Source organism: Prionailurus bengalensis, chromosome X (genome assembly GCF_016509475.1).
Source record: "Prionailurus bengalensis isolate Pbe53 chromosome X, Fcat_Pben_1.1_paternal_pri, whole genome shotgun sequence".
Classification (NCBI taxonomy): domain Eukaryota; kingdom Metazoa; phylum Chordata; class Mammalia; order Carnivora; family Felidae; genus Prionailurus; species Prionailurus bengalensis.
The window spans coordinates 109,421,661-109,493,749 of record NC_057361.1 but is presented as its reverse complement, the minus strand read 5'-3'; the positions used below and the strand labels follow the sequence as shown (position 1 = coordinate 109,493,749).

Sequence of the window (72,089 nt, the reverse complement as noted above, 5' to 3'; positions counted from 1 at the left end):
TGATCTGAAACAGGGACTGGTTACCTTTTTTTTTTTGTAATCAGTCATGTAAAGGAGATTTTAGATTTTGTAGGCCGTAGGTCTCTGTTGCAACTGGACTGCTTTTGACCCACATGCTATAGTTTGCCAATTGCTGATGTAGATTGGATGCTAATTATTCTTGAAATCATGTCCTCTAGCCTGCATACCACCTTGCATTTGCTTTTTGCATTATACTAATTGGGAACTACCCAGCCCAATGTTATTCCATTGTTATTCCTGTACCCAGTACAGGTCACTGCAAACAGTGGTTCCTTATGCATACACAGGTCTTGTGTCCTGCTTCTAACAGCACTCCTCCGTGATACTCTGTATCCTCTGAATCCTTCCAAGAACTGAGGCCTAAAACAGCCTGTTGATCTGGCACTCCCCAATCTCAGAGTTCTCTAGAAGGCTGCTTTTATTTATTTATTTTTTTAAATTTTTTTTTCAACGTTTTTTATTTATTTTTGGGACAGAGGGAGACAGAGCATGAACGGGGGAGGGGCAGAGAGAGAGGGAGACACAGAATCGGAAACAGGCTCCAGGCTCCGAGCCATCAGCCCAGAGCCTGATGCGGGGCTCGAACTCACGGACCGCGAGATCGTGACCTGGCTGAAGTCGGACGCTTAACCGACTGCGCCACCCAGGCGCCCCTAGAAGGCTGCTTTTAAGCCTGCTGGTTTTCATATGCCCTGCCCCTGGAGTGAAATTTCTGCCGATTTAATTATGAGGTGATGGCAATTAGCAGGAATTAGCACCCATCATGTAAAAGTTCAAGTCCTTTCAGTGAATCCAACTCATACCCGGACACATTGACAACCATTTGCCAAAACAGTCTAATCTCCTCTTGCAGCAGAGGTGATGAGACTCCCTGGGTGACCAAAGGCACTGCCGGCAACAGGCACTTGGTAAGAGCCATGACTGAGAGGAGAAACTCAGGAGTAGGACAAGGGATCCCTGCAAGATGATCAGTCCAAATGACTGCTTTGTCTAAAAGGAGGAAACCAAGTAGGCATATTCATTGTTCATGTCCCGCTTGAATTTAGATTGACAGCTACATTTTTTAAAATGCACAGAATTCTTATTTCACCCAAAGTTTAGATTATTTAGAACATGAAATTCTACAGGAATAGACAGAAAAAGACAAATACTTTATTATCTCACTTATATGTGGAACCTAAAAAAAATTAAACTCATAGAACCAGAAAGTAGAACCATGGTTACTAGGAGGTGGTGGGTGGGGGAAATGGGGATATGTTGGTCAAAGGGTACAAATTTCCACTCATAAGATGAATATGTTCTGGGGACCTAATGTACAGTGTGGTGATTATGGTTAATAATACTATGTATATATTTGAAAGTTGATAATAGAGTAAGATCTTAAATGTTCCCACTGCAAAAAAGAAATGGTAATTAGGTGACACAAGGGAGATGTTAGCTAATGCTATAGTGGTAATCATTTTGCAGTATATAAGTGTATAAAATCATCACATTGCAGACCATAAATTTAGACCATGTGGTAGGTCAGTTATATTCAATAGAGCTTGGAAATTATAAATAAATCCACATCTTCCTCAAATCTTAATTCAAAGAACAACTTAGTCTAAAAGTGCTGAGGCCAAATTTCTTGTCCTGGTTTTGCTAGAACATGCTGAACTTTAGGTTCCTCTTCTATAAAGCAAATGGATCTCACTATGGACAATTATTGTTCCTAATCAACATTTTCTCCAATCAGTAGAGAAAACATGGAAGCCATAGAAAACCATAGGTAACCGAACAAAACCACAGAGAATTCCACTGTTTAGTTGTGACCGTTAACAGAATTTGGGCTCTTTCCCTGTTCCTATGCTATTTTCATAGTCATGATGTCAGCTATACAAAATGTGAACTGCTTTCCCACTCAAGCATTTTCTCATGGCACTAAACAATTGTTCAGGACTCTTCTAGCTCTATGATTTCAGGTATGTTTAGTTTCTTATGGTCAATATAAAGTCCATAAAAAATCATGGTGAATATTTGATTTTTTTCCAATAAGCAAGTTAACATAAAGCTTTGCATGGAAACTAAATGGAATAACTGTAATAATAAATTATTGGTAAACTTATAAGGAATTATTAAAATCCTTTATTTATACTTGTTGGCCCTCGATTCGACTGTAGCCTAATGAGCAGTCCAAGCATGGTAATTTAAAGAACAGATTATACCATTTCTTTCTCCTCCAGGAGAAGCAAGTGATCCATAAGACTAGAAGTTAGCTGTTATGAAAATTACTGGAGATGAATATAATGTTTAGAAAACATTAACTCTGAGTTAAGAAGTTTAGAGTCTAATTTTAGCACCTGTCAAAATAATGAAACAATATTGCTATGTGGGATAGCACGATGGCTGACTTTGGGAATGAATTATGGCAGGCTTTATGTGACAATAAAACAGTACTGAGAAATCAATAAAGCAACATTGGAAGTTTGGAGTTTGGCCAAATATTGAACAACATCTCCTACATACGAGGCATTGGCTCTAGGCACATAGCATCTAAGGACAACAAAAGTACTGTTATTGCTTGTAGGAACTCACAGTCGAGTGATGAGATGAGGGGTAATATTTTGAGACAGCTGTCTTTAAGGTGAGGTGCAGAGTAGTAAGTGTCCTGGCAGACAGGTACTTGAGGGGTTATAGGAGTTTCTTTCTTCTGTTGACATGAAAGAATCCTTGGGCTGAATGAACAGTATCACATATGAACACATATGCTTTCCTTTCATTTAGCAGAGCCCTGAAGTTAATTCCAAATGTAACTCAAAAGCAGCAGCAACTTTACTAAATGGGGAGAGGAACACTTCCAAAGTCCAATTATTAGAAAAGGTCAGGGACAGAGGTGGAATCACACCTGCCAGGGGACACAGTGTCAAAGGTTTCAAAGTTGCAAAGGGAAACCATTTCAAAGCCTCCAGGATTAGGTCCCAGAGAGGCAATTAGAAGGCCCTTCACATGAAAGAGTTCAGAAGTATTTACATGAAAATGCCAAGAGAAGGAGTTTATTTCCAGACTACTAACACTAAAGTTGCTTTCCTCCTTAATTAAGTCTCTAGAACTTTGGAAACAAAATATTTCATTACCTTCCTGGCATGGCCTTAAATGGCATGGGAATCCAACATTTTCATCTCAGTGCTACCAAGTGCCGGGATAATAGACCAAGCAAATCTGCAGCAGTCACCTGGGTGATTCTAAATATCTGGATGGTTGACAAAAAGTTTAATCTGATGTCCACATCATTACCTCAAGGTAACATAGTCTGACTCCTCAGGTAGAACTCTGGTTCCCTTTTCTTATGCCCACACTTATCCTTCGGTGTTTTACCTATCTGTTTGCTTCTGTATCTCCCCCACGGGGCCTAATTTTAGGAAGAAAGACACTGTGTCCTTGCTCCCAGTTGTTTCCATAGTACCTAGCGCAGTGTTTGGAGCATTACTGCACACTCAGTAAATATCAGTCAGATGAAAACACTAGGACAACACTAAGTGGATACGGTAACGCTAAGGTAAGGCAGTGGAGAGAGAGCTCTGCCAAGGGTCAGCCGATTCCTTGGAGATTTGCCTACGTAGGTGGCACCATAGCTAGAGCTGCCCCCCTGTGTAAGGACTCTTTCTGTATTTCAGTTGACGATGACCAGGAACGATGGGGCTGGGGAAGCCAGCTGGATTCATATGCTGATACCATTTTCAGACCCGAACGAGGACCTTGGGGCCCATGTGGTGCCACTCGCACATTTTAAACATGGAGAAACTGGGGCACAGAAGGCAACAGCTGCTGTCCCTGAGGCACTAGCTAGCAGAGGACCCTTTCACACCCGTGCCTCCAGACATGGTCAGTGCTCTTCCCTCTGCAATCAGCCGCCTCTCCTAAAGCCTGAAGGTCAACAGCCAGCGTTTCAAGGGCAGCTCCACAAAGGACATGACCACGTGGGCTCTGGGAGATATCTTCCCCTTTCCCCACCTCAGTTTCCTCACTGGGAAAATCAGCCTTATAACGTGTGACTCCCGGGGCCATGGTGAGCTAGCCTTAGAGGAAACAGTGCTTGGAATGTTCCTAGCGGAGTGCCTGTTACATAGCTGATTCCCAGCTCCTGACTCCCTTCTCCTCTACCCGGGCACATGAGGCCTTTCAGGACATGCAGAGATGAAGAGTGTCTTTCGTGGCTGGGAAGGGTCAGCTGTGTAGAGGGTCTCGGCTGCTCAGACCCGTCTCATCCTTCAGGAGACAAATTTGGAGCTCAATCCTGCATCAGTGTGCTCTTACTCTGAAGAGACTCTCCTCCCTGCTCACTCCTGACAAACCCCCAAGGAAACAGAGCTTCTAAACACAGACTTTCCAATTTTCCTAGTAAAATGAATGAAAGAACCTTTTGGGGAATAAAGTGATTTCTTTTTAGCTCCACTTGTTTACTTTTCCATAAGCTCCCAAGATGGCTTACATGTTAGCTGTTAATCACACCATCTGTTCAAACAGTACTTCAGTAAATGATTCAATTCATACTTTTCTTCTAAAAGAATCTTTTTAAAGACAGTGTTTATATCTCTGTTATCCTTCATTTGGCAACATAGTATGAGCTATTTTAACTTTGCTATCGTTGTAAATACACATTGAATTCCCTATTTCTTAACTGTGCAGAAAACAAGACAACTCGTCTGCATTGGTTCCATTTGCCTCTCAGCTTGGCGGGGAAAGGGTGCTATTTATTAGAGATTCTGTATTTTAAATTTTTAAAAATTAATTTATTTTGAGAGAGAATGAGCAAGCATGAGTGGGGGGGGCAGAGAGAGAGAGAGAGAGAGAGAGAACCCCATGCAGCATCCATGCTGTCAGTGCAAAGCCTGACGAGGGGCTTGATCTCACGAACCCATGAGATCATGACCTGAGCTGAAACCAAGAGTTGGACGCTTTACCAGCTGAACCTCCCAGACACCCCAGAGGTTCTATATTTTTTAAAAAGAAAAAGACAAGAATTTCCAGTCAGCATTTTCTCTGATATCTTGAGTTTAGTGACAATGACTAGGTTCTAGCTCCGTGAGACTATTCAGGCCAATTCCAAATGAACAGAGAGTCCTTAGCAGTTGGAAACCATCAGCTATGCTGAGGAGCCAAGCCGCTCAAATGCATCTCATGTTTCAGGAGGCCAAGTTGCCACTGGGTTAGAGAGGTACCTGGGAAGAAGGGTTTGGATCTCCTCAGCAAGTCTAGGCCCGGAACTTGGGTGATACCAGGCCTGGGCAGGAAGTAAAAGGGGCTGGTGGGGACTTGGGGGAAAAGAGAGGCCCTGAAGTCGGTAGGGTGAGAAGTACAGGGGACTAGAGGTGGACTTGTTTTTGTTGCAAAATGTTCTATGGCCCTCTGAAGGCCCTATATCTATATGAGTGTCCGGGGAAGTTCACACGGCAGCATGGGTTTGTCCTCGTGCTGGTTTCTCCTGCTTTCTAAGACATGGAAGGAGTGCTACATTGTGCAATCATGTACACAGTATAAGAGATGCACAAAGTCAGCACATATAAAGTTGTGTGTCGGGACCCTAATGAACAAGGGATTTTCTCTTCATGCTGAGAGACAAAAAGTAGTTGAAGAAAGCTTAAATTAGAGGAGAATATCTTGCTGGGTTTCTAGGATTGGATAGTTCACTAGTTTTAAATGCACCCATTTTGCAGAGTCCACATCAATCCTATATAGAGATTGGAAATGAATGAAGGGTTTGTGGGAATGGTAATACATTTGTACAGTGGGATCAGCAACAGTCAGTTCACCCACGCAGGCTGGGTTCAGATCTTTGAAGGTCTTAAATGTCACAATGAAGAGTTTAGCTTCTTGCCTCCAAAAAACTGGACATCATTGAGGACTTTTTTTTCAAGTTTATTTATGTTAAACGAAAGAGAGAGAGAGAGCAAGAGAGAGAGAGAGAGAGAAGGGAGGAGCAGAGAGAGAGGAAGAGAGAGAAGCAGAGAGAGAGGAAGACAGCAAGAATTCCAAGCAGGCTCTGCACTGTCAACATGGAGCCCACACAGGGCTCGAACTCACAAACTGTGAGATCATGACTTGAACTGAAATCAAGAGTTGAATGCTCAACCTACTGAGCCACCAGGAATTTTAAACAAGAGTGAAATACTCTGACACATCTCAGAAAGATAGGTGACACCATAGTGTGGAGCCTGTATTGGAGTGGGTTGCTCAAGAGACCATGTCTCAAATTGTTGCAATAGTCAAAGCAAGAAATGATGGGACCTGGAACACCGGGGTGGCGCAGTCAAACATCCAACTCTTAATTTTGGCTCAGGTCATGATCTCACAGTTGTGAGTTTGAGCCCCACATCGGGCTGTCAGCGCTGTCATTGTGGAGCTTGCTTGGGATTCTCTCTCTCTTCTTCTCTCTCTGCCCCTCCCCCTGCTTACACTTTACCTCTCTCTCTCTCTCAAAATAAATAAACTTAAAAAAAAAAGAAATGATTAGAACTGGAAAAGGGAGAGACAGTAAGGTGAGTGACTAGGGATGGAATTGAGATTTATCACAGGAATATAATAGGGAAATCTTCAAGGATAATTACAGGTAGTAGTGACGGCGGAAGAGGAATAGAAGATGACTCTCAGGTGGCTGGTGGTACCATTCAATGAGACCCAGAAAACACGGGGAAAGGGAGATTTAAGGGGAGAGATGAAGCTCTCTGTTTTTGAATGGTATTATATGGGTTGTCCATAAAACTTGAGGTAAATATGGGTCCATTTTCCATGAATGCATGTGACTGGAGCTCAGAAGAGATGTCTGAGCAGTAAATAGAACTTTGGTAGTTATTACTGTAATAGTAACATGACAGTGTTCATGAGTTTGAATTTGCTCCAACCAACATCTTCTCAGGTTGTTTTGGAAAAGCCCCGTTTAACTCATGCCATGGTATGTCCTTTCCTCATGGTTTGGGGTGGAGAATTAAATTAATTATAAAGCAATAATCATCAAATATACAGTGAGTAATAATCAGTATGTAGGCAGTAAAGGAATTAACACTATGGATAGGGTTGAAAAATCTATAAATATCTATACTCCCTACCTATATAGGGAGGTATCTTTAGTCAGACATGCTGAGTATTAAAACATTGTGGAATTTAAGAAACAAACAAGTGAGCAAAGGGGGGAAAAAAAAGAGGCAAAGAAAGCAAAAGAGGCTTAACTATGGAGAACACACTGATGGTTACCAGAGGGGTGGAAGCTGGGTAGATGGGTGAGGTAGGTGATGGGGATTAAGGAGTGCACTTGTCATGGTGAGCACTGGGTGAGGTATGGAAGTGTTGAATAACTATATTGTACTCCTGAAACTAATATAACACTATGTTAACTAACTGGAATTTAAATAAAAACTTAAAAAAATTAAAAAATCCAATAATAAAAAAGAAACATTATGGAGAAAGGCATAGTTATCTTCAAAGGGAGGTGGCACACTGGCAGGGACAATGTGTCAGTCAGAATCAGTTTCAGCTTCAAGGGCCAGAAAATGTTTAGTGGTTGAAACAAGATGGATGGCTTTTTGTATGTCACATAGCAGATCACTGAAGATGGAAGCCCAGAATAACTATGGTGGTTCTGCAATATTCATGGATTCATAGCCCTTCCAGCTAACTATTCTGCCCACATTCTCATAGACCAAGAAGGTTGGTAGAGCTCTAGATATCACATTTACATTCTACACATCAGGATGGAGGACGGGGAGGGGTGTACCTGGGTGGCTCAGTTGGTTAAGTGTCCAATTCTTGGTTTCGGCTCAGGTCATGATCTCACAGGTCATGATCTCACAGTTCAAGAGCTCAAGCTTGGCATCAGGCTCTGCGCTGACAACATGAGCCTGCTTGGGATTCTGTCTCTCTCCCTCTCTCCTCCCCTCCCCTTCTCCCTATCTCTCTCTTTCAAAAACAAACAAACTTGGGGCGCCTGGGTGGCGCAGTCAGTTAAGCGTCCGACTTCAGCCAGGTCACGATCTCGCAGTCCGTGAGTTCGAGCCCCGCGTCAGGCTCTGGGCTGATGGCTCAGAGCCTGGAGCCTGTTTCCGATTCTGTGTCTCCCTCTCTCTCTGCCCCTCCCCCGTTCATGCTCTGTCTCTCTGTCCCAAAAATAAATAAAAGTTGAAAAAAAAATTTAAAAAACAAACAAACAAACAAACAAACATTAAAAAAAGTAATTCCATAAAGAAAGAATGGAGGACGGGGAAAAGATGGTGCTGATTTGCTTCTATTTAGGACTTGCTAGAAATTGTCCACAACATTTTTACTTCTACTTCCTTGATAAGAATTTAGTCACTCAGACACACTTAGCTTCAAGAAAATCTGAGAGCTATTGTGTTTTAGCTAGATATGTTGCTATTTGAATACAATTCAGTACTCACCAAAGAAGATTAGGAGAATGGATAATGGCATAGATAACAAGCAATCTCTGCCACAGGACATAATCTAATTTGGCTCCATTTGGTGTGAAGAAATACTGAAAGGAAAGGATTGCCTCGAAGTTCCATGGGAAGACTTCCAGTCTGAGAAATAGAACATAATGTTTAAGAAGGGTTGTCCAGGCAAACATTTGACATCAGGGAGATCCAACATGAGATACCAGGGATGCTCTCACAGGCACTTAGAGAAGAGTAAAGAAAAAATGTGGGAATAAGTAATGTTTAGAAGGAAACCAACCAAGTTGTGTATACCAGAAAGGTCAATCAGTAGGTAGAAGGGCCCCAGTCACAGTATAGTATACCATTGCAGATTAGGATGCTAATGCACAGGTGGTGGTAATGGTAGAGGACACTGACTGGCAAAAGCACAGCAAGCTCTGAGTCCTATAAAGAGTGAGGTACTAAGCAGATGTCTAAGGCAGAAGATCAGGTCCAGGACTGAGACACAAGTTAAGAGCAGAATAACAAAAAGACAGACTGGTTGTTGAGTCCCCAGCTCGGGCTCTGGGCTGACAGCATGGAACCTGGTGGGCTTTTCTCTCTCTCTCTCTCTCTCTCTCTCTCTCTCTCTCTCTCTCTCTCTTTCTTTCTCTCTGCCTTCCCCACTTGAGCTCGATCTCTCTTTCTCTCAAAATAAAATAAATAAACTGAAAAAAATAAATAGTATTTGAAGGTAAAAAAAAAAAAGGAGAAAGCAAACTCAAAACAAAGAACTCTTGTCCAAAATTCAAAATGTAATTACGTGGAATACACAATAAAAAGGCTCTCTCCTGGGGCGCCTGGGTGGCGCAGTCGGTTAAGCGTCCGACTTCAGCCAGGTCACGATCTTGCGGTCCGGGAGTTCGAGCCCCGCGTCGGGCTCTGGGCTGATGGCTCAGAGCCTGGAGCCTGTTTCCAATTCTGTGTCTCCCTCTCTCTCTGCCCCTCCCCCGTTCATGCTCTGTCTCTCTCTGTCCCAAAAAAATAAATAAATGTTGAAAAAAAAAAAAAGGCTCTCTCCTACGCCTCTCCCTTTATCACCCAGTTTCCTTCTCTGGAGGCAGCCACTGTTACCTGTTCTTTGGATGTTCTCCCAGAGATATTCCATGTATAAGTAAACAAATACATGTGTGTGTTTAGTATTCTATACACACTGTTTGTATGACAAAGGATATCTTGAAAAGCATTGCATGTCAGTACATAGTTTTCTAATTGTTGTTATGTCTGCATAGTAGTCTATTGCATGGATTTACCAAATTTAACAGGCACTTATTAATGGACATTTTTATTTCCAACCATTTGCTACTCTAAACAGTGCTTCACTGAATTGGCTTAGTACACTGTGAAATTGAATGAAACTAACTACAAAGAACTCATTACTTTACTTTCTTTTCTTTTCATTTCAACATAGACTGCTAAAAACTTTACCAGCACCAGCACCTTTTCATGTACTTGGGAAACACTTTCATGCAGTTCTCCACACCCTTGAAGTCATCCAGGCTTGTGAAATGGGCCATTCGGTTTTGGCTGTCAGTCGCCTCCTTTATGAAAAAGTGGGATCCATCCAAAAAGGTGGTCTATCTCACCAAGCAGGGCCTGAGTTTCTGTTTCCAAGCACTTTTTCTCATACTGTGTTCCCTGTGTTGAAATATTTTTCCTATTTGGTTTTTTCCTATTGTCTTTTGTAACCAGCCACTCCCATAACACAAAGAGATTTGATATGGCTAGACATGAGATAATTAAAGGTGCCAGATGTAGAAAAAAAAAAAAGGACAAGACTCAGGCACTTGGGTGGATCTGGCACAGGGAGAAAAGGCCATACTCTGGTGTTGGGATATATTAGGCATCTTTTTTGTACATCCTGGCTTCACTTATACATTATTCTAGCTGTCACTATGGTGGTCAGCTGTGTGGGTTCCAACATACTTCATGCAGGTGCAACCAGACAGTACCTCATCTCATACCTTCATTGGATGCCTCTCAAATCCTGAGTTGGGATTTACTAGTAAACACTACTGTGAGACCATCCTTGATGCCTACATATATATGTGCAACTTAGAAGCCTAAGGACTGGGTGGATGGGTGAATTCTTATCCATTGGGAGATGGGACATGGTGGCTAAATTCATCCCCCTGGAGACAGTGCTGAATAGTGTTTAAGGGTCCTGGAATCCTGCAGTTTGAGCTAAAATCCTGGCTCTACCATTTATATGCTGTGTGACCATGGGCAAGTTGTTTAACTGTTCTGGGCCTCAGTTTCTTCATTAGCTACTGTGGAGAAGAATAGTTCCTATCTGAGATTTTTGGTGTGTGGATTCCACAATGTCACATATATAAGGCACTTAGCACAACGCAGGGCATGAAGTAAGTATTCAGGAACGTTGGTTAACGAAGATTTTTTTCACCACATCACTGTCTCCCAATTTGCCCTCAGAAATTTGGGAAAAAAAATTAATCCCGCTGTTTCCACCCATGAATGGGACTGAGTTCATACAACTTCTTTAAAAAATTCAACTGGATTAAGCAAAGAGTCTCACCTAGCTGAGTTCCCCTCAATAACATATCCTTGAATTGGCTTCCCCTGCTTTCTTGATTCATTATCCATGTCCCGTTTTCTTATTTTCTGAAATTGTACTCCCAATATAACATCTCCACGTAATTACTCTGCGTCAAATCTAGGTAGTGATATGAGACAAGACCTTGTAGGTAAGACATAATTTAGGCAAGGGTGACCAAAACAAACAAGTAGAGGATACACATCACCAGTCAGAATTGGGGGTTAGTGATAATGAAAGCTTACCCAGACATGTTGATGGGACATGGTAATCAGAAATTCATTGTGTGTGTAGGTTCAGTACTAAGTAGTTGAGGCAGACAATCATCACTTAGAAATTTTGACAGCAGAAAGTTGTACTGGTCAGGTAGGATTCTAGTCTCTGGAAGGAGGACGTAACACTGCTGGCAAGAGTAAGGCTTCTCGTGAGTCCTAGAGAGCCTAGACTACTAGACAGCTGACCATGACCCAAAGAACTAATTGGAAGAAGGTAATGGAAGTCAACTGAAACACAGGGTCAAATCATGGAATAGAAGTGATTTCCCTGATATTTAATCACAAAAGTATTTAGAGTTACCTAAATATTCCTTCCCTAAGTTCAAGATTGAAATTGGGGTGGGGCTCAATAGGTAGACAGCTAGGTAAAGTAATCCCTGCTATGTGGAAAGAAGTGTTTCACACACCAAAGACTGGGAATGACATAGAAATTGACAAGACCTGGTAGTTGAGATGAAATAAATAAGTTATTTACTCCTCATACAGGAGTAAACCCCATGCCTCTTGGTTTAGAATTTCATGTTATGACCTAAATTCATATTTTTTCAGTTGTTTGATTAGAATACTTGAACATGGCACCAAAATGAATGGCAATCAGTTTGCATTAAAACAATTTACTTTAAGGCACATGATGTACCTACCATAGAAACTACACTGGATTTATAGTTAAGACACCTGAGTATAAGTTGTGCCTTTTGGTGAATCATTTGACTTCTCTGAGTCCCTTTTCTATTCTGAAAATAGGGCTAATATTTGCCCTATCTATCTCATAGGTTTGCTGGAATATGAAATATTATAACATATGTGAAAATAATTTATAAATTCATAAATTGTTAAGTGTTATGTAAATGCTAGCTATTATTAAAAGAAAGTACCTTTAGTACTGAGGGGAATAGAGTTCCTTATATGATTTGCCTTAAGTTTTGCAATGATACCAATGCAATAATGTGGGTTTCAGGGTGGACAAATTTCATATATTTATGATGTTAGGTTACTGGGCCACTGCTTTGTCCTTTCCAGCCTGATGCCAAAAATATGGCCCACAAACCCCTGTCTATGCAGCAAATGTCTCATTATCCTCTGGAGAAGTCCCAGTTTAGATGTCATTTTGTAAACAACATCATTAAGGATTAAGAAAGGCATCACTGAGTCATTGTCACATAAGCTATAGAGTCCTGACTAATCCAAGGCAGAAATCTGTTCTTTATGGAAAAATTTATTCTTTATTCTCAGTGTTATAGAAATGCATAAGAATTATAAAATATAATGTCTAATTGTTTAAGGACTTCTGTGTGATTTTGTGTATGTAAATTTTTCTCTCCCCTCATCTCCATTAAACTACCATGCTACCATATCAGTGTCTTCTACATGAGATTGTTCACACTCTGGATACTCAAATGTGTGGTCTACAAACTGGTAGCACTGGAATCACCTGGAGGCTTGCTAGAAATCTAGAAATCCAGAATTTCAGATTATAACTCTGACCTATTGAATCAGAATTTGCATTTCATCAAGATACCCCATTTAATTCATAGAGTTTGAAAAACAGGGGTCTACACTAACCTGCCCTCTTAAGTCAGCCCACTTCAGTCTCCTTAGGCTTTGTTCCTGTGCCCCACTCTTCTTTGATCTGGTATCCTTATGTCAATCCCTGACTCTAGCCTTCTTGACTAGTCTTTCTTTGTAGTGCATGTGTTCCCGTCACGTGTCTAAAATTCTACTTTTCCTTATGAATGTTGGTTTACTAAACCAACGTGGTGTCCCTGTTGCTTTCAACATATAAATATATACTGTGTATATTGCAGATCTACCTCTTTAGAACCCAATCTTACACCCCTTACCCATTCAACACAGCTAGTACTGGGTAAGCCAGACCAACTCCATAGGAAGGAAGGGAATAGGGGAAAGCCAATTCGGCAGCACCATAGATGTTACCTAGAATAGATGGGGTATGCACATCTGAATCTTGCTAAATTTCTCATTCTTCTAGTCTTAGATCTTTAGCAGTCACCTGGTCCTCTTCAGAGTATATGCTCCGGGAAGATATACAGACCTCTCCCTTTACTTTCTTCCCTCTCATTTCTGTTTGTAGGTAGGGAAGTGCTAGGGTAGGCAAAACAAAGCAAGAGCTGATCCATACGTCATTCTAATCTGGCTCTGGAAATTACAAACTTGTTGCAGCCAACATATCAAGATAAATGGCATGCCAGGGAGAATGTGGAGTGTACCTCCCTGCCATATCTTTTTCTCTCATCAGGTGAACACCATGGCTACCTAGCTGCTTCAGAGCTAGTATGTGAAATGTGTTGCTCTTAGTGGGTTAGCATCACATGTGTTTGTGGCTACCGCTTCTCTGGGAAGGGGCAGTTTATAAGCAAGGGCATTCTGTTTCGTTTGTATGTAAAAGAGCAGTTTCCGTCATGTGGTACCACAGAGACTAGATTGTCCACTGTATCCCAAGTTCTAGCACTTGCTTTTCCTTGGTTATGATTATAATCAGTGAAAAACAAATTCATGCACTAAAGAACCATCTTCAGGATCCATGTTCTTAAAGATGAAACTGTCATGGAAAGAGTCTTTTGACAACACCAATTTCCATTTGATTGCATCTGAGATAGGTTCATCTTTTATTCAATTCTGTTTTGTGGACAATTGTGAAAAGCAGAGGATTGGTGACTCATTGAAAAGGATGCTGGACAAGATACCTATGGCCATCAGACCATTATCCTTCCTTTGACCACCTTCATTAGGGCATCTTTCACATCCTTGTTTTTCAGAGTGTAAATAAGTGGGTTCAGCCTGGCTGTTACTGCCCCATACAACACTGAAATGATCTTACCCTCATCCTGGGAAGATTGAGAGTGTGGGCACATGTATGTGAAGATTGCTGTGCCATAGTAAATGATGCCCATGGTCAAGTGGAAGCCACACGTAGGAAAAGCCTGGAGTCTGGCCTCTGCAGAGTGGATCTTCAGGATAGCCACAGCATAACTGTACCATTCTGGAGCTGAATAGAACTCAAAGAACCAGTGTGAACCATTGGAAACAATACTGAAGTAAGGGCATTTTAGTTTTGGTTTGACCATTTACTTGCTGTGTGACCTAAGTGGGCTGCTGTTTCATTATCTATAGACTGATGAAAACATACATGCCTTCCCTACCTCACTTCACAGAATTGTGAAGCCCTAACAAGATAATGGGTTGGGAAATGCTGTGAAAATTACACACATATGCAGATATAAAAGTGATTATTGTTTCTGAAAGAAGAAATATAACTAAGATTTCCTCTTGTTTAACCTTATTGTTTCTCTTCAAGGTGTAAGGGAATCTAGGAAGTCAGTAGTGCATTTATGAGCACCTTTCCTTCCCCTCTAATGTTAGAAACAATATTCAGCCAGAGAAGAGCTTTATAAACAGTTTCTTTAAGTGCTGGAACAGATTTCCCACCATCTCTGTATTCCTGTCAGTAAGCCCTTAGAAAAGCAACAGAATAGCCCATTCAAGCTAAGGATTCAGCATTTGAGAGGAACAGGGAGGACAGTTTAAAGAAATGCAGTGCTGGGGCGCCTGGGTGGCGCAGTCGGTTAAGCGTCCGACTTCAGCCAGGTCACGATCTCGCGGTCTGTGAGTTCGAGCCCCGCGTCGGGCTCTGGGCCGATGGCTCAGAGCCTGGAGCCTGTTTCCGATTCTGTGTCTCCCTCTCTCTCTGACCCTCCCCCGTTCATGCTCTGTCTCTCTCTGTCCCAAAAATAAATAAACGTTGAAAAAAAAATTTTTTTTTAAAGAAATGCAGTGCTGAGTGATGTTCTCCAGGATCCTTCACTCTCTTAATTGAACCTACTGAGGGTAACTGACTCAACTCCCACATATAGGCAGGGGCCATATGTAAGTAAAAAGTAACTTTAAAAACTTTAATGGTTTTGTTTGTGAAGCAAAAAAGATGATTTTAAAATGTTCAACCTAACTTTTTCTTTGTGAACCTAAAAACACTTTAAAAAAAACAAGAAACCTAACACTTCTTTACACAAGACTGGCTGCACAAAAACTAGTTTAAAATATACACTTTTATACATTGTTTTCAGAGCTAAAAATGTGGTGTTCTGAATACATCCATCTGAATACTGATGCCTACATATATCTATACTTACATTTACATATATGTTAAAAAGTGAGGCCAGTTTACTCAACCACTTGAAACTAAGGATATTAAGCATATAAGCATTAAGAAACTTATGTTTAGTTGGTACTTCAGGGCCATCGGTGACAGAGAACAGGAAGTGAGAGGTAGGAATAAGGAATGGAGGGAAAAGAGAGTGGAAGTATCAAGAAGGAGATACGGAAGAGAATAGTTGTGTTTGTGGCACTTGAGGGTAGAACAGGGACTGGGAGAAAGCGAAAGGGAGGCATATTTCAGCTGAGTAGAAGGACAGGTTTTTCGTCTAGATAACTAAAGTCATTTAATATGATGGAACAAGCAGTTTTATAAATTAGTGAGCTCACTCCCACATTGATGCAACATTCAATTTCAGCCCGGTCAGCAGTACAGTAGATGTATTTCCTGTATTGGACCACAGGCTGAACTGGGCCCACTGTGTACCTGGAGAGTCTATGATGTCATAATTATGAGAAAGACGACATGGCAGGAAGAAATGGGGTTATAGAGAAGGCAAGGGAGAGAAGACATGTCTAGGAGAACGAGAGATCTAGGGAGCAAAAGTAGGGTGATATGGAGGAAGAGTATAAGCAAAGAGTGATGGAAAGAGACATAAGGAATCATGTTTATCAAGAGAGGCACAGCACTAGTTAAGCAACGTCCCTTTCTCACCAAGTTTTTATTTATTTTTTTAAATGTTTTTAAGAATTTATAGGGGCGCCTGGGTGGTGCAGTCGGTTAAGCGTCCGACTTCAGCCAGGTCACGATCTCGCGGTCCGGGAGTTCGAGCCCCGCGTCGGGCTCTGGGCTGATGGCTCAGAGCCTGGAGCCTGTTTCCGATTCTGTGTCTCCCTCTCTCTCTGCCCCTCCCCCATTCATGCTCTGTCTCTCTCTGTCCCAAAAATAAATAAACGTTGAAAAAAAAAATTTTTTTTAAAAAGAATTTATTTAAATTGAAATTAGTTAACACACAGTGTAGTATTGGTTTCAGTAGTAAAAACCAGTGATTCATCACTTACATATAACACCAGTGCTCATCTCAACAAGTGCCCTCCTTAATGCCCATCACCCACTTAGCTCACCCCTCACCCCGCCTCCCCTCCAGCAATCCTCAGTTTGTTCTCTGTATTTAAGAGTCTCTCTCACCAAGGTTTTAATTTAGGGATAAGCTCATCACTTAGCTCCACTTCCACACTCCCTGTTAGCTCCTCAGCTCAATGTGACTTTAAAAAAACACTTTATTGAGGCATGATTGACATACAAAAAGCTGTACATATTTGTTATATACAACTTGATGAGTTTGGAGGTAAGTATATACCTGTGAAACTGTCACCACAAACTAAGCCATAAATATATTTACCTCCAAAAATTTCTTCCTGCCCTCTTTAATTATTATTATTTGTGACAAGAAATTTGTGACAACATAAGATCTACTCTCTTAGTAATTTTTTTAAGTATAAAGTACACTATTGTTAACTGTATGCTCTATGTAGTATGGTAGATCTCTAGGACTGATGATCCAGCAATCCCACTTCTATATCCAAAGGAATTTAAATCAGGATCTCGAAGAGATATCTGCACTGCCATGTTCGTTGTGGCACTATTCACAGTAGCCAAAACATGGAAGCAACCTAAATGTCCACTGGTAGATGAATGGATAAAGAAAATGTGGTATATTTGAGGCATTTAGAGTACATGGGCGCAAGTCCCAAGTGAAAAATGTTGTGCACCTGGGGTGCTTTCTGCTGGCAGCTGTGGTTAAACTGCTTCTCTTGCAGAGCAGAACCAGGATGCCTTAAGGATGCAGTCCCAAATACAAGCCGGACTTAAAACAGAGGACATGTAGCTCCAAAAAGCACCAACGAGCTGCCTGAGTTGCCTTCCAACCAACTAGGACGAGGGAAGTTTCTTTATATAAGCAGAGCCTTCCCTCTGGGGAGACCATCCTAACTATTCTCTGTTGGTGTTGTGTCTTCCTTTAACTAAAGCTTTAGCCCCAGTGAGGCCTTACCTGTGCCTTTGATTTTAGGATACAGCCTCATTTTTATGGTTGTTGGGCTCAAGAACCTGACTCCGGTCACATATGCATACAATGGAATATTATTCAGCTTTACAAAAAGGAGGGGTGCCTGGGTGGCTCAGTTGGTTAAGTGGTCCAACTCTTGGTTTTAGCTCAGGTCATGATCTTACAGTTGTGAGTTTGAGCCCCACGTTAGCCTCTGTGCTGACAGTGCAGGACCTGCTTGGGATTCTCTCTTTCCCTCTCTCTGCCCCTCCCCTGCTCGTGCTTGCTCTCTCTCTCTCTCTCTCTCGCTCTCTCTCAATAATTAATTAATTAATTAATTAATAAAAGGAAATCCTGCTATTTGTGACAACATGGATGAACCTGGGAGGTGTTATGCCAAGTGAAATAAGCCAGGCACAGAAAGACAAATACTACATGAAACTACGTACATAAGGAGCCTAAAATAATCAAACTCATATAAGCAGAGAGTAGAATGATGGTTTCCAGGGCCTGGGAGGTGGAGAAATGGAGAGGCTGTAGTCAAAGAATACAAAGTTTCAGTTATACAAGAGGAGTAAGTCAACTCACAGCTTCTGTTTCTATCACACAACTGAACCTACTAGAAAGTGACCCAATGAACTACTAATGATTGAATCCAATATTCTTTCTCTGTCTTTAATTAATTTCACCTAACACTTCTTACCATTATCCCTTCTTGAAATTTTTTCTTCCCTGTCTTCTAAGATTCATTTTCTCTCAATTCACCTCTCACTTTTTTGATTATTCTTTTACTATGTCAGCTCCCTCTTCTTTCTGATCACCAAATGTATGCATTTCTAGAGGGCATTGAGCAGAGCACTTGTTGGGATGAGCACTGGGTGTTTTATGTAAGTGATGAATCACTGGAATCTACTCCCAAAGCCAAGAGCACACTGTATACACTGTATGTTAGCTAACTTGACAATAAATTATATAAAAAATAATTTTTTAAAAAAAAATTTTTTTTTCAACGTTTATTTATTTTTGGGACAGAGAGAGACAGAGCATGAACGGGGGAGGGGCAGAGAGAGAGGGAGACACAGAATCAGAAACAGGCTCCAGGCTCTGAGCCATCAGCCCAGAGCCCGACGCGGGGCTCAAACTCACAGACAGCGAGATCGTGACCTGGCTAAAGTCGGACGCTTAACCGACTGCGCCACCCAGGTGCCCCTATATAAAAAATAATTTTAAAAATTTTCCATAACCTTCAAGATAATCTAGCTTACTGTGAAGCAACAAACAACCCCCAGACTTTGAATGGCTTGAAACAACATGTTGAATTGTGCATTGCCTCTTTATGCTTCTGCCTGGAAGTGACATAAGTCACTTCTATTCATGTTTAGTTGGCTAAAGTAATCATATGGCAGTGATGTCATGTGTCTGGTAAATGGCAATGATGTCATGTATCTGGTGAAACATGAGAATTGGAGTACCTTTGAAAGATTTTTAATGACCACCATATATGCCTTCCTAATTTCTGTAACTCGACTCTTTCCATAGATGGCCATGTCTGGCTTTATGATTTTGTGTAATTCTTTGTATTCATGGCTTCCAAATCTTATAGATACAGGCCAGGTATCTAAAATACAGGCCAGGGGTGCCTGGGTGGCTCAGTCAGTTAAGTGACTTCGGCTCAGGTCATGAACTCGGTTTGTGGTCGAGCCCTGCATCAGGCTCTGTGCTGACACCTTGGAGCCTGGAGCCTGCTTTGGATTCTGTGTCTCCCTCTCTCTCTGCCCCTCCCCTGCTCATGCTCTGTCTCTCAAAAATAAATAAATGCTAAATTTTTTTTTTCTAAATACAGGCCAGGTATCTTTCTTTAGCCTAAGAGTCATAAGTCCATTTGACTTCCCAAGCCCCAGACAGTTGAAACCTAATCTAAATTTAAAAAATGTTTTTTGGAATATATTCGTTAGTATCCTATTTTGAAACTATCATTTTTACTTTCCTACTTCTACTAATGGCACCTGAATTTTCCCAATAAACCAGTTTGGAAAACTTAGTCATCATCCCTCTTTCTTTAAATTTCTTCTGTCAGTCATTAAGGTTTGGTGATTTTTACCACTGCACTATGTCTTCATTGTGCCTCCTTTGCTCCTTCTTCTTAAAGATGCCCTGGTCAAAGTCTTCTGTGTATCTTTCACATGGACTCCTGAAATAGGTTCCAAAATAGATTTTACCCATTTTGATACATACATCCTGATGTTTATAGCAGCATTGTCAATAATAAATTATAGAAAGAGCTCAAATGTCCATCAACTGATGAGTGGATAAAGAATATCTATATATCTATATATCTATATATATAGTGGTCATTAAAATCTTCCAAATGTGTGTGTGTGTTTGTATACATATATACATATATACAAACACACACACACACATTTGGAAGATTTTAATGACCACTATACATATATATATATATATTCATGTATATATATACACATATATATATATATATACATATATATGTATACACACATATATATACATATATATTCATGTATATGTATATACATATACATACACACACACACACACACACACACACACCATGGGATATTACTCATAAAAAGAATGAAATGTTGAGTGGAGCTAAAGAGTATTATTCTAAGCAAAATAAGTCAGAGAAAGACAAATATCATATGATTTCACTCCTATGTGGAATTTAAGAAACAAAACAAGCAAACAAAGGGGAAAAGAGAGCTAGGCAAACCAAGAAACAGACTTTTAACTATAGAGAACAAACTGATGGTTACCAGAGGGGAGGTGAGTACGGGAATGGGTGAAATAGGTGATGGGGATCGAGGAGGGCACTTGTGACGAGCACCTGGTGATAAATGGAAGTGTTGAATCACTAAATTGTACACCTGAAACTAATATTACACTGTACATTACCTAACTGGAATTTAAGTAAAAACTAAAAAAATATATTTTACCCTTTTCATCTTCACTGGACATTTTTTTCCCAGAATAATCTTATGTTTTGATTATATCACTCCCTTATCCAAAAACCCTTTCATTCTCTACCGCCTCCAAAGTCAAGTCATAACTTCTTAGCCTGACATTCAGTACCTTTCATTATCCTTTATTATCTGTACTATCTAGTTTTCTGTTTGTTGTATTCACCGATCCTTGGTTTCTCTTTTATTTATTTGCTCTCTTTGATGTATGTATCCAATGTCCCACACATATTTAGAGTGACCAACAGTCCCTATTTGTCTGGGACTGAGAGTTTTCCTGGGATGCAGGAATTCCAGTGCCCAAACCTGGGAAATCACAGGCAAACTAGGATGAGTGGGCTTCCCTAGGTTTGATATACACACCATTCTCCAGACATGCCACTTTCTGTTTTCTATGACTTTGCTCCCATCCCTCTGACCAGAATGGCTACCCACCCATATTCTCTCCATTAAAATTCTAGCCATTTATTTCTTAATCTCTTCCAAGAAGTCTTTCTCCTAAGTCAGAATTAATATTTTCCTCTAGTGTTCTCTCACAGTAGTTCTGTTTTTTCCTCCTCTGTTATAACACTAACCACTTTCTTCAATAAATTGTGAATTGAGTGGGGCGCCTGGGTGGCGCAGTCGGTTAAGCGTCCGACTTCAGCCAGGTCACGATCTCGCGGTCCGTGAGTTCGAGCCCCGCGTCAGGCTCTGGGCTGATGGCTCAGAGCCTGGAGCCTGTTTCCGATTCTGTGTCTCCTTCTCTCTCTGCCCCTCTCCCGTTCATGCTCTGTCTCTCTCTGTCCCAAAAATAAATAAACGTTGAAAAAAAATTAAAAAAAAATTAAAAAAAATTGTGAATTGAGTACATATTGTACTATTCATCTCCTTCTCGAGACTGTAAGCTCTTTGAGAGCAGGAACCACATGTCATTTATGTCCTTACCTGGCATACTGTTTTATCTACAATAGGGATAAATAAATACTTGTTTGATGAAAATTAGGGATCAAAAAGAAAGATGAGCGCAAGGAAATAAAGAAGTGTGACCATAGAGGGGTTACAGAGGGTAGAAGAGACAGGTAATGGGGGAGTCTCATGCATGTCCCCCTCTTTTCTCCTGCAGTAGTATTCCACCCAAACAGCTTTCCTAATAACTATCCCAAAACAACCAGTAATCTACTTAGATAATTGGTTGTCATCAACTTCTTACTGATTACCAAGTCTTGTTTACTGTTTACCTCTGCTGGAAACACCAATTTATTTACTTACTGCTCTCTACCAACCAACATTATACAACTGTCTATTCCTTATTTTCAGAGGCTCATACCCCCATATCCCTTTTAGCCTGTCACTTTTTACCCATCCATCTTCTGCCCCCACCATCTCTACCCCTAAGATTTTCACCAGTACTGACACAAGAAAGTTTGTGTTTCATCTCTTCTAGTACTATCTTCAGTTTCAACCCACTCAACTTATTTCTGGGCCACACAATAATAGTATATTCCCTAAGATTACACTTGCAGAGTAAAGTGTTGGGGTAAAAACACCTAAAATTAAGGAATCGGTTCTTCCATTTTAATATCCTTAGTCTGTGTGCTGGTCTTAATTTGGGGAAGTGGGAGGCATGGGGGAACTTGCACTGAGGACACTTGGTTTTCGATGCTTACTGTGGCCGTGATCTACCTCATAGGTCATGGTCCCCTTTTACTGAGCTAAACTCCTCTTTAGGTAGATTGAATTTAACAAATGGATATTGAGCATCTGTAATGTGTGTGACACTGTGCTACCTGATGTGTTCATACCGTACTCTGCATATACTTCTATTAGAGCATTCTGTATATTAAATTGCAGCTGTTGGTTTAGAGTTCAGTTTCTTCAATAAACTGAGACGGAGAATACATTTTTTCAAGTGTATCCAGTGCTCAATACAGTGTCAAGGACACAAAGAGTGCTCAATAAATGTTGGAAGGATAAATGTATAGGTACTTCAGAATGAAAACAGATGTAAATTAAAGACATGGTCCCTGCTTTGGAAGAGGTCACAAACCAGCAGGTAGAAGGGGAAAAGAGCTGTGAATACAAATAACTTTGAACAAGTCAGACAAACACGTCTTACCATTCTGTTTTATAGAACCAAGTGAAAAACTGAGAGATTCATTTTGACCAGGAGATCTTGAGTCTATTTAAATTTGAACTCAATGATACTTTGGGGGATTACTTAATAATGGCTTATGGCCGGTTTATCTTTGTTCCCAAATTTCCCATTTCCCATATTGTCTTCAAATTAAGCTTTTCTTTTGTCTTAAAAATTCATGATTTGATGACCAGTTTCATTTTTATGCTAACCAATATGTTTTTTTCTCACCATGGACAGAGGGACTAATATTGAAAATCAAAGTAGGTTTGTTGTTTTTCTTGGTAGAGGAAGAAGAAAAATGAGAAGGTACAGGCATGGTAACTGAATTTTCTGCATCTAACACTGATACGGATATTTTGACAAGTATGAGTCAACTCTCAGGAACATCATGAGGGAATATTAGAGCTGGGAATTATCTCATGTAATTCAATTATGAGGGACAATGTGGTGTTTAAGGGAATGGGCTCTGCAGACAGACATGGTTTTGAATCTCGGCCCTGTCACTTCTATGTAATCTTGGCCAAACCATCTAACTCCTCTGAACTTTATTTTTGTCATCTGTAAAATAACTTTTATGTTAGAGTGATGTTACAAATATTAAATGAAATGCATAAAACATTATCCTTAGTATACATTAAGCACTCAGTAAATTTATTTTTATTCTTCTATTATTGCAGGAGCCTGAATATGATGCTCAAGTGACACAGGCATTGACTACAAGTTGGACAAAATGGCCTTTTAGTTTATTCCAGGCCTGAGACTGTGAGTTTATAATTCTCCGGCTGGGGGGAAGTAAACTTTACTCACCAATGCCTGTGCTGATCAGATAACCTCAAAGCCCAGACACACTGCATAATTCTCCGACAGCAATAACTCAGCTGGCAGTTCCCAGGCAGAGATGTGGGAGAAAGTCCAATATCCGGGAAGCGCTAGGATCTACAACTTCCTGTGGTCTGCCTAGTGAAATTTGACCAGATAAGAACAGTTAATAAGAAGCTCTCGAGATAGAAAAGCTCCTTTTATTTCTGAATGCGGGTATATTGATGTTAAATACCTGAATGGATGAAGTTAATTTGAATAATCTTCTATTGTTGCAAGAAATATGGAAAAGTATTCAGGAAAACTAGAAAAATTCTTCATACTTGTGGCATGAACCGAAAGAAGTCTTTCACTATTTTGACAAATGATGACTCCACTGTTTTGTGTGAGGGTAGAAGCTTTTAAGGACTGGACCCCAAGGCACCCCATTGTGGTGCTTAGGAAAAGATCAAACCTCATATTCTGGACCTTCCTTCTATAACACTTTGCAAGTCATGCCAGATTCCCATCAAGGCTGAACAATTTGCCTTGAGGCCCCCAAATATTTCCAAATGTAGTTAATGGCTTCAAAAAGAAAACAAGCATTGCAATGAAAGCACTTAATGTCTATAAATTCAATTGCCAAGAAGTTCTTCTCTTTTGAATACTCAAAGGACAGGATCCCTGGGCAATGACTTATTGTTTCCCTTGCCTGCACTGCAATGATTACAGAGACTGTCCAGGTAAATATTGTGATAACTAGATTCTGCTAGTGATCTCTCCCTTTATTTTCTTGAAACGATTTTATAACTGTGATCATATTCCCCCTTTTCTCCTGTCATCACGTGGGGATAAACTTACTATAAAATGTCAGAAGCTGCATTCATGGCTCAAAATCCCTTGGTAAACAAAACCGAGCTATGGGCCTCATAAAGATTTAGCAAGAAAGCAGCATAGCTTAGTATTTGAGTGAGAGGTCTGTTGTCAGGCGGATCCTGAATTAAATCCCCACATCTGCCACTTACTAATTGTGTCACTTCTGTGCATCTCGGTTTCTTCATCTGGAAAATGGATATGATAATAGTCATACTTATCTCATAGGATTGCTTTAGGGGTAAAATAAAACAAAGCACAGCAGTGCCTGATTAAAATATTCAGTAAATGGTAACTACTGTTATTATTGAGAAGCAGATTTCCTCATCAAGTTCTCAAGATGAGAGGATGTCGTGGAAGTGTTAACTGAGAGTAGTACCATCAATTATTCTGTTGAGTTGGCATAATCTAAGATTAGAGGTATTTGTGGAGAGCTGCAACTGTAGTCCTTTAGGGCCTCTGCAATACCTGGGACTACAGCAATATTAGAGGATGCTTGGACAGTAGCGATTTTGAACACCTAAATCCTTGGCCACTTGAGCAAAGTAGGTAAAGGATAGGGGTAGCCTTTAGTTACATTACAAGACAGGATAAACACAGGGGTATAATATCTTGTGCCTGTCTTACTGTTTTACTTCTCCAGCAAAAGGCTGACAGCTCACTATTTGGCTTTTGCATCAAATATCATAAACCCATTAAGGTGGTAGAAATGCCTTTATAATTCTTGCTTTGGGGGATATGGCTTGGGTAAGGTGGAGAGCAAAGGTGAGGCATTCTGTGAAGAACTCCCATTCTCTTAGGAGTTTGAAACACATCAGAGTTCTGCACCTGAAGAGAGAAGGGAAGCTGGAAGACACAGTGGGTTGGCTTTTCATACATCTGGGATTGGACTGAAGTAGGAGTGGATTGATTGGACTGAAGTGCTAAGAGTATGGAATTGTTCATTTTTGTTGTTAGAGTATCAGTTGCCTAAAATAAAGGTATTTGTTGACACAGTGAGGTCTAGGTCTTAAGGCACATACATGAACTTGACACAAAACTTTGGGGAATCCATTTGCCTCTGCCTCTATGAGACTTAAGTTTTCTTTTCTTTTTCTTTTTTGAAAATCAGTGGAACTTACATATAGTGAAATACACATATCTTAAGCATGAAACTGATGGATTATGACAGATGTGTATACCTATGTAACCACAAGCCCAATAAAGGTATGGAATATTTCTACAATCTCCCCAGAATCTCTTGCATTCCCTTCTAGTCAGTCTCTACTTCAGTTGGCAACCACTGTTCTGTTTTCCATTTCCCCAGATTAACTTTGCCAGTTCTTAAACTTCATAAAAGCATACAGTACGCATTTTTTTGCATCTAGCTTTTTGTACTTGACATAACATGTTTGAGATTTATCCATGTTGTTGCAAGTATTAGTTGTTTGTTATTTCTTATTACTGAGTAACAGTCCATGGTGTGAATATACCACAGTTGGTTTACCTATTCTTCTATTGATAGAATTTGGGTTGTTTCTGATTTGGAGCTATGTTGAATAATGCTGCTATAAACATTTTTGAACAAGTCATTTTGTGGCCATATGTTTTCGGTTCTCTTTGACAAATACCTAAGAGGCTAGTTGCTGGGTTAGAGTAGATACAGGTTTAATTTTTTTAAGTTTTCAGATGTTTTTTGAAATTGTTTGTAAAATTTTACATGCCTACCAGCAATATATGAAAGTTCCTGTTTCTTTATTTTCTTGTCGAAAATTGGTGTTGTTGGTATTTTTTATTTTAGTCATCTGGTGAGTATCTCATTGGTTTTTTAAAACTATTTTTGAAATCATTGGATCACATGGTATTTTTCTATTTTTAACTTTTTGAGGAACCTCCATACTGTTTTTCACAGTAGTTGTACAAATTTACGTTCCCACCAACAGTGTACAAAGGGCATTTACCCAGAGAAAATGAACACACTAATTTGAAAAGTTATCTACATTCCTGTGTTTATTGCAGCATTATTTATAATAGCCAAGATACGGAAGCATCCTAAGTATCCACTGATAGACAAATGGATAAGGAAGATGTGGTATATATACACAATATTACACAGTCATAAAAGAGGGTGAGATCGTGTCATTTGTGACAGTATGGGTGGACCTGGGGGTATTATGCTAAGTGAAATAAATCAGACTGAGAAAGACATATACCATATGATTTCACTCATAGGTGGAATCAAAAAAAAAAAACACAAATGAATAAACAAACAAAAACCAGAATCAGACCTGTATATACAGAGGATACACTGTTGGTTGCCAGAGGGAAGAGGGATGGGGGGAAAAATGGGTGAAAATGGGTGAAAGGTAGTGGGAGATACAGACTTCCAGTTATGTAATGAATAGGTCATGTGAATAAAAGGCACATTAGAACGAATATAATCAATGATATTATAATAGCCTTGTATAGAAACAAACAGTTCTCATACAGTTTCATCTTAAGATGGCCCTCTTATTGTGGTTTTAATTGACACTTCCCTGATGACAAATAATGCTGAGTAGATTTCATATGACTACGGGCAATTCACAGTCTTCCTCTCTGTGAAGTATATGCTAAAATCTTTTGCCTTTTTTTTGTTGTTCTTTGGTTGTCTTTTTGTTGGTGATTTTTAAGAGTTTCTTGTATATCCTAAATATAATAACTTTATCAGATTAGAAATAATGTGAATATTTTTTCTCCCAGTTGGTGGTTTGCCTTTTCATTTCTTTAATTGTATTTTTGAAGAACAGAAGTTTTAAATTTTGGTGAAGTTTAATTTCTTTTGTGATCTGTCCAGGAAATATTTACCACTGCCAGTGTCATAAAGATATTTTATATTTTCTTCTAAAAGCTTTACTGCTTTAGCATTTAGTTTGGTACATGATCCATCTTCAATTAATTTTAGAGTATGGTGTGAGGTAAGAGTTGAGGTTCACTTTTTATACGTATCTATATTCATTTTTAGAGGTCTCATAACAAATTGCCACAATCTGAGAGGCTTAAAACAATAGACATGTATTATCTCACAGTTCCAGAAGCTAGAAATACAAAATCAAGGTGTCAGCAGGCTCCGGGGAAAAATCTTTCCTTACTTCTTCCAACTTTTAGTGGCTCCAGTCATTCCTTGGCTTGTCTCAGTGTCTGCCTCTATCTTCACATGGCCTTCTCTGTATGTGTCTTCTTTTCTCCTCTTCTTGTAAGGACATCAGTTAATGGATTTAGGGCCTTTTCTAATTCCAGTATGGTATCATCCCGAGATCCTTAACTAATGATATCTCCAGAGAGACTTTCTCCGAATAAGGTCACATTCCGAGCTTTTGGGTGGATGTAAATTTTGGCGCGGTGGGGGGAGGGGGGGGATGCTATTCAACTCTCTGCAATATCCAATTGTTCCATCATCATTTCTTGAAAAGACTACCTTTTTTTGCTAATGAATTGCCTTGCAATCTTTGTCAAAATTATGGACTCTGTATGCTGATCCATTGTTCTATTTACTTATGCTTAAAGCAAGATCATTCTAAATATAGCTTTTGAGCACGTCTTCAAATCAGGTGGTGTGAGCCATTCAACTTTTTTTTTTTTTCAGAATTGTTTGGCTATCCTAGGTCCTTTGTTTTTGTTATGTGTTTTATTTTATTTTTATTCAAGTATAATTAACATAGTGTTATGTTAGTTTCAGGTACATAATACACTGATTCAGCAATTCTATACATTACTCAGTGCTCATCGTGATAAGTGTACTCTTAAACCCCTGTTTCACCCTGTTTGTGATATATATTTTTTAGAAAAAAATTCCTTTGAGACTTTGACTGGATTGTGTAGAACATACAGATCAGTACAGAGAGAATTAACGTCTCATAGAAATGAAATTGGTTTTTGTATGTTGATCCAGTCATCAGTGAACCTTATAAATTTACTTATTGCTACTAGCTTTTTATATTCACAAATGCCTTAGAATTCGCTACCTACAAGATTTTGCTGTTTGCAAATACAGTTTTCCAGTTTGATGTTCTTTACTTTTGTTTTCTTACCATATTTTACTAGTAAGAGCCTCCAGTGCAACACTGAGTATTAGAGGTGTGAGTGGACACCTTTAATTGGGTCCTAAACTCAGGTGGAGATCATTTAGCCTTTCACCTGAAAGACACTAACAGTAGAGTTTTGTTGTTTATGAAAGATACTGTTAATCAGGTTGAGGATGTTTGCCAAGAGTTTTTATCATTAACAGGTGTTGAATTTGATAAAATTCTTCTTCTGCATTTATTAAAATGATCATGTGATATTTCTCCTTTATTGTATTTACATAGTGAATAGCATTGATTTATTTTTTGAATATTGAATCTGCCTTGCAGTCCTGGGATACAGACACATACTCATAACGTAGTATCCTTTTAATACATTCAATTGTATTCAATTTGCTAATTATTTTGAAAATTTTTGCGTACATGTTCTTGGGAGATATTGGTCTGTTGTTTTTCCTTGTAGTGTCATCGTCTGATTTTATTATCAATGTAATAATCATAAAAAATACTTTGGAAGTATTCTGTTTTCTTCTATTTTCTGAGTTTGTACAGTATTGATTGCTCTGTCCTCTGAAATGTTTGGTTAAATTTACCAAAAAAAAAACTGATCCTAGAGTTTTTTTTTTTCTTTTTTAGCTTTACTGAGATATAATTGACATATAACTGACATATAAAAGTGTACAGTGTTGACTTGATACACTTACATATTGCAATATGATTATCACTGTAGCTTAGCTAATACCTCCATCAGGTTACATAATTACATTTTTTTGTGTGGTCTTGGAGGTTTTTTGTTTTTGTTTTGTTTTTTTTTTTTTTTGCTGGCAAACTTTAAACTACTAGTTCAATTGTTTTAATTGATATAAAGTTATAGAGATCAATTTCTTGTTGGGTTAATTTTGGTAATTTGTATCTTTGTACATTTCATCTAAATTATCAAATTTATAGGGGCACCTGGGTAACTCAGTTGGTTAAGTATCTGACTTCAGCTCGGGTCATGATCTCACAGTTTGTGGGTTCTAGCCCCCATCCGGCTCTGTGCTGGCAGCTTGGAGTCTGCAGCCTACTTCAGATTCTGCGTCGCCTTCTCTCTCTGCCCCTCCCCTGCTTGTGTGCGTGTGTGCGTGCGCGAGCACTCGCTCTCTCTCAAAAATAAACATTAAAAAAATAAATTATCAAATTTATTTGTGTGAAGTCATTTATAATATTCTCCTTTTTCTTTTTTATTGTTTTAGGAACTATAATGATGTCTCTTCTCTTATTCCTGATAGCCATTTTGTTTGTTTGTTTTCCTTGAACAGTCTAGGTGGATGTTTATCAATTTTATTGATATTCTTAAAAGTTGGCTTTTGGTATATAAAATTACCTTTAAGTACTGCTTTAAGTGGCTCCTACAAATTTTGGTAAGTTGTATTTTAATTATAATTCCATTTAAATATATTCTTTTTTTTTTAAATTTTTTTTTCAACGTTTATTTATTTATTTTTGGGACAGAGAGAGACAGAGCATGAACGGGGGAGGGGCAGAGAGAGAGGGAGACACAGAATCGGAAACAGGCTCCAGGCCCTGAGCCATCAGCCCAGAGCCCGACGCGGGGCTCGAACTCACGGACCGCCAGATCGTGACCTGGCTGAAGTCAGACGCTTAACCGACTGCGCCACCCAGGCGCCCCCATTTAAATATATTCTTATTTCATTTGTGTTTTTTTCTGTGATCCATGGCTTATTTAGAATTATGTTTCTTAATTTCCAAATATTTGGCTCTTTCCTAGGCGTCTTATTATTATTGATATGTAGTTTAATTCTGTTGTTGCCAGAAAGCACACTATTTGATTGTAATCTCTTAAAATTTATTGTTTTATGCCATAGCACACACACAATTCTAGTGAAAAGAATGTGCATTATGCATTCATATGGATTAGTGTTCTATAAATATCAATTAGGTCAAGGTATTTATAGTGCTATACAGATCTTCTATTTGTTTGCTAATTGTTCTTGTCTTGTTGTCTTATCAATTGCTGAGAAAGGAGTGTTAAAATCTCCAACCATGATTGTGAAATTGTCCATTTCTCCCTTTGATTTTTGTCAAATTTTACTTCAGCTATTTTGAAATTCCATTAGGCCACATATGTATTTATGGCTGCTATTTCTTCCTGATTAATTGAGGCTGTTATCATTGTGATATTGTCAAATTTTACTTCAACTATTTTGAAATTCCACTGTTAGTCACATATGTATTTATGGTTGCTATTTCTTCCTGATTAATTGAGACTGTTATCATTATGAAATACTTTTATTTCTGTTAAAATACTTTTTGTCTTGAAATCTATTTTATCTGGTATTATTTTAGCCACTCTAGTTTTTTTATCTTCATTGTTTGCATTTATATATTTTTATAACCATTTATTTTAACCTATATTTGTCTATATATTTAAAGCGCTTTTCTTATAAACAAAATATATTAGGGTTTTCCTTCTTCCATTCTGAAAATATCTGCAGTTTAATTGGAGTGTTTTATACTTAAGTGTTTATTGTAATTATTGATAGTAATATGTAGTTCATTTTACTATTTCATTGTTATTTTGTCACCTTTTAAAAGTTCTTTTCCCTTTGCTCCTCTTTTAATATATTTTTTGGGATTATTCAAGTACTTTAGAATTCCATTTTAATTTTGCTATTGGATTTTTAAGCTATATTTCTTTTGTTATTGTTATTGGTTGTTGTAGTGAGTAGACTCGACCTTTGAATAATTTGTATCACTCTGTTTCCAACTTTGTTAATCACTTATTTCTACTTTCTCCAAGCTATTGAATTTTCATTTCAAATAGCATGCTTTTCAGTTCTAGAATTTCCATTTGATTGTTTTTCATAGTTTCAGATTCCATGTTGGGATACCCATTTGTGCACTTATTTTGACCACTTTTTCTTTTAAGTCCTTTAATATAATTATGATAGCTTTTTTTTTTTTCAACGTTTATTTATTTTTGGGACAGAGAGAGACAGAGCATGAATGGGGGAGGGGCAGAGAGAGAGGGAGACACAGAATTGGAAACAGGCTCCAGGCTCTGAGCCATCAGCCCAGAGCCTGATGCGGGGCTCGAACTCACGGACCGCGAGATCGTGACCTGGCTGAAGTCGGACGCTTAACTGACTGCGCCACCCAGGCGCCCCTATGATAGCTTTTTAAATTTATCCTTCTCTGCTAATTCAATATCTGGATGACTATGGTACCTATTTCTACTCACTTTTTCCTTATATATTCATGTACATTTTTCTCTTTAATCACATGCCTAGTAATATTTGATTGCACAGTGGATACTATTGATGATATTTTATAGAGAATTTTTTATTCTCTTCCTCCTAAGAGTATTTCGATTTTTGTTCTAGCTGACAGTTAAATTATTGGCTAATCATCTTAAGCTTTTGGAGCTCTCATATTACTTTGTTAATTTGAGTCTGATTCTATTTTACCCTTAGTCTTGGGGTACATCTTAATCCTTGGACATAGTCTTTATTCCTAAGGCATGGTCCTTTGAGAGTTTTAATAGAAAGCCCAAGATATTTAGAAATGTTTTCTAACTTGGTGGAATTCAGCCTCTAGACTCTGTCTTCTTTCTTGTAAACAACTCCTAAAATCTCTGTTCCAGTTTTTCAGCTTTATTTCTGCTGCCTTCTGTCAGTTTTCTTCTTATTTTTTTCAGTACACACACAGTTCAGGGGTCATTCAAGTATTTGATAGGAGTTTGTATATAAAAATTGAGACTCACCTCTCTGTGACACTCTTTATTTTAGAGATGTTCCCCTTCAATTACTAGCCACTCTGGCAAGTCCCTATTCCATCCTCTGATACCTCAAACCAATATGACTTGAGATTTCTGCTTGTGTTTTAGCCAACTCATGCCAAATCCCTGGGTAGTACTTTCAAAAGAAAAGCCATGTAGATAGAAATGGGTCTTACCCATTGTGGTTTTGTTCTTTTAACAGTTGAATGTTGTCTAGTTTCTGACTTCAAATAGTTAATTTTAAATATTTTGTCCAGAGTTTTTTTTTTTTTTTTTAATCTGTGAGATGATTGGTCCAAAAGAGCTACTTTGCCATTATCAGATGCCAAATTGGTTCTTTAAAAAAAACCTCAGGGGCGCCTGGGTGACTCAGTTGGTTAGGTGTCCAACTTTGGCTTACATCATGATCTTGTTGTTTCTGGGTTTGAGCCCCGCATCAGGCTCTGTGCTGACAGCTCAGAGCCTGGAGCCTGCTTTGGATTCTGTGTATCCCTCTCTGTCTGCCTCTCCCCTGCTCATGCTCTTTCTCTCTCTCAAAAACAAATAAACATTAAAATTTTTTTAAATATTCAAAAGAAAAAATAATTTTTGTATGACATATCTCACAGGATAAAATGTGCATTTGCATTTATAAACAAAAGTGAGAATGTAGAGTTTTCTGTGGTTTTTAATATAATACATATATCAGTTTCAGGGAAGTGTGTGTGTAACCTTGGGAACAATTATTCTCTCAGTAATCTGTTTATAAAATGGAAAGTAATATCTATCTGAATTTGACTTCATAGAAAATGCCAGGTTTCTGGTCAGTTATCTGTTCTCATCTTAGTTGTCCTGTCAGCAGCATTTGGCACAGCTGATCATTCTCTTCTTGATACCCTTTGCTTTTTTGTTTGTTTTCTAGGATGATGCACTCCCCTGATTTGCTTTATAACTCACTGGCCACTCTGTTTCTGGTTTTTTCACAGTTTCTTTTTTCCATGACCTCTTAATGTTAGAGTTCCTCAGGTGTCAGTTCTTGAATTTTTTTTTTTTCTTGTATTCTGTAGCTACTTATCTCTTGGTGATCTCATCTAGTCCCATGGCTCTGAATATACTGTCTATGTTTACAATTTCTGTATTTCCGTTTCCAGCTCACATCTCTCCCCTGAACTCTAGACTCATGTATTTAACTGAATTATCTCTTTTTTGTTTAATAGGCATTTCAAAATTAATATGTGAAAAACTGAAATCTTGCTGTCTACACTTCTTCTCTCCAAAATATTCCCTGGCATCCCATATTTCCATTATTCCCATCTTCAGTTGTTTAGAGCATAAATATTTGAATTATCTTTAACTCTTTCTTTAAGATTCCTGATCCAAATCATCAATGAATCCTCGTGATCTTTCTCCTTCAAATATTTCAAAGGCCCTGTAATTTCTTACTACTTTGATTTCTATCTTGTTCTAAGCCACCATCATCTTTTACCTAGGTTTTTGCAATATCCTTCTAAATAGTCTTTATGCTTCTACTCTTGCCCCATTAAAATAAATTTTTCCTACAACAGTCAGAATAACCCTTTTAAAATGTAAGTCAGATCACTCCACTACTCAAACTCTTTTAAAGTGTTAGGATTAATTACTCTTTTAAAGTGTTAGGATTAATTATAAGAGTATGTTGATGGGCTTATAAGGTATAAAGGTGTAATTTGTATGACAAAATTACAAATGAAGGGGGAAGGAACTGAGTTTTATACAAGAGCAAAGCTCATTTATACTGTTGAAATTTAAGTGTTACTAACCCAAACTAGATTGTTATACATTAAGATGTTAATTTTTGGAGGTGCTGGGGTGGCTCAGTTGGTTAAGCATCCGACTTCAGCTCAGGTCATGATCTCACACTCTGTGAGTTTGAGCCCCATGTTGGGCCCTGTGCTGTCAGTTCAGAGCCTGGAGCCTGCTTCGGATTCTGTGTCTCCCTCTCTCTTTGCCCCTCCCCCAGTCATGCTCTGTCTCTATCAAAAAATGAATAAACGTTAAGGAAATTTTTTTAAGATGTTAATTTTTGGGATGCCTGGGTGGCTCAGTCGGTTAAGCATTGGACTTTAGCTCAGGTCATGATCTCACAGTTCATGAATTGGAGCCCCATTTTGGGCTCTGCACTGACAGCTCAGACCTTGGAGCCCACTTTGGATTCTCTGTCTCCCTCTCTCTCTCTGCCCTTCTCCTGCTTGTGCCATCTCTCTCCAAAATGAATAAATAAACATTAAAAGAGAGAGAGAGATAAAGGAAAGAGAAACAAATAAAAAATAGATGTTAATTTTAATTCCTAAAGCCACCACTAAGTACATTACTCAAAAATGTATTAAGAGCCTAAATGTCCATCAGCTGATGAATGGATAAAGAAATTGTGATTTCTATACACAATGGAATACTATGTGGCAATGAGAAAGAATGAAATCTGGCCTTTTGTAGCAACGTGGATGGAACTGGAGAGTGTTATGCTAAGTGAAATAAGTCATACAGAGAAAGACAGATACCATATGTTTTCACTCATATGGGGATCCTGAAAAACTTAATAGAAATCCATGGGGGAGGGGAAGAAAAAAAAAGAGGTTAGAGAGGAAGGGAGCCAAAGCATAGGAGACTCTTAAAAACTGAGAACAAACTGAGGGTTGATGGGGGGTGGGAGGGAGGGGGGTAGATGATGGGTATTGAGGAAGGCACCTTTGGGGATGAGCACTGGGTGTTGTATGGAAACCAATTTGACAATAAATTTCATATTTAAAATAAATAAATAAAGGTTATGCACAGAAAAAGGAAAAAATGTATTAAAAGAAACAATTGAATTAAAATGAGATATAAGAAAATTTATATTTAACACAAAAGAAAACAATAATGGAGGAATAAAGGAACAAGTAAGATACATACAGAAAAGAAATAGCAAATGATAGATCTAAGTCCTACCTTATCAACAATAATATTAAATGTAAATGGATCACACTGTTCAATCAAAAGTCAGAAAGTTGCCAAAGGGATTTAGGAAAAAATCAAAGCATAACCCAACTACATGCTATTTACAAAAGACTTACTTTAGATTCAAAAACACAAATGTGTTGAAAATAAATATTTGGAAAATATATACACCATACCAACAGTACCTAAAATAGAGCTGGTAGACCTAAACTATTATTGGACAAACTAGGCTTTAAGGCAAACACTATTACTATAGACAAAGAAGAACATTCTGTAATGATGAGAGTGTGAATCCATCGAGGAGAAGTAACGATTATAAACATATTTACATCTAACAACAAAGCCAAAATATACAAAAAGTAAAAACTGAAGAATTCAAAGGAGGAGTAGGCAGTTCAACAATAATAGTTGGAGACTTCCATACTCCATTTTCAGTCATTGATAGAACAACTAGACAGAGGATAAACAAGAAAATAAAAGGCTTGAACAACACTATAAACTACTTGGATCTATCAAGATCTTACTGAACACTGTATTCAACAACAGAATAAACATTTCTCTCAAGTTCACATAAAACATTTCCAAGATAGATCATATGCTAGAACATGCAACAATTTTCAAGAAATTTAAAATAACTGAAGCCATACAAAGTATGTATATGATCACAATAGAATAAAATTAGAAATTAATAGCAGAAATTAGAGTAATTCCCAAATATATGGAAATTAAGTATTCTAAATAATCAATAGGTGAAAAAAATGACAAGGTAAATTAGAAGGTACTTTGAAATGAGTGAAAACACAAAAAATACCAAAATTCATGAGATATCAGTAAAAGGTAAATAGCTGTACACATCTATATTTTAAAAAGAAATATTTAAAGTCAGTAACCTAAGCTTTCACATTATGAAAGTAGAAAGTGAAGATAAAACTAAACTCAAAACATTGAGAAACAAACAATAAAGGCTAGAATGAAAGTAAATGAAATAGAGAAGAGAAAAATAATAAATTCACTGAAATCAAATGTTTATTCTTTGGAGAGATCCAAAAATTGATAAACTCTTATCTTGAGTTACAAGAGAGAAAGAGACAGAGAAAGAGAAGAAAGAAAGAAAGAAAGAAAGAAAGAAAGAAAGAAAGAAAGAAAGAAAAGAAAGAAAGAAAAAACTCAAATTTCTAAAATCAGAAATCAAACTTGTGACATCTCTACTAACCTTAGAAACATGAGAATAATTATAAGAGAATACTATTAATAATTGTGTACTAAAAATTGATAAACTAAGTGAAATGAACAAATTTCAAGAACCACACAAACTGCCTCAAGAAGAAATAGAAAATCTGAATAAACCTATAATAAGTGAAGTGATTGAATTAATAATCAAAAATCTTTCCATAAAGTAAGGACCATCCCATATGGATTAACTGTGTAATCCTTCCAAACATTTGGAGAATAATTGACACCAATCCTTCACAAAATGTTCCAAAAGTAGAAGAGAAGGGAATACTTCCCATCATTCAATAGAGCTAATATTACCTTGAAATCAAAATCAGACCTCACAAGAAAATTAAAAACTAGTATCCCTTTTGAATATATAGCTCCAAAATCCTTAAAATATGCCAGCAAAGTAAATTCAGCATTATATAAAAATAATTATTCACCATCATTATGTAATATTTATCCCAAGAATGCAAAGTTGGCTTAAATTAATTCATTAAAAGACAAAAATAATATTATCTAAATGGAAACAGTTACATAATTTGATAAAATCTAATACCCTTTCATGATAAAAAAAAAGCATTAGGCAACTAGAAACAAAAAGGATGTCCTTCAGCCTGGTAAAGTCCATCAATCAATGAAAACCATGCAGCTAACATTGTAATTAATGGTGAAACACTGAAAACTTTCCCCCTAAGATCTTGGAAGATGACGAGGATTTCTACTTTTACCACTTCTATTCAACGTTGTACTGCAATTTTTGCCAGGAAAATTAGGCAAGAGAAAGAAATAGAATCATCCAGATTGGAAAAGAAGTACAACTTTCTCTATTCAGACTTATGATCTTGTATATGGGAAATTCTATGGAATCCACAGAAAAACCTACTAGAAGTAATAATCTCTTTTTAAACAAGTTTTCAGGGTATAAGATTACTATACTAAATCAATGCTATTTCTATACACTAGCAATGAACAACCAAAAAAGAAGTTAAGAAAACAGTTCCAATTACAATAGTATCAAAAGGATAAAATACTTAGGAATAAATTTAACAAAAGGAGTACAATGAAAACTACAAAAAATATTGAAATAAAACCTATCAACATGATACCACATTAACAAAACAACAGATTAAAAAAATCATTTCAATAAATGCAGAAAAAGCTTTTGACAAAATTCAATATTTGTTAATAATAAAAACTGTCAACAAACTATTTAGAGGGAAGATACCTCAACATAATAAAGCCTGTGTGTGAAAAACCTACAGCTAACATCACATTCAATGGTGAAAAGCTGAGAGCTTTTCCTTTAAGATTAGGAAGAAGCTAAGGTTGTCTAGTCTCATCTCTTTTATTCACCCTAGTACTGGAAGTTCTGGCCACAGCAATCAGATGAGAAAAAGAAATGAAAGAATCAAATTGGCAAGGAAAAAGTAAAACTTTCATTATTTTCAGATTTCATGATACTATACATAGGAACCCCTGAAGACTCCACCAAAACAATTTATTCATTTAGAAGTAATAAAAGAAATCCGTAAAGCTGCAGGATACAAAATTAATACACTGAAATTGTTTGTGAATCTATACACTAATAACAAACTAGCAGAAAGTGAAATTGAGAAAACAATTCCATTTATAATTGCACCAAAAAGAATAAAATACCTAGGAATAAACTTATCCAAGGAGGTGACGGGTCTGTACTCTGAAAACTGTAAGACATTGAGGAAAGAAATTGAAGACAACACAAATGGGAAGATATTCCATGCTCACTGATTGGAGGAATTAATATTGTTAAAATGTCCATACTACTCAAAGCAATCTACAGATTCAATGCAATTCCTATTAAAATACCAACAGCATTTTTCACAGAACTAGGACAAATAATTCTGAAGTTTGTATGGAACCACGAAAGACCTAGAATAGCCAAAGCAACCTTGAGGAAGAAGAATGAAGCTGGAGGTATCACAATCCAAGATTTCAAGATACACTACAAAGCTGTAGTAATCGAAACAGTTTGCTATTGGCACAAAAATAGACACATAGATCAGTGAAATAGAATAGAGAACTGGGAAATAAACCCACATTTATATGATAAATTAATGACAAAAGAGGTAGGAATACACAATGGGGAAAAGACAGGCTCTTCAACAAATGGTGGTGGCAATACTGAACAGCCACATGCAAAAGAATGCAACTGGGTTACTTTATTACATCATACACAAAAATGAACTCAAAATTAATTGAAGACCTAAATGTGAGACATAAAACCATAAAATTCCTATAAGAAAACATAACATACCTTGACATTGGCATTAGCAACAATTTTCTAGATATGTCTCCTCAGGCAAGAGAAACAAAAGAAAACTAAACTATTGGGACTACACCAAAATAAAAAGCTTTTCACAACAAATGAAACTACCAACAAAACTAAATGGCAACCTACTGAATGGGAGAAAATACTTGTAAATGATATGGCTGATAAGGGGTTAATATCCAAGGTATATAAAGAATTTGTACAACTCAACACCAAAAAACCAAATAATCTGATTAAAAAATAGGCAGAAACCTCAGTAGACATCTTTCCAAAGAAGGTATACAACTGGCCAACAGATGCAAGAAAAGATGCTCAACATCACTAATTTTCAGGGCAAATAAAAGCCACAGAGATATCACCTTACACTTGTCAGAATGGCCAGAATAAAAAAGATAAGAAATAACAAGTGTTAGCAAGGAAACGGAGAAAAAGGAACACTTGTGCACTGTTGGTGGGTATATAAACTGGTGCACCCTCTGTAGAATACAGTATGGAAGTACCTCAAAAATTACAAATAGAAATACTATATGATTCAGTAATTCTACTAGCAGGTATTTACCCAAAGGAAATGAAAACATTAATTCAAAGAGATATATGCATCCCTATGTTTATTGCAGCATTATTTAGAATAGCCAAGATAATGGAAGCAACCCAAGTGTCAATGGATAGGTGGATAGATAAATAAAATGTTATTCTATCTATCTATCTATCTATCTATCTATCTATCTATCTATCTATCATCTATCAATCACCTATCTATATAATGGAAGCAACCCAAGTGTCAATGGATAGGTGGATAGATAAATAAAATGTTATTCTATCTATCTATCTATCTATCTATCTATCTATCTATCTATCATCTATCAATCACCTATCTATATAATGGAAGCAACCCAAGTGTCATTGGATAGGTGGATAGATAAAGATGTGATTATCTGTATCTATATCTTTATATCTTTAGATAGATAGATGATAGATAGATAGATAGATAGATAGATAGATAGATATAGTGGAATATCAGCCATAAAAATGAGTGAGATCTTGCCATTTGTGACATGTCATGGACCTATAAGTTATTATGCTAAGTGAAATAAGTAAAAAAAAAACTAACACTGAGAAAGGCAAATACCATATGATTTCACTCCTAGGTGAAATCTAAAAAAACAAGTGAATAAATAAACAAAAAGCAGAATCAGACCTGTAAATAGAGAAAACAAACTGATGGTTGCTAGAGGGGAGAGGAATGGGGGATAAGCAATATGGGTGAAGGGAAGAGGGAGTTATGGGCTTCCAGTTATGGAATGAATAAGTCATGGGAATAAAAGGCACAGCATAAGGAATATAGTCAATGATATTGCAAAAGCATTGTATGGTGACAGATGGTGGCTACACTTGTGGTGACCATAGCATAATGTATACAGAAATTGAATCCCTATGTTGTACACCTGAGACTAATGTAACATTGTGTGTCAACTATACTCAAAAAACCAAACAAACAAACTGTGTGGTACTGATATAAGGGTGGACATATTGATGAATGGAGTAGAACTAAACATCTAATAATAAACCCATATATTTTTGGTCAATTTATTTTTGACACAGGTGCCAAGACAATCCAATGGGTAGAATGGCAGTCTTTTCTACAAATGGTGCTGGGACAAGTGGATATGCACATGCAAAAAGATGAAATTGAAACCCCACCACACACCATATACAAAAGTTAACTCAAAATGGACCAAAGTCCTAATTGTCAGAGTTAAAAGCTTGCAACTCTTAAGGGGCGCCTGAGCACCTCAGTCGGTTAAGCATCTGACTTCAGCTCAAGTCATGGTCTCACAGTTCATTGGTTTGAGCCCCGCGTCAGGCTCTCTGCTGTTAATGCAGAGCCTGCTTCGGATCCTCTGTCTCCCTCTCTCTACTCCTCCTCCAGCCTCTCTCTGTCTCTCAAAAATAAATAAACATAAACATTTTTTTAAAAAGTTTGCAACTCTTAGAACAAACATAGGCATAAATATTTGTAACATAAATATTTTGGTATAAATATTTGTGACACAGGCCTAAATATTAGATAGTGATTTCTTAGATATGGTACCAAAATCACAAGGCACACACCAAAAAACCCCAATAAACTTGACATCATCAAATTCAAATGTGTTTGTACTTCAAAGGCTACTACTAAGAAAGTAAAAAGACAACCCACAGAATGGGAAAAAATATTTTCAAATTAGGTATCAAATAGGGATTAATATATAGAAGATAAAGAGAGCTCTTTCAACTCAATAGTAAACAAATAACCCCGTTAAAAAATGAGCAAAGGATCTGAAAATACATTTCTCGAAAGCTAAACGAATGGAAAAAAAAGCACATAAAAAGATGCACAACATCATTGGTTATTAGGAAAATGCCAATCAAAATCACAATGAGGGGCGCCTGGGTGGCTCCGTCTGTTAAGCTACCGATTCTTGATTTCAACTCAGGTCATGATCTCACAATTCATGAGATGGAGCCTCACATCAGGCTCCATGCTGGCAACACGGAGCCTGCTTGGGACTCTCTCTCTGCCCCTCCCCTGCTCACACACACACTCTCAAAATAAATAAACATTAAAAAAATTACAATGGGTTACCTATTTTAGTCCACTAGGTGGCTATAATAAACTAAGTGAATATTTTGTTGCATTGGCTAAGATATGGAGTAATTAGCAACTTCATACATTCCTGTGGTATGGGTTCCCACATATCTCTAGTTTTGCAGATACATGTGTATTACATCCTGAAGCTTATTATTTCTGAAAATATAAGGAGAAGCACTGGATGAATTTGGTATATCCATATACTAGAATATTATTCAGCCACAAAACATTAATCAACATAAATAAATCTTGAAAACATTATGCTAAGGTGAACAACCCACATATTGTATGATTTCCTTTACATAAAATGTCTTGAATAAGGAAATTCATAGAGATAGAAAGTACATTTGTGGTTACTGGAGGCTGAGGAAAAGGGAAAATGGGGAGTAACAGCTAATGTGTACAGGGTTTCTTTCTAGGGATGATGAAAATATTCTGGAATTAGTGGTGATGATTGCACATCTTAGTCAAGGTACTAAATGGCATTGAATTGTTCTATTTAAAATGGTGAAATTATGGCATGTGAATTATATCTCAATAAAGCTTTTTAAAAATGCTGAAGTCCTTACAATGATCAAGAAGTACCTATGCAGTTTGATCCCTTGTTCCTGTCTGAGCTCATCTGCTGCTTTCCTCCTTTTGGCTCACTCCCATGCAGCCACCTGGCTTCCTTGGTGTTCTTCAAATACCTTATGTGTTCTTCTACTTTAGCGCCTTTGCCTGGAATATTATTTTCCTACATATTCACACACTTCCCCCCTCATTATTCAAGTTCCAAATTCTCAGGTAGGACTTTTCTGATCACTCTATTTAAGAAGTGCCTATCCTATCTTTCCCTATCTGTTACCATGCTTTTGTATTTTAACAACATACTGTATGATTTATTTTTATGGTTTAGGTTCCTGCACCATAACATAAGCCTTATGAATGTGGAGACATTTTTTACTCATTGATGTGTCCCAAAAGCCTAGAACAATGCCTGGTACACACAGTAGGTTCTCTCTATGTCTCTTTATCTTTCTCTGTGTGTCTTTATTAAATATTCATTTGTATATTTATGTTTACCTGTTGTTGAAGGAAGGAAGGAAGGAAGGAAGGAAGGAAAGGGGGGGAGGAGTGAATGTTATACCACCTACCCATCCCCTTGCTCACTTAGCTCTAGCTAAACTTGTCTTCTTTCTGTTCCTTTAACATGCTCAGTTCTTTCTTCAGAGCCTTTGTATTTTTTCCCTTATTCTAGTGCACTCCCTTTCCTCAACTCCTCAAAGTGTGAACTTTAAGCATTTAATGGATCTTCAGTTTCAGTTTAAATATTACTTCTTCTGAGAGATCTTATCTTACAATCTGATCCAAAATACATCTCACATTTCACTCTACCTTCCTGTTTGTTTCCTTCAGAGTACTTATCATGCTTTTTAAAGTCGTTTATTTATATATGTGATCATCTATTTAATATCTGTTTCTCTATCAAAATGTTTAGCACCTAAGGTCAGGAACTTTGTCTTTTTTACTGGGGATTCCAAGTGCTAGCAAATTACATAACACATAGAAGGTACTCAATAAGTTTTGCTTTGAATGAGTAAAGTGAGGAATAAAAAGAGGCAAAGTGTTAACCTCCAACACTTACAGCCAGACACACATACAGGCCTGTGTATGTTTTCCATAATTTCAGGTATGGGATTCAGCCAGGTGAAGTGTGATAACCTTGCTGCACACAGAATAAACTAGGCATTTCAACATACAGGATCTCTGGTGCCAGAGTTATATAATATTTAATATGATAAGGATAGTAAAAATAATTAATATTTCATTGGCTTCCTATTTGACAATACTGTGCTAGGTGTTCTACATTGTTGATCTTATTTGATCCTCATAGCAACCCTATGAAGTAGAGACTTATTATTATTATTATTATTATTATTATAATGAATATTACTATTGTTATCAACTGCATAGATGAGGATGGGAGTATGAGGAAGGTTAAAGTAACTTGCCCAAGGATGCACAGCTAAAAAATGGTATTTTATTTTATTTTTAATTTTAAGTAGGCTCCATGCCCAACATGGAACTTGAACTCACAGCCCTGAGGTCAAGAGTCACATGCTCTACCTGCTGCACCAGCCAGGCGCCCCCAAGAAGTAGTCTTTTAAATCTCAAAAGTCTCAATTCAAACGAGGTCTTTCTAACAATAAAGTCTGTGTGTGCATGTCTTTGTGTGTATGTGGGATGGCAAATACTAGTATACAGGGCCATTGACTCAAACATGTTAGTGAAAAAACTTTAGTGACTGTTTATTTATTTATTTTCTTAATGTTTATTTATTTTTGAGCGAGAGAGAGTGACAGCCAGAGTGCGAGCGGGGGAGGGGCAGAGAGAGAGGGAGACACAGAATCTGAAGCAGGCTCCAGGCTCTGAGCTGTCAGCCCACAGCCCGATGTGGGGCTCGAACCCACAAACCATGAAATCATGAACTTAGATTGGACGCTTAACCTACTGAGCCACCCAGGTGCCCCTATCGGGTGACTGTTTTAACCAAAACAACAAAAATATTGCAGGAATAAGTGAACCATTTTCTGTGTGCTCGTTTCCATATGATGAAAAGAGTAGCTTTAATAGTTCTGCTTTCATGACTTGTTGAAACTCAAGGAACATGCAACAATTAATTTCACTTTCTTATTAGTACCGGTGTGTTGACAGACTCACTCAAAAGCCAATGATAGTTTCTTAGCTTTTTAAAAATTATAAATTTCTTTCTTTTGAACACTTCCAGGTGGGCTCTCAAGTGTTTCTTTCTTTCTTTCTTTCTTTCTTTCTTTCTTTCTTTCTTTCTTTCTTTCTTTCTTTCTTTCTTTCTTTCTTTCTTTTTTTCTCTCCTGCTGCCAGCACATAGCGCAAAGCTCTTTTCTCAGTTATGTTGATTTTGAAGGGGTCAGTTCAACCTTCTAAGATGTCGCCTGGTGATTTTGGCACACGTTATGAGAAGATGGTGTGCGGGGAGGCAGAGTTGCCCATTATCAGCTGCAAGTCATAAGTGCTGTTTGGCAGAGATAAGAAATTTAAACACCTCCCAAGGCATAGGTACTTCCAAAGTATTGCTTTGTTTATTATAAGTCAAACTTGTTCATTTTGAAGACAACTTTCCCAATACACTTTTAACAGAAAGGCAACTTATGCACATATCTCTGATCAGTTGTTCTTATAATCTCTTACTTACACTTTCTATTCATCCAGTCTTGATTTCGTGTCAGAAACTTTCCTGCGGCTTGTTCTCCACTTCCAGATGTAACATATTTCTCTCTCCAGAGAGAATCCTGTCTAACTTCTTCCTGAGGTAATCAAAAGGGAAGACATTAGTTCACCTGTCTAATTTTCTCTTGCAGCTAAAAACGTCCCTGCCTCTCCCCAATAAATTTCTTTCTGTCAGCAAAAGTCACATCTCATTGCTTGTTCTTCTCTACCTCTTCTAGTCCCTAATGAAAATGATCAAACTCCAATAAGTATTAGGTTTGCAGTTTCACTCCTTTTTTTTTTCCTTTTGAGGAATCATGTTTGTTTCCCCCCTCTAGTGTTTGACTTTATCTGTTCACCATGTCTTGTTAGTTAGTTATTAGTACCTTCCGTTTTGTTTCAGGAGTGCTTTAGGTTAAATGAAGAGTATTAGAAACGCCAGAAATAAAACTTACAAAAGAATTTGTTCAAGGTTAAATTGGCAATGTTACAACAAAGTTTGCATAACACCATAGATTCCCTTTCTAAAAAGTTCTCTGTTGGCATTCCCACACTTTTATTATTTTCATTTACAATAGTCTTCTGTCGGCTTGTGTTGTTGACCAATTAGGTATTAATTTCTTACTTACACAGTGAAATAGAATGGATCAAACTGGGATCTGCCTGTCAGGATTTATCTGGAAACAGTGGTGAAGTGAATCAATGTTGAAATAAATTTGGGGGCTTTTTATTAGTCACAAGTAGCCCACCGCAGCATTTTCTGTTTCCAAAATTGGATTGATTCATTGTCATTTTGACCCAACGACAAAGACCCTGACTCTTGAAATACAATTGACCAATGAACATGGGAAACATATTCAACCTCATCTCTAATAGGATAAATTCACATTAAGACAACAGAACCTATTTTTTTCAGTGTATCATATTCTCATAAATTATTTTAAAAAGATACAGTCATTATTGGTACAGACATAAATGAATGAACACTCATATAATGGGTATAGATGTCAGAGAGTGAATTGACAGTGTTTTTCTTTTTCGGCTGACATGTATTCAGTGTCCACCACATGCCGAACATATGATAGAAGATTAACATGCATCATCTCATTTCATTCTCAAACCAGCTTTGTGGGGTAGGCACTCTTATAATCCCCATTTTACAGATGAGAAAATTGAAACTGAGAGATGGGAAGTAAGAAATCCCACGCGGCCATAAGTCTCAGTCTTAAACACATGTCTGCTGGATTCTAGAACCAATGTAAGCCTCATTGAGTGTTGGCATTACAGGTGCTTTTTTATTTTTTTCTCTACCTGCCTCATGTATTTAAAAATAATGAACATTAGAATTTTTATAATCCAAAAATACAGTACACATTTTCTTGTTTGTTAAGGAGTTTTAAAGGGATTAGATTTGCTCTGTGAGGTCAACTTTGGAAGCAGCATGCGATTATTCATGACTACGGTACGTTGACAGAGAAAATGGGTCCTGATCTACTTATCCAGACATGTAATTGTAAGTTCCATAAGGTCATCATTTCTGGCCCTCGGTACCTACACAGTCTTGAAGGGCTTTTTGCTTCATCAGAAGGCCTTCTATGTGGAAGTCTTATGTAACAGTTGAGTAATTTTCCTCTCTGCATACTCACATTCATCTCTTTCTGAAGCTTGGGTAATGATATACCTCATAGAAAAAGCATCAAGAGAAAAAAATGTCCATTTTGCAACTTTGCTCTTTACCATCTACCAAAGAGAATCTTAGAATATTGAAATATTTCTCGTTCAGTAAAATGACATAACTACATAGGATTCAAATGTACTAATTATTATTTTGTTTTATAAATGCTCCCACAAGATTGTCCTGTATAGTTTATTATGTAAATGAATGGAATTGTAAATGTTTAACATATCTTTTTGAGTGGGAGGATATTCTTTATCACATGCTTGTTGGAAATAGAAGAAATGCATTTGAAACTAATGGTCTTATGAAAATATTTTGCTATTTATACCTTGTTATTTTTATAAGTCAGTGTCAAGCTGTCAGTTAGATGAACCTCCATGGGATATTCATGTCCTTTCTAGGATTCTTTCTTTCAAATAATTTTTCTTAGGACATCTTTCACATCTTTGTTTCTCAAGGTGTAAATGAGGGGGTTCAACATAGAAGTTACAACACCATAAAATGCAGAGATGACTTTACCCTGGTCCTGGGACTCCCTTGATTGAGGTTTCAGGTACATGTAGATGGCTGTTCCATAAAATATGGTGACCACAGTCAGGTGGGACCTATAGGTGGAAAAAACTTTGAGCCTGCCCTCTGCAGAGTGGATCCTTAGCATGACAACCACAATGCGAGTATAGGAGATGAGAATGAAGATAAAAGGTAGGGGCAGTGTGAATATGCCTATGACCAGACCCAGAATAAGTCTGACTGGGGTATTTGAGCCAGTGAGCTTCAATAGGGCCTGGACCTCACAGGTAAATTGATTGATGACATTGCATCCACAAAAATGGGCAGGAATTGCAATGATCAGTATTATTGCTAAAAGGAAGGCACTGGCCCAAGTCACCATGGCCAACTGTATGCACACCTGGTTGTTCATAATGATGGTGTAACACAGAGGATTAGATATTGCAATAAATCTATCATAAACCATGATAGCAAGGAGGAGACACTCTGTCATCCCCAGAAAAATAGTGATTGTCATCTGACCATAACAGCTAGTATAAAAAATGGTAGGGTCGTCTTTTAAACCATTGAACAACAAAAAAGGTACTGAATTGCTAGAGTAACAGATATCGAGGAAGTACAGGTTACTTAGGAAAAAATACATAGGGGTGAGAAGCTGGTCATCAACTCTAACCATGACAAGGATTAGACTGTTACCCACCAATGTGATCAGGTAAACTGCTACCATGGTGCAATAAAAGCAACCTGGGATTTTGGATAGTTGGAGAAACCCACCAGGATGAATTCTGTCACTTCACTGCCATTTTCAGTACCCAAAATAGCCATTTTCTTCTATCTGCTGAGAAAGAAGAAATTCAATTCATTTTATTTATTTATTTTTAAAATTTTTTTTCAACGTTTTTTATTTATTTTTGGGACAGAGAGAGACAGAGCATGAATGGGGGAGGGGCAGAGAGAGAGGGAGACACAGAATTGGAAACAGGCTCCAGGCTCCGAGCCATCAGCCCAGAGCCTGACGCGGGGCTCGAACTCACGGACCGAGAGATCGTGACCTGGCTGATGTCGGACGCTTAACCGACTGCACCACCCAGGCGCCCCTCAATTCATTTTAATTTGAGGAACATTTATTGGGGTTCTTCTGTGTCCTCAGTCCTATATCAGGTGATATTAGGAAAAGATGTTTGAGAAAGAAGGGATACTGTGGAAGCTTATATTCTAATTTGGGAGATAAAACACTCAGACACATCACAAGATTAATTTGCAAAGTAGCGCATTTCATTGTAAGTCTTAATTCCCCCATCTATACAATGAGCACCTGAAACTTGCTTTGAACCTCCTCCTTAAAGAAAATGTGCCAATTCACTGCTCAAATGTAATTAGACTTGAATCATAAAATTGCTAATTGTTTTTCCCCTGCTATAGATATTAGCCTGAAATTTGTTTTTAGGTGGTTCATATCCATGACATAAAATTGTGCCCAGTTCATTCTCATTTCTTCCTCACCCTACACATCCAATCACTGAGCCCTATTGGCTCCTCCTCCTAAGTATGTTTTAAATCCACCTATAATTCTAAATATCCACAGCCAACATTTATTTAGTTAGAGCCACCATCATTTAACAGATCTCCCTACTTCTATTCTTTCCTCTCTATAGCCTATTCTCCATTCAACAGCCAGGGAGACCTTTTACAAACATGCATAATTATCACCATATCTTTCCCATGCTTAAAATCACTCTAGGGTTTCTAATTAGACTTGGAATAAAATCTAACCTATTTACCATGACCTACAAGACTCTGAATGATCTGACCCTAACCTTATCCTACACTGTGTCTTCTTGTGCTCACCATGTTCCAGCCATACTGTCTTTATGAAGCACGGCAAGCTCATTCACACCTCAGAGCTTTTGCACATTGTGTTCTCTCTGCTGGAAATATTCTTCCTACCCTCTTTGACTGGTGAAGTCATAGTCATCCTTAATATCTCAGCCTAAAAGAAATTTCATTAGAAAAGCCTTCCCTAACCTCACTAAAACCAAATCATATCTTTTTGTTGAAGTTGTTCACAACACTCCAAACTTTTTCTGCGTAGCTCTTATTATAGTTTGTATTTATATATTGTGTAATTATTTAATTTATGCCCCCTTACTAAAATTTAAGCTTTCGGGGCGCCTGGGTGGCGCAGTCGGTTAAGCGTCCGACATCAGCCAGGTCACGATCTCGCAGTCCGTGAGTTCGAGCCCCGCGTCAGGCTCTGGGCTGATGGCTCGGAGCCTGGAGCCTGTTTCCGATTCTGTGTCTCCCTCTCTCTCTGCCCCTCCCCCGTTCATGCTCTGTCTCTCTCTGTCCCAAAAATAAATAAACGTTGAAAAAAAATCTTAAAAAAAATAAAATTCCTTTAAAAAAAAATTTAAGCTTTCGATGGAGGAAGCCCTGACACATCCCGTGTACTGCCTTATTTTTACTACCTCACACAGTGCCTAGTGCAAACCCACAATATATGGGTTCAGTACAGATTTGTTGAATGAATCGAGGCCAGTTTGGCTCTTCTGTCTTACCCAATGCCATGACACTGATTTGACTAGAGCCTACATTGAAGTGGCTGAAGGAAATAGGGTAAAAAGCCCATGGTGAGAAGCAGTATTTCATTTCATAGTATTCAATCTTGCTAATGGCTTGTTGCTCAGAAATGAACTTTAAGATCTTGTATTTTTTTTTAGCCCTACAATTTGCTCTTTGCTTGCAGGGAAGATGTTATAGCAAAAAGAGAAAGTGGGTTATTATACTAGAATCTGAAAAAAAAAGTGTTTTTACACTTTTTTGTCCACTCAAATTTTTATTTGCTTTATTTGGTCTAATTCTATCAAATATGAGTGCTATCACATACCAGCTCATTATTAAGGTCAAAATCTTTTTTTTTTTTTTTGATTGTAAGATTCCCATCATGTTCTAGTCACAAATCAGAATTTGGGGCATTTGTAGGAGAATCTAGTTTCAGACTCATGAGGCAGGTGTCATACCTTGGTGAGTACAGGCCATGGATAGGAAGGTTTGTCTTAGGAGCTGGTCAGCAAGAAAGTCCATCCAGACTCACGATGTAGGTAATCACTTCAGATTCTCTTTCTAGAACAGACTCCAGAACTCAGAAGGTATGAAACCTAAATTTATGGACAAGTAATTCAGGAAGTAGAGTAAGACTTTGTAACAGGATCCTCAGTATATCCTAATACAGGATAAGGGAGCTCTGAATAGAAATCGGGACCAAGGGCAGACAGACTGAAAAAATACTGAGGTGCTGCTAAGCTTCTAACTACAGCTGCTTACTTATTACAGTGATCCTATGAGGAGGCTCTTCACTACCTCCAATGAGAATTAGAAGACTCATTTTTGTTCTGTGTGCTCCCAGAATTAGGATCAGAAAACAGAATGAATCTGAAAAGGAAAAGTCTTCCTGGAGTAGTTATGAGGCTGAGGCCGAAGTCAGGTGATCTTGTCTTTGTGCAATGGTGACACGACAACCATAATTTCCTAATAGCATTACAAGGAAAGGATTTTCAAGGCACAGCCTTTTTCAAGGGGCATTAAATCTTCACACTAGAATGACAACATGTTTAATCATGAAGCCTTCTTCTAATTTACAATCCTCACCATCTTATAGTCCTGACGATCTCAGAACAAATGCCAGTATGAATAGCTGGAAAACAAAGAACAGATTTTTGTGCTTATGTGATTGGAGTAAATCTCACCAGATCAACCACATATATCTTTTAGTTGAATAATTCAGTGTTTTAGTTCAGTTGTGCAGGCCAAAATCTTCCTAAATTAATTAGACATATGTGGAGATACACATATAGTTACTGGTTTTTGATCTTTCAGAAATATTTGGGGCACACTTCAAGACTTTTTTTTTAACGCAGATTTCCCAAAGAAGTTCTTCTTTATCTACCATGCAAAAGCATGCTTCCCAGGAGGATTCATCCTATCTTTAATGCTAAAATTAAGGGATTCTTGGAACATCTTCCTTGTTTTCTGAGCTTTTCAGAAAGCTCCCAGAAGCTCAAAATATACGTGATGGAATGGGTGGTACTTACAGACAGAAATTTATATTATCCACACCAGGCAGTGTAGAGTGGTGGTTAACAGCATGAGTTCTGGATCAAAGTTTGGATCCTGGATCCATCACTGATTCACTGTGTAACATCAGTAATTTGCTTAACTTGTTTATGCCTTAGTTCCTTGATTGTAAAATTGGGACAATTATAGTGTTTATCTCAAAGGATCTTTGTGCTATATACACATTAGCTATTATTATTTTTTTTTTCAACGTTTATTTATTTTTGGGACAGAGAGAGACAGAGCATGAACGGGGGAGGGGCAGAGAGAGAGGGAGACACAGAATCGGAAACAGGCTCCAGGCTCTGAGCCATCAGCCCAGAGCCCGACGTGGGGCTCGAACTCACGGACCGCGAGATCGTGACCTGGCTGAAGTCGGACGCTCAACCGACTGCGCCACCCAGGCGCCCCTATTATTATTTTTAAATAAGGCCTCACTTGGGAAGTAGCACCCATGAAAATATGGCCATATTGGTTATCTTTTTTTTTTTCTGGAGGGTAGAAAATAATTCAGTAAATGATAATAATGAGGCAATATGGCCAGATTATAGTGTGAGCCCTCTGGAGACAGAATTTGCATGTTATTTCTTTAACTCCAGTACTTGGCTCAGTTTCTGACACATGGGAGGAACTTAATGAATATTTTTGAAATCGAATTGACTTTACTCACCTGAAGAGCAAAAAACAAAAGAAAACAAAACACCCCACAAAACCACAAACAACAACACTAAGGTCTCTAAGAGTTGTGTTGATATAGCCCCTTATGTGTTGCATGATCATCAGCTCACTGAAGTGCTGCAGTCTTTCAGGAGGAGTGAGTTACAGGTGCATGCTGAGATCCATGTCAAGACTGACCATTCCACATATATATGTTTCAAGAGACAAAAATGACTTCCTTTCTTCTTACCAGGGTATATGTTCTTTACTTGCTCTTACAGTGGATTGTGTCTTGATTCCGCTCAGCATTTTGGAATCCAGGACTCCAAATCATTCAAAGTGTAAAGAAGGAGAGTGAAGAATATTAACATTATCAGCTGCTACCTTCTGAGTTTATTCATTATGGTTCCAAAGAAGTAAGTTCACTGAAGAGACTTCAGGGACCAAGTCCCTAGAAGGCAATTAAATCTCACTACTAAATTGAAGCCGTATATTCTTTGGGGAGTGTTATTTCTAAGTCATTAAAGTACAAGTATCTTTTGTCCACTAATTCCAATAGTTCACTGGTGACACTGTAAAACTTTTGACTCACATCATCAACTTCATTTCCGCTCTTAAGTTACCAAAGAGTAGATCCAGCTCTAGGATGATTACGCAGAGTCCTGTGTTTCTTAGGAGGGTTCCCAACACAGTGACTTAAGAAGGTAATCAATGAATGAGGAGGGAGGAGTGGCCACTGTCTATTGGGACTCTATAAAAGCTTTCAATTAAGCACTCAGGTAAATGCAGTTCTGTAAACAGTGTTTACTGAAGGTGTCCTCTTCCTCTTTATGTTTCCCTGATGTCCCCCAGTCCATCCCAGCCATCTTTGTTTTGAACAGTTTCTGTAAATCCCACTTTTTCCTAAAATTTTCCTAGATTAGTTTTGAAGTGTCATACAAACTGTTGCTGTCTAAATATAATATTGCATCCCTTCATTCACTGCTCCATTGATTTACTTTATCTGTGCATGTACTTAATGACAATAGCTTTATTTTATTGATTTCCTGCTTAGTTATGCTCTGAACATATGAAGACTTGTTTATTATTTTTACATGTATCCTTGTTAAATTTTTCAACTTGCCTATTAAGATTTTAGGGACTGGGGATGAAGCATCTTTGCAGATAGTCCAGCTGAGTGGTACTCAAAATGTTTACAATGAGATAAGAACAAAATTGAGGGTAAATATTTAGTAACTTTTAAAGTGATTTGACACAGCTGTGACTTTTTATTGTATTTTATAAAATATCAGTCTGTAACAACTGGGAAATTTAAAAGACAACTGTTCTTTACCACCGATAGTCTAGGCAGTATTGGTTCAGCACTCATTCATTTAACCAATTCTTATTGGGCCTATACTCTGTGCCAGAAACTATGCTAGGGAGATGAATATTTATTTATTCAGAGATGAATAAAACAAACTTCTTGTTCTCTATAAGCTTATGATCTAATTGGAATAAACATTCTAAAACAACTAATTATAAAATAACATGAAAGATGTTAAATTTGAGGTTGTACAAAATGTTATTAAGTGAAAGAAATGGAATTAAGTCACCATCCAGGGTTAAACAGAACAGGATAAGCTCTGGGGAGAGCTTCACAGAGGCAATGACCGTAGATCTGGCTCTTAGAGGCTGACTGAGATTTTGTCAGTCACTGCAGGCAGGAAGAACAGCATGTACAGTAACATAGATGCATACAAAGTTTAGAGAAAGAAAAGTATTATTTTCCTGGAGTATGGAGTCTATGGAGATGAAATAGACAGTGAGGATAGAGAGATTAGCAAGGGCATTGATTAATGTGATTCATGTTGCATATTCTATAGGAAATAGGGAGCCCATTGGAAATTCCTAATCTTGGGGTGAGATTATAAACCAGGGATTAACAGGATGAGATCTTTCCCTTTAGAAAAGTCACTCTGGAGACATTGATTGGATGGCTAGGTTGGAGAGAGATAAGATTGGATTAGAGAAAAATAGTTAGGTGCTTGTTACACTCATTCTGGTAAGAGTTGATGAGTCTTTGAACCAAGACACAAGCATTGAGAACAAAGAAAAGGGGGTGGATTTGAAAGACATTTCAGATGAAGAATCAATAACATTCAGTGAGTGAGTAGTTGTCATAGGTAAGCGAGAAGAAGACATGAAGGCTAATGCTGAGGATAATGAAAATCCCATCATGTAGCATTTGTAATGTGCTTTTAACTTTGTAACATCTAACATCTATGATCTCATTTGATCTTTCAACCATTCTGGGGTAGGTTAAGGAATATATTTTACCCCTGTTTGACACATGCAGTCCAGAGAGGTTAAGTGATTCACCCAGAGTTTCATAGCTCATTAATGGCAGAACCCAGACTAGAATCCAGACTTCCTGACGCCTAATCATGCGCTTTTCCTACTCCATCATGATATTGTACTGAAAAAGTGCTTGACCTGCTGTGCACATTTAACCAGAAACAATTACTATGTATATTCTTTGTGTGTGGGGGGGAACAAAGAGGAGAGAGAGAAGCCACCCAGTGAGGTGAGCACCTAAACTACTTTTGAGTCAACTGAAAATTCATTAATGGTAATAATAACTCTATAATAACAATAATAAAAAATAGGTAATGTTTATTGAGGATTTACCATGTCCCAGCTATAATTCTCAGCACTTTATAGAAATCAACAGATTTAATCTTCTTGATAACCCTATTAGTTCAGTCTTATGATTGTCTTCCTGTTATAGATGAGGAAACTGAGGCAGGAAGTTGCCCAACATCAGATAGCTACTAAGTGTCAGGGTCAGATTTTTAACCTAGACAATCTGAAAGCATAGTATTTTTTCCTTTCTCTGCTCAGCAACAGTCTTGCCTTCTTTCTATTCCTCCTTTCCAAAGACTCCCTGTACCTATCAGGCACCCATCAGAAAAAAATATCTAGGTGCCAGAAAAATTGTATTCGTTTTCAAAAAGTTAAGTTAAATTTGAGTTTTTATTAAGGTCGAGTTTTTATTAAGGTATAATTGACATATAACATCATATTACTTTCAGGTGTACTACATAATGATCCAGTAGTGTATATACTGTGAAACAATCACCATGATAAATCTAGAATTCTATTCTAGCCCTAGTCTTGTCACTAACTGTTGACCTTGATAATATTACAGACACTAAATCTTTTCATCTGTAAATATCAGTTTCATAATACTAATTATAACACCTGTTTGCTTGTCTCATTAAATGTAGAAGATGATATGAGGTCATAAATATACACCAAGAATAAGATAAATTATGAAGTGGGTAAAGTGCTTTATAAACTTAAGAACTAAGAAGAGACAAATTCACACAGCAAGTTTGGCTGTGTACATGTCTTTCTCTCCACCTACAGAGTGAATTCTTTGAGGGGAGAGAACAACTGTGCTTTCTTCAGCACTGTATCCCTGGCAATAGCACAGCACCTGCTGGATAGTAGGTGATCATTAAATATTGAATTAATGAAGGATGTGTGGATGCTAGCACGCACAGGTTAAGGAGTAGTCTTGGAATGCACTATTTAAAAAGCAAGTAGGACTGAGAACAAACTGAGGGTTGATGGGGGGTGGGAGGGAGGGGAGGGTGGGTGATGGGTATTGAGGAGGGCACCTGTTGGGATGAGCACTGGGTGTTGTATGGAAACCAATTTGACAGTAAATTTCATATTAAGAAAAAAGCAAGTAGGCATTCTAATACCTGGCATCTTAGGCTTTTGTGATCCAGACATCATAATGACAGCTAATATTTATTGTTCTTTGACTATTGTATAGGCCAGGCAATTTTCTAAGTGCTTTACATGAATCGAGTCACACAATTCTAATAACCAAGCTGTGAAGTCATATTTAACACCTTTCCCATCCTTTTCAGCTTTCACCTGTTTAGTAAAACTTAGAAACTACATTTCCCACACTCCCTTGACAGTAACGTTCAGTTTGGGATTTCATCCACAAAAGGTACTACTCACAGGATCTTGACAAGCCTAAGACACCACGGTTGGTCCTCCTGACATTGCATTTAGGTGTGTAGACTTTGCCAAACAAAGATTTAGGTGGCTCCTGAGCATTCTTCTGTGCCGCATCTGCTTTGGTGTCATTTGTAGCAGTTTCCTCATTGCTACTAAAACTTTCCAAGACTTTTACAACTGTCTGAAGTTGTTGGCAACGCTCCTTTAAAAATGTCCCTTCTCACAGCCCTTCCAAAGGCTTTGTAGGTCTCTAATTCTCTTTATTAAATCCCTCCCTGTCTGAAATAACTGGAGTGGTTTCTGCCTACATGAACAAATACGGAACACTACAGGCAGGTCCTACTATTAGCCCACTTAGATAAAGGGATTGAAGCACGGAAAGTGATTTGAACGAAGAAGTGGCAGAATGTAGATTTGAATCCAACAAGTTTGGCTCCAGGGCCTGTGCTCTAAGTAGTTCTATTCTGTTGCCTTTCCTCAACTGAAATCCCAAATCCTATGAATGGGACACGGTATCTTTTTCTTCAATCCCCATTGGAAAAATGTTATTTGGAGCCCATTTTTTCAGCGTGTAAACTTTCTCCTCAATTTCTGGCAGAACTACCTTGGTTTCGAACCAATCTTTATTTCCAGGCCGAAACCAAGGTAAGCTTTACTACCCAGCTGCCTGAGATGTGGGGTGCACAGTGGAATGTTTCTCGCAGTGCCTATGATTGATCAAGTGAAGAAGCGAGATTCAACCTTAGGAGTTTTTAACAATCCAGAATTGATTTCATTTCATAACATCCTCATAGAGTTCATTTTGTGTTTAAAATGAATTAATATCAATGTTGAATTGGATGGCCTTTGGGGTTTAGATGCCTAGAAACAGAATGTTAGTGCTGGAAGGGCCGTAGTTATGTGAACTAGCTGCTATGTGTGCCTACTTTTTCAGTCAAAGCTAACATTTAAAGTCAGGCAGATAGATCTATATATATTGATCTGGAGGAATGTCCATGATATATTGCCAAGTGGAAAAAGCAAGTTGCAAAGTAAATTGATAATGTGATTCCATTTTTTTAAGACAAGAAAGAAAATCTGTATAAAATAACACCTAGATGCAGAATGTTAGAACTAGAAAGGTCTTTGGGTAACAAAACACAACCTTCCTATTATAAATTAGCAAATTTGAGGGCCAGAGAGTGGTATAACTAAGGTCACACAGCTAGTTAGTAGCAGAATCAATTCCACAGCCCCTGTCTCCAGATTCCACTATGTCCATCTGTAGGCTGTGCCCTACCAGCAAATCAATAAAGAGACCAAGCACCTAGTGACAGAGCTACCATTTTGTGGTAGGGGAACCATTAGTGAAAATATGCTTCTCATTTTAAGCTATAAACTTACCTGTGATAGAGAGTGGAGTATTTCTCCCCCATAAGCCAGAGTCATTAAAATTAGTACTTTTTTTCTGGTGGGAAAGTGTCCTTTTTATTTTTTACTATTTATTTATTTATTTATTTATTTATTTATTTATTTATTTTTATTTTTTAAAAATTTACATCCAAATTAGTTAGCATATAGTGCAACAATGATTTCAGGAGTAGCTTCCTTAGTGCCCCTTACCCATTTAGCCCATCCCCCCTCCCACAATCCCTCCAGTAACCCTCTGTTTGTTCTCCATATTTATGAGCCTCTTCTGTTTTGTCCCCCTCCCTGTTTTTATATTATTTTTGTTTCCCTTCCCTTACGTTCATCTGCTTTGTCTCTTAAAGTCCTCATATGAGTGAAGTCATATGATTTTTGTCTTTCTCTGACTGACTAATTTCACTTAGCATAATACCCTCCAGTTCCATCCATGGCACGTGGTGATGGATGGTGGCTACACTTGTGAACATAGCTTAACCTGTAGGGATGTTGAATGCTTCCTATGTTGTACACTTGAAATTAATGTAACACTGTGTGTCAACTGTACTCAAAGTGTAGCCACCATCCATCACCATGTGTCACTATTGTATCATTGACTATATTCCCTATGCCATGCCTTTCATTCCTGTGACTTATTCATTCCATAACTGGAAGTGTGTATCTCCTACTCTCCTTCATGCATTTTGCCCATCCTCTCCCTTCCCTCTGGAAACCATCACTTTGCTTTACTTATTTATTTGTTGTTCTCTATATTTATAAGTATGACTCTGCTTTTTGTTTGTTTATTCATAAAATGAGTACTCTTAACATGCCTCCTAGTTTCTGAATTTCTCTCTCCCTGAGTGCTTTACTTTGTTTCTCCAAAAATCTTATTGATTCCACCAATTTAACTATTTCACAATGTTAATTTGAAATGTTTACTTTAATAGTAAGATACGTTTTGCATAAAGTATGAAATGTGCCCTAGCACCTAGTACAGTGTCTGGTTGAAAGTAGGAAGTTAATATTTGTTGAATGAACAAAGATTGGGATTACTTGGTTTTTTCCTAAATATATATTTTTAAAGGTTTATTTATTTTTGAGAGGTGTGAGGGGCAGAGAGTGGGGGAGAGAGAGAATCCCAAGCAGGCTCTGCACTGTCAGTGGAGAGCCCTACACGGGGCTTGATCTCATGAACTGTAAGATCATGACCTGAGCTGAAATCAAGAGTTGGATGCTTAACTGACTGAGCTACCCAAGTGCCCCCTAATTATTTTGTTCTTGATATTAAAACATGGTTTCAGTGGCTAAGAATACCATACACATTAAAAAATATCCAATGGATGGAATTTGAATAAATGTAGCATTTATTTGAAAGTTAGTCTATGTTGATAAATCGTTTATTCAGTCTGTTTTCCTCTGCATTTAAGTGAGTACATGTGTGACACAGGTCCTGTGTATGTCGGGTACTCTCTTAGCAGCACCGTCCAGTGTCACATCAACTCCCAGCCCAAAGTAAAGTGAGACCAGTAAACAGGGTATCTGGGTCTTAGGCCTAAATCTGCTTCCAGAAAGTTTCATGATCCTGGGAAATTTACAAACTGTTCGCTGAGCCTCTGAACTCATCTAAAACTGACAGATCAGTAGTAGATTGTTCTTTGCTGAAACTTTTTCTTTTATTTTTAGAATTCCATTTTCAAATGAAATTGTTCACAGAAAGCTTCACCTCCATTGATGGGTTCCAGGCATACAACTGAATGCATAGGACTACGAGATCTAAAGTTTAAAAGCTACCGCATTACATCCATCAACAAGGAATGGATTTTTTTTAATGTGGCAAGTGTGTGCAATGAAATATTATTCAGCAATAAAAAAGAACGAACTGCTGATATAAGAAACAATGTGGCTGAATCTCAAAAGCATGTGCAGTAAGAAAAGCCATACACAAAAAAGTACATACACATATGATTCCAGTTTACCATATAGTTAAATAAATCAGATCAGTGGTTGTCAGGGCTTGGGGCGGAGGGTAGGGTAGTCTACAAAAAGGCACAAGGAAACTTTTGGAAGCAATGGAATTGTGTGCTGATTCAGTGGGCATCTGTCAAAATTCATAAAATTACATACTGTAATTGGGTAAAGTTTATGTACACAAATGATGCCACCATAAAGCTGATTAAAATCACTTCATTATATAATCTCTAAGGTCTCTAGTGTGGGTACAGTGAATAGGATGTGAAATTAACCATACCTAGATTTAAATATTGGCACTGCTTTTTGCTGGCTCTGTCACCATGGGCAAATCACTTAGCCTCTAAAAGTCTCGGTTTCCTTATCTCTAATATGGATGGATAATAGCATTACTTCAATGAATTGTTGTGAGAATTCTATGTGACAATGGATGTAGAGAGCTTAGCTCAGTGTCTGGCATATAGTAAGTGCTCAATAAATGTTAGTTGCATTTGTAATTCTAGAATTCCAAATAGTTTTCTAGACAATATTGACAAAGTTCAGAGGTGGTATATATGGGATCTAAATTCTAATTTTAATTCCACTACCAATTGTGTATGACTTTATACAAGTCTCAACTCCTCCTCTGGGCCTCTGTTTTGTCCTCATTAACAGAGGGGAGTTATGGATTCTTTCTTAACAATTTCATAGAACTATATTAGGAATAGAAAATAAAATAATAGATTTGAAAGAAGTTTGAAAAAGAACAAGAAAAGAGAAAAACCACTCCACACAAATGTAGGAAATGGCTATGATACAATTCTCTCATGATTCTGAGGTTAAGCAGAGCAAGAAAATTGTGCTTTCACAACAGGGCTTACCCTCAGTCAAGTAGTAAAGTTTCTGACATTTGTCTTCTGGTCTTTTATGACACCGTTCTTTGTCCTGTTTTCCAATTTCAGTTATGTCTTGCTTCCTGCTAACAGTCATAGGAGATTCTCTTGCTACTTATGTCTCCGCTGTTAGTGAGGAAATGATTCTGATAAGCTGATTTACCTAACATTAAGTGACCTAACTGGTGACCACTAACATGTTATATGTAAAGAAAGAGTAAAATAATGCCTCTAATGAAAATTCAAGTCTTGGTAGGGATAATGTTTTGGGGTGGGAGGACGTCCTGAAGCTTCTCAAGTGATAACCACCGGCTCTACCTAGGGGAAAGTCAGACCCTTTAAACAATTTTCACCATCAGTGAGGATGTAAACTTATTTCAGAAGTTTAGGAACAAAGAAGGCTCATGTCCTTTTTGCCATAATTTTCCTCATTGCCCCTTTAACATCCTTGTTTCTCAAGCTATATATTAGGGGGTTCAGCATGGGTGTCAGAGCCCCATAAAGCACTGAAATAAACTTGTTCTGGTCAGGGGATGACTTGGACTGAGGTTTCATATACATGGAGATGGCTGCCCCATAGAAGATTATCACCACAGTCAAATGAGAACCACAGGTGGAAAAGGCCTTGAGCCTACCCCGGACTGAGTGAATCCTTAGGACAGTAGTGGCAATTCGGATATAGGAGAGAAGAACAAATCCAAAGGGTAGGAGCAGGGTGAAGATACCTGTGGTGAGGATCATAAGCTCATTGAGGCTGGTATCAGAACAGGCCAGCTCAAGGAGGGAAAGAATCTCACAGACAAAATGGTTGATGACATTACCTCCACAGAAGTGAAGTGGCAGGGATATGATGAGCATAGCAGTGAGCACAAGTGATGCCCCCCATGAGGTAGCCACCAGCCAGACACACACTGGGCCATTCATGATCATGGAATAGCGCAGGGGATTGCTGATGGCAATCATATGATCATAGGCCATGACAGCCAATAGGAGGCACTCTGCTGTGGCCAAGACCAAGGAGACACTCATTTGGGTCAAACATCGTCGGTAAGAGAGGTAGGGATGGGTAGAGAAACAATGCACCAAGGCCTGGGGCATGGAATTGGTTCCATAGCAAAGGTCTAAGAAAGACAGATTAGTAAGGAAGAAGTACATTGGAGTGTGCAGGTGGGGGTCAATGTAGATAAGAAAGATGATAAGTCCATTCCCAAACAATGTGCTGAGGTATGTTATCAGCACCAAGGTGAAAAATGTGACTTTCCACTCAGGATAGTTAGAGATTCCAATAAGAAGAAACTCAAACACCGCTGTAGCATTATCCGTGGCCATTCTTCCTGTTGGCCATTCAGTGGATGAGTGCCAATGCAGTTGCTTAATTTCACCTAAAAGAATGAGAATAAAGATGGAGGGATGGTGTGAGAAAAGTGGAAGTAATTAAGGTGAAAAGGACCATTTTCTGTCCTTTTCAAAAGGTAAGGAATACAAACGGGATATCTATAATGAGAACAGAGGCAAAGCTAGAAATTTCCTCCTTCCCTTGGAAAACAGCAAATTCCCCATCCTTTTGAAAATAGTTATATGAACAGTTCTCCATCCCTCTTCCACCAGATACCTTCTTGGGCTTTTTTTTTTTTTCAAGTAAGAGAGGAAAGGGAAAGGGAGGCCATCTTCCTGCTTCTCTTACTTGTTCACCATTTTCCCAAACTGAACTTCAGTCAGCTTATGTTACTAATCTCCACAAAGAGGGTACCTTCTGACAGTCTTAACTAAAATGTTGCTTATTCTTGTGTCTGTTGGTCACTCCTAAATTGTTCATGCCTCCATTTTCCCATTGTGCCAGTGTCTACCACAGTGCTTGATATAAACTGCTGAAAAATACTTCTTTGATCTGAATTGATATTATGTAAATGGAGTATTTCATGGGATCTTTGAGGTCTGTGAAAACTTGCTACTATTCCTGGCTGGAGTTTTCCAGCTTCTTCTGTGTTTTTTGTGCTGTTGTTGCTGAGCACCAGTTAGGAGCATGAAAATCGAACATGATGTTTCTAAAAGAATGGGCAGAGGGGCGCCTGGGTAGCTCAGTTGGTTGAGTGTCAGATTCTTGGTTTCAGCTCTGGTCATGATCTCAAGATTCGTGGGTTCAAGCCCCATATCAAGCTCCGTGCTGACAGCATGGAGTCTGATTGGGATTCTCTCTCTCCCTTTCTCTGGTTCTCTCTCTCTTTCTCTCTCTCTCTTTCTCGAAGTAAATAAAATAGGATCACCTGGGTGGCTCCGTCTGTTAAGCATCCGGCTTCAGCTCACGTCATTATCTTGTGATTCGTGGGTTGGATCCCCTCATCGGACTCTGTGCTGACAGCCTGGAGCCTGGAGCCTGCTTCGGATTCTGTCTCCCTCTCTGTCTGCCCCTCCCCTGCTCATGCTCTGTCTCTGTCTCTCTCTCTCTCAAAAATAAATAAATATTTAAAAAATTTTAAAAAAAATTAAATAAAATGAACTTGAAAAAAAAAAGTGTGGGTGGTAAGGAGAGGGTTAGAATGACCAGCCTATCTGAAAAGGATTTCACTTTCCACCCTACCACTCTCTTTCCCCTCAGTTTATGTTTTTCTTGTCGTACATTCCAATACCTGAAATTATATTAATAGTTTTATTACTTGTTTATTATTTGTCTCCCACTCAGCTATAAATTTACTGAGGACAGGGACTTTGTCTGCTTTGTCTACTGGTGTACGTCGTATGGTACCTGGGGCATCATAAGGACCTGATAGATATTGAGTGAATAAATATATATTTACAGTCATAGGCAGTCACAAATATTATCCAGATTCGACCTTCTCCTCTTGCTGCCTGGAGTGCCATCCTTTATTCCAAACCATCGCCATTACCACCTGAATTTTGTCAGTAACTTCCTTATTGGTTTCCCTGTGTCTGGCCTTGCCCCCATTTAGTTCAAGTGATTCAGTTAAATTGTAAGTCAGGTCAGATCACGTTTCCATTAAAAAATTTCCGCAACTTCCCATCTTAACCTAATTGAACACCAATCTCCTTGTTATGACCTGTCAGCCCCTACAGGGTTTGCCTCCCAATTACCTCTCTGACCCCAGCTCCCATTGCTCTTTTACCCACTCACGTTGCTCTAGTCACACTGGCCTCCTCATTGTTCCATAAATACTCCCAGTGCATCTCTTTATCCCTTTCTCAGAGCCTTTGTTCTCTTCCATCGTGTTGCTCCATATTTATGAAACCCAGATCCTTGCATGGCTTACCATCTCACTTCTCTCAGGTCTTTATTCACAGGGCGTCTTTTTAGTGAGTCCTTTATTGACCACTGTGTCTAAAAGTTCATTTCCACCTTCCTGGAATTTTATACCCTTCTTTCCTACATTTTTTTTCTCCTTATAATCATAATTTCCAGCACGTGGTATATTTTGTCTATTAATTATGTTTATTGATTGTCTCTTTTATTTAGAATGTACACTCAAGCTCAACAAAGTCAGGGACTTTGCCCGTTTGGCTCACTGCTGTATGTCCCAAACTTAGAATAGTGCCTGGTACATAGAAGGTAGTCAAGAATGATTTGATGAATGAGTGTGTGAATGGAGCTCTTTGTTCCATATTATAAGACAACCTCTCTTTCTCCATCTGCTTCTTCCCTTGACATTGAGGTTTATATGCCAAGCGCTCCTGAATGTATATGTGCTTCTTCATGAGAGTAACTCTCCCTTCTCTTTCTAATCCCTTCCTTGAAGTTTCTGCTACTCACTGGCTATATGTCTGGATAAGTTTCTTCCCCTCACTAGCCTAAATTTTTATTTGCAATCCAGTTAAACTAAGTGATCTGTAAGAGCCCGTCTAGTTCTAACATGCTAAGATTCTCTCATTTCCCTCAGCTAAAATGAAGACAAAACAAAACAAACCTTAACACTTCCCACAACAAGAGGAACCTGCTACATTTTTCTCCATTGTTGGAGAGGCATGTGGACTGGAGGAGGAGTTTGATAAGGGATGGAATTTCTCTAACCATCTGAAATGGGAGACTCACCTGTTCTTAAAAGTCTTTAGCAAACAAGACTCCATAACTCCCCCACTTCCCTGTGCCGGCCTCTAAGAACTTATCCCTGTGTCTCATTCTCTACCTTGTTCAGCCTCTCAGGCAGGTGAAGTACATAGGAATGGCAAATCCATGAGTGAAAAGTGTATGCCACTTAGGAAGTGGCAAACACATGCAAGGGATGGGGAGTATGATGAGTTGCCTTCACAGGAGTGTCCGCAGAGCTTGAGAGACCTAATGCTAGTTCTGTCTTCATGTATCATGGGACCCTGAGAAAGAGGTTTTCCCTTGGATTGCCTTTATCCTTGCAAGTGAAAATCAAGATAATCATCTCCATAGTGGGAAAATGAAGAAAGATGAGAGTCATATGGCTATATGAGACAATTCCCTGAAGACTTTTATACTTTAAGTTAGTATACTCATGCCCTAACTGTCTTTGAATGGTCTATATCTAACTACTAATTATCTATACATGTAGATAATCCACATGTAGATAGATAATTCTATCCACAGTAGAATATCTAGAAATATGATGGGCAGGCTGGTTTTGCATAGAAGTAGACAGCTGATTCATATGCCCTTTACAGGTCTCTGTTGCTCCTAGAACTGTTTAAAACACACTGCTTTTGCTGTTAAATATTAAATATTGATAAATAAATCTTTATTCTCTTTTTTTTCCCAACGTTTTTATTTATTTTTGGGACAGAGAGAGACAGAGCATGAATGGGGGAGGGGTAGAGAGAGAGGGAGACACAGAATTGGAAACAGGCTCCAGGCTCTGAGCCATCAGCCCAGAGCCCGACGCGGGGCTCGAACTCCCGGACCGCGAGATCGTGACCTGGCTGAAGTCGGACGCTTAACTGACTGCGCCACCCAGGCGCCCCTTTATTCTCTTTTATAAGACTCAGTGATTCCTAATGAGCTGAACGGTGTATTCTGTTTCTCTGATATGGAGGGGAGGTTTATTAAGAATTTATCCCTCAGTCTTCTATGAGCCCAGTAGAATAAATTGATGAGCTGTTTGACTAAAAATTGGTAATCAGTCTATGGCCTTGGGAAGACTTGTTCTTATATGGTGTTAAGCTAACTGATAGCTCTTGGGATCGAACCCATGACCTTGCCTCCATTAGTACTGTGTTTGGACCCATAGAACTTAAAATTGATGTCAGTTTCCCTCTCACACTTAAAGGCTATTCAGCCTCTTAATTGAAGGGGCTATTTTTCACTAGTCTGGGCCTTGCCCTCCAAAGACAATGTTGATCGTCTCATCCTAGAATTATTAAAACATTCCTGGAAAACTGGACCCAGCATATTTCCCATTTTAGTCTTGTCACCTGCAATCATTTATACAGCCTAACTTTCCTTTCAACTAATGGCTGCCCTTTGACTTCCTGGAGTTTGACCACATCTAATAAATGGTTAGAGGGAAAAAATAAGTTGGAAGAGGGAGGGAAGAAATTGGAGCCTTTTCTTCTTAATGACTCACCATTGAAGGCCCTTCTCAAGTACCAGTAGATGGAGTAGAATGAGAATGCCCCAAAGAAAGTTTTCCAAATTGTCAGGTTTGGAACAGTGAAGATCTTTATGCAAACTTCCATGGTGAGATTCCAAAGCGTTTCCAGCTTCTCAAACTCCCAAATGCTTGGAGACCTCTGACGAAGATTCTTTTGGATTAAGTCAAATTGCAATTGCCAAACACTTTGGTATGCAGCCCTTGGTGATGGTATCTAATTATTTAATTTCTTAGGCAAACATTTATTTCACTGATGTCTGACCCACATACATCCTTGTTCAGTCTGCCTCAGAAAAGTTGTAGCATAAGGAGGATTGAGCTCATTTGAATGTTAAGCATCAAGACCCTTAGGTTGTTTCAATTTTCAATCTGCTGGATTAGACACCTTTTGCCTCTCTGAAATGCTTATCTATCTACTACTATTTTATCTTGATGAACTGGAACACAATTAAACCAAATTGCCACTTACTTAAAAAAAGAGGGAAATAATAAACCACGCTGCACCCAGGGCTTTAAACTAAACTGGATGACTTCCAGGAGATGTCCAGGGCTCTGTACAGACCCTACCCAGTTTCCTACTCTTTCCCCACCACCTATTTTCGGTGCTGGAGAGTGAAAGTATGCAACTTGAAGACTCCGAGAAACTCTGCATCCCTCTGTCAGCAAAAGACCTAATGACAATCACTTTACCCACTAAAGCTGGAAAACAGACTCAGCCTGTTTCCAAAGCATCCTACTGGAGTTGAAGCCCAAAAGCCTTTTTGTTACCCCTTACTTATCCAGAAAATGTAACTAATAGAACCTGCCTTTCATTGAGCAGTTTGGTTTATAGCAATTGTGCCATTACTCCTCTTCATCTAGGTTCAAAATCCACCGATGTATATGTTTATCTGGAAGCTGTCATCAGAGCTCTATCTCTGGGAGCATACTTTGATCTGAACTAAATCTATAAATCCTACATCCTCAGCCTACTCATGATGTCTGGGGTCCAATTCTCTTCCAGATTCAGTTCCAAATGCAGGGAGCAAGTTGATGAGCTTCTCAGTAACTTAAATAAGTTGAGGTTCCAAAGTGCTACCAGATCATTTATCTCACGCTCAGAGTTCAAAGTTTCTGATCTTCACCAGAAAGAAATAATTAACTTCTGAGAGCTTCAGGGACCTCATCCCAAACAGGCAATTAAATTTTGCCAAACCAGAGCTGTTTGAAAAAAATGTGGCATTTTGTGTAGGGAAAACAAATAAAGAAAAGAGAAAGGAGACTTTTGAGACCATGGGACTTTTGTATACCACTGCTGGGTTTTCCACAGAACTAAGAAATAATTCTTTTTTATTTTGGCCCGTAGTCTCTTCGCATTCTTTCTGTATTAAATCGGTGTCGTGACAGAACCTGCAGCTGGTGGAGAAACGTCTACCAGGGGACGGCTGGGATGGCGAGTGCACAGCAGAGAGTACATATGTTATTGATTCCCACGTTGAAATAGCCCTTATGTTTGCCTTTTCATTCCCACTTGTGCCACCTCGGCCTGCTCAAACACCCTCCATGGGCTCTGGTTTCTTTCTTTTCTTTTTTTTTCTTTTCTTTTTTCTTTTTTTTTTTTTGCAGCTGTATCAAGTCTGTATTCCTTCACGGGACATGCAAGGTCAGCTATGGCAGTTCCTTATCTACCATCTAACGTTTATTTATTTATTTATTTACCCATTGATACATGTATTCAACAGATATTTAATGAGCACCCACCACGTGTCAGACAATGCACTTGGCATTGAGGAGACATGGCACAAAAAATCTCCAGATATGGTTCCCACTTTCATGGAACTTATAGTCTGGTCGGGGGAAACTGACATGACCCAAACAAACAATAATGTGTATATGCATCTGTGGTAAGTGCTACACAAACTACTCATTAACCCACATTATTGATTCCCACATCTACTTCTGTCTCCCATGAGTCTTCGCCAAGTTCTCTTCACTTGAATCAAGTTAGTTCCTTCGCTGCTCTGTGAATACCCTCATGCTTGCACTCACTCCTTCTGCACCAGTGGTTCTGATGTTCTGCCAGTTTGGAAAGCAAGATCCTGCCCAATCCATCTTTCAACACTCAGCTTAGTTCTGTTATCTATCCTGTTATCTGGTTCTCTCTGTTATCTGACTCTTCAAGTGTATTATAGGTAACCGGAAGACAGATCATTGGTTTTCTATCCTTGTGACACTTTGTATGGCAATAGGTACTATTTAGGGTAGTGGGAAGCAGTCTGAAGTAGTGGTTTAGGCTGTGTACTCAGGGGATTCCTAGTTCTGTGAACTTGTTCAAGTAATCCAAATAATCTGAGCCTACTTTCCCATATTTAGGAAATGAGTAAATACATGTAAAATGCTTAGAATTGTCCAGCACGTGATAAGTCTCAATAAATACTAGCATGTTAGCTATTTTTACTTTTCCAAATGCATTCACATAAATTGGTACCTATACTTTATAGATGGGAAAATGTCACACAGTTAATTAGAGGCAGAGATGGACAGAAAACTCAGAGTTACTTCCAGATCACTGACCTTTGAGAAATTATCCATGTGATATTTTGCTTGATGCTTGCTTTGAGGATAAAGATCTCAGATCTGGTACTCAGAAACATTTCGTCCAGGTCCTTGGGTAACTCAGTGTGACATGGTATCGGTACCACATTAAGACACCTGTCTTTAGCTGAGGCTTGTTTCACTGCCAATTAGAAAACAGTAATGGCTAGGACATAGAATCAGTTCCTCTGACAGTACTTAAGTTCCGTCAGCCTCATGACCGCTGAATACATCCCTAATGTGGCATTTCTTAAATTGGTCAGGTGAGAGGACCTAAGGAGAGTGTGGACACCTCACAAGCTGTCTGACATTGGACAACTTATTTTAACTGTCTGGGTCTCAATTTCTTTTGCTTACGAGACCATTTCTGGGGTCTGTTCCAGTTGTGACACCCTTAACTCTAAAGAAACTGTTCCTGTTCAAAACATTTTTCAATAGTAGATCATAAATATCTTTCTTGTATATGTATGACAACTAAGGAAGTTATTTTAAGGCCTGGTAAATGGTTGCAGGAAAGATCTGGGCTAAGGCAAAAAGGAAGGCTTTGTGGATTCTGTTGCTTAGTGTAGGGATGTATCCTGACAGTCAAATGAAGGCTTTAGAACACTGAATAGCAGGAGTTGCTGTGGGCAAAGGGAAAGAGACAGGGGTTGGGGACTGAGCTGGTGGAAATACATTTCTCTGCTTTGGAAAGATTGTGACTGGTATAAGACCTCTTTAGTGACTGCTTCTGGTGTACTCTCGAAAAATCCTTAATCAGAGAATGAGGAAAACGGAGTGTGTTGTGGATTACAAAGGCTAACTGTAATATATGCAATGCCTCACCACAGTCCTTGGGTGCCTGTCTGGAGTTATGCACAAATCTATAATTATAATTTAGCAAGTGACAACTCTGCTCCCTTTTCCTTATGTTACAAGGTAGGCCTGAGCCATGTATTAGGAGCCATGAATTACCAGGAAAAAGGGGAAATGAGATTCTGGAGAGGACTGACTAGCCAAACATCTCATAATAGTCCTTAAGCAGATTTCTAAGGAAATTTATCTCAACATTGAGAAATGATGAGGCCATCTTAAATTGGAAAAGTGTTCTTCCCACCTGTGATGCTTTGAGTTGGTCCAAGACAAACAGAACATTTCTAATAGCTTTGTATCTTAGAGATTCCTCCCTTGGGGCATGATTAGCCTCAGTGTACTGCTCAAAGTTGAGCAATTAAAAACTACTTCTTACAAACACCCAAAGATGCCACCTTGGGCATTGTTAAGAAGTTGGTAGACTTGGCAGTTAACTTTACCTAAAACTTCCAACTCCATAATGACATACTAATTGTAAACAATGGGGAAAATATAGAATGCTTTCTCAAGATGAGGGTGGAGAAACTTTGAAGGCTTTAAAACAATGAAAAAATCTTCTGTACAAATAGAAACCAAGCAGTGGGATTTAATTTCAAAAACTTTTTATGACTTTGACACAAGAGAGTTTTACCCACTGTGTTCATCTAAATGATACCCATTTTAGAATATGAAACTTAATCATAAATGACCCTAGCATAAAAATACAAATGATCTGTGGGGAGACCTGGGTTCTTGTCTTGGCTCTGTCACAAACTTGCCTTATTATTATAGTAAGTCTAATAACCCCTTCCTATTTGTGAAATGGTGAATAATCCATGCCTTTGGTTCTGCATATGGGTGTTCTGAGAACCAAATTACATACTGAATGCAAAGGACACTTGAAGATAAGGAAATATAGAATTATTTTAAACCTAGGGTTTAAAGGACACTTGAAGATAAGGAAATATAGAATTATTTTAAACCTAGGGTCTGGGGGCACCTGGGTGGCTCAGTCAGTTGAGCGTCCAACTCTTGATTTTGGCTCAGGTCATGATCCCAGGGTCATGGGATCGAGCCCTACATTGGGCTCCGCACTGAACATGGAGCCTGCTTAAGATTTTCTCTCTCCTTCCCTCTGCGCCACTTCCCCACCTGTGCTCTCTCTCTTTCCCTTTCTCATTTTTTTTAATATATGAAAATTATTGTCAAATTGGTTTCCATACAACACCCAGTGCTCATCCCAAAAGGTGCCCTCCTCAATACCCATCACCCACCCTCCCCTCCCTCCCACCCCCCATCAACCCTCAGTTTGTTCTCAGTTTTTAACAGTCTCTTATGCTTTGGCTCTCTCCCACTCTAACCTCTTTTTTTTTTTTTTCCTTCCCCTCCTCCATGGGTTTCTGTTAAGTTTCTCAGGATCCACATAAGAGTGAAACCATATGGTATCTGTCTTTCTCTGTATGGCTTATTTCACTTAGCATCACACTCTCCAGTTCCATCCACGTTGCTACAAAAGGCCATATTTCATTCTTTCTCATTGCCACGTAGAATTCCATTGTGTATATAAACCACAATTTCTTTATCCATTCATCAGTTAATGGACATTTAGGCTCTTTCCATAATTTGGCTATTGTTGAGAGTGCTGCTATGAACATTGGGGTACAAGTGGCCCTATGCATCAGTACTCCTGTATCCCTTGGATAAATTCCTAGCAGTGCTATTGCTGGGTCATAGGGTAGGTCTATTTTTAATTTTCTGAGGAACCTCCACACTGCTTTCCAGAGCGGCTGCACCAGTTTGCATTCCCACCAACAGTGCAAGAGGGTTCCCGTTTCTCCACATCCTCTCCAGCAACTATAGTCTCCTGATTTGTTCATTTTGGCCACTCTGACTGGCGTGAGGTGATACCTGAGTGTGGTTTTGATTTGTATTTCCCTGATAAGGAGCGACGCTGAACATCTTTTCATGTGCCTGTTGGCCATCCGGATGTCTTCTTTAGAGAAGTGTCTATTCGTGTTTTCTGCCCATTTCTTCACTGGGTTATTTGTTTTTCGGGTGTGGAGTTTGGTGAGCTCTTTATAGATTTTGGATACTAGCCCTTTGTCCGATATGTCATTTGCAAATATCTTTTCTCATTCCGTTGGTTGCCTTTTAGTTTTGTTGGTTGTTTCCTTTGCTGTGCAGAAGCTTTTTGTCTTCATAAGGTCCCAGTAATTCACTTTTGCTTTTAATTCCCTTGCCTTTGGGGATGTGTCGAGTAAGAGATTGTTACGGCTGAGGTCAGAGAGGTCTTTTCCTGCTTTCTTTTCTAAGGTTTTGATGGTTTCCTGTCTCACATTCAGGTCCTTTATCCATTTTGAGTTTATTTTTGTGAATGGTGTGAGAAAGTGGTCTAGTTTCAACCTTCTGCATGTTGCTGTCCAGTTCTCCCAGCACCATTTGTTAAAGAGACTGTCTTTTTTCCATTGGATGTTCTTTCCTGCTTTGTCAAAGATGAGTTGGCCATACGTTTGTGGGTCTAGTTCTGGGGTTTCTATTCTATTCCATTGGTCTATGTGTCTGTTTTTGTGCCAATACCATGCAGTCTTGATGATTACACCTTTGAAGCAGAGGCTAAAGTCTGGGATTGTGATGCCTCCTGCTTTGGTCTTCTTCTTCAAAATTACTTTGGCTATTTGGGGCCTTTTGTGGTTCCATATGAATTTTAGGATTGCTTGTTCTAGTTTCGAGAAGAATGCTGGTGCAATTTTGATTGGGATCTCCCTTTCTCATGAAAAAAAAGAAAAGGAAAGAATAAACCTAAAGTCTGAATGGAATTAGAACAGGCCTATCAATCTCAGGATTATATCTAAATTTCTGGTAGGATACGCTGGCTTCATTTGATTTCATGAGAGGAAAAATACATATCTGTAGACATACAGATTAGCTCATTTAATTTCACAATAGGCTTATGAACTATACACCTTAATTTAATAGATTAAGAAACAGGTTTCAGGAGATGAAATAACTTACATGAAAAGTGATAAGCATTGTGCCCAGAACATAATAAACAATCAATAAGTGGTGATTAGTATTATGAACATTTTTTATCATATAGTAATTTGATGTATTACGGTCAGAAACACTATAGGCTCCTCAGCAGGAGCATGATGATGAAAGTATTGGCTTAGCATAGCTGGTAGAGGATAGGGCAGTACAGTCTATGCAGAAGTCAAGTTTCTAGAAAATTCAGATTACTTGATCTATTGATTCATTGATTTTTTTCATGAAAATTACATTACTTGACCTATTGATTGATTGATTCATATATTCACTTATTAAATAAACATATATGGATTACATACTATGGTTTCAGACAATATGTCAGAAGCTCAATGTACAGAAATAAATAAGTCTAGGTCATCATTTAGTAAGGAGATACAGATATCTATAGTAATTCATGCAAAAAAACTATTACAGGGGCTCTGAAAGGAACACTGACTATAATGGAAAAGAGAAGAGGGGCTGGTTAAT

General features: G+C 38.3%; 3 protein-coding genes across 3 annotated transcripts in view; all 3 read right to left on the bottom strand.

Moving 5' to 3' along the window:
- The window catches only part of LOC122477149 (olfactory receptor 13H1-like), a 9,639-nt gene extending 8,699 nt beyond the window's left edge, over positions 1 to 940 (bottom strand). Inside the window, exon 1 of the mRNA XM_043570020.1 lies at positions 825 to 940. Within this exon, the coding sequence (XP_043425955.1) occupies positions 825 to 940 (116 nt within the window). The remainder of the gene's footprint in view (positions 1 to 824) is intronic.
- A 12,191-nt stretch (positions 941 to 13,131) lies between these two features.
- Positions 13,132 to 47,318, bottom strand: LOC122477148 (olfactory receptor 13H1-like). The gene is made up of 4 exons (XM_043570018.1): positions 46,524 to 47,318; positions 44,390 to 44,501; positions 14,134 to 14,301; positions 13,132 to 13,229 (listed from the first exon to the last, which is right to left on the bottom strand). Exons 1-4 carry the CDS (start codon positions 47,316 to 47,318, stop codon positions 13,132 to 13,134), a joined length of 1,173 nt encoding a protein of 390 aa, XP_043425953.1.
- Positions 47,319 to 60,009: 12,691 nt separating this feature from the next.
- On the bottom strand, positions 60,010 to 60,936 carry LOC122477863 (olfactory receptor 13H1-like). The gene has a single exon (XM_043571305.1). It carries the CDS (start codon positions 60,934 to 60,936, stop codon positions 60,010 to 60,012), a length of 927 nt encoding a protein of 308 aa, XP_043427240.1.
- Positions 60,937 to 72,089: the final 11,153 nt, after the last annotated feature.

Excerpts from the sequence above, each read along its gene's own strand:
- LOC122477148 (XM_043570018.1), bottom strand. The coding sequence starts at position 47,318 with ATGGTAGCAGTTTACCTGATCACATTGGTGGGTAACAGTCTAATCCTT. Across the intron at positions 44,502-46,523 it reads ACACCTTGAGAAACAAAGAT|GAAGAAGTTAGACAGGATTC; the intron begins GTGAAAGATGTC and ends TGATTACCTCAG. Across the intron at positions 14,302-44,389 it reads AGACTGGATGAATAGAAAGT|CTCCAGAATGGTACAGTTAT; the intron begins GTAAGTAAGAGA and ends AGTTCTATTCAG.
- LOC122477863 (XM_043571305.1), bottom strand. The coding sequence starts at position 60,936 with ATGGCCACGGATAATGCTACAGCGGTGTTTGAGTTTCTTCTTATTGGA.